General features: G+C 34.7%; 6 protein-coding genes across 8 annotated transcripts in view; 2 read left to right on the plus strand and 4 right to left on the minus strand.

The window, feature by feature from the left end:
- NOF1 (U3 small nucleolar RNA-associated protein) overlaps window positions 1–950 on the minus strand; it is a 31,844-nt gene extending 30,894 nt beyond the window's left edge. The window contains exons 1-4 of one of the 2 annotated variants that reach the window (XM_086433232.1): window positions 873–912; window positions 601–673; window positions 204–313; window positions 1–6 (exon numbers count right to left, since the gene is read on the minus strand). The exon at window positions 1–6 is cut by the window's left edge and continues 105 nt beyond it. In XM_086433232.1, the coding sequence (XP_086289358.1) occupies window positions 1–6; window positions 204–231 (34 nt within the window). In that variant the 5' untranslated portion in view covers window positions 232–313; window positions 601–673; window positions 873–912. Of the gene's footprint in view, window positions 7–203; window positions 314–600; window positions 674–872 lie in introns of both variants that reach the window. The other variant, XM_086433230.1, reaches the window with a different exon arrangement.
- Window positions 951–5,183: 4,233 nt separating this feature from the next.
- Window positions 5,184–9,816, minus strand: LOC147405485 (F-box protein SKIP14-like). Its single transcript, XM_086433239.1, has 2 exons — window positions 8,257–9,816; window positions 5,184–6,485 (listed from the first exon to the last, which is right to left on the minus strand). The coding sequence occupies exons 1-2, from the start codon at window positions 9,049–9,051 to the stop codon at window positions 5,979–5,981; spliced, it is 1,302 nt and encodes a 433-aa protein (XP_086289365.1). The 5' UTR covers window positions 9,052–9,816; the 3' UTR covers window positions 5,184–5,978.
- Window positions 9,817–20,172: 10,356 nt separating this feature from the next.
- On the minus strand, window positions 20,173–30,003 carry LOC147405486 (glucose-6-phosphate 1-dehydrogenase, cytoplasmic isoform-like). The gene is given in 17 exon segments (XM_086433240.1): window positions 20,173–20,637; window positions 21,221–21,266; window positions 21,450–21,565; window positions 22,389–22,459; window positions 23,035–23,065; window positions 23,068–23,132; window positions 23,323–23,470; window positions 23,814–23,885; window positions 24,117–24,153; window positions 24,508–24,566; window positions 25,343–25,411; window positions 25,500–25,657; window positions 27,201–27,387; window positions 27,483–27,549; window positions 28,080–28,165; window positions 28,629–28,847; window positions 29,867–30,003. Coding segments are annotated over 16 exon segments (1,563 nt in total). The 5' UTR covers window positions 28,812–28,847; window positions 29,867–30,003; the 3' UTR covers window positions 20,173–20,469.
- Window positions 30,004–34,185: 4,182 nt separating this feature from the next.
- LOC147405487 (AUGMIN subunit 6-like) lies at window positions 34,186–44,582 on the plus strand. Its single transcript, XM_086433242.1, has 13 exons — window positions 34,186–34,497; window positions 34,576–34,632; window positions 34,802–34,896; window positions 36,617–36,767; window positions 37,279–37,404; window positions 37,526–37,685; window positions 40,538–40,598; window positions 40,686–40,950; window positions 41,611–41,736; window positions 42,955–43,116; window positions 43,197–43,443; window positions 43,580–44,056; window positions 44,292–44,582. Exons 1-13 carry the CDS (start codon window positions 34,282–34,284, stop codon window positions 44,330–44,332), a joined length of 2,184 nt encoding a protein of 727 aa, XP_086289368.1. The 5' UTR covers window positions 34,186–34,281; the 3' UTR covers window positions 44,333–44,582.
- Window positions 44,583–46,106: 1,524 nt separating this feature from the next.
- Window positions 46,107–53,885, minus strand: ELO3 (radical SAM domain-containing protein / GCN5-related N-acetyltransferase (GNAT) family protein). The gene is made up of 9 exons (XM_086433243.1): window positions 53,386–53,885; window positions 51,081–51,150; window positions 50,776–50,948; window positions 50,219–50,393; window positions 49,978–50,144; window positions 48,846–49,065; window positions 48,644–48,748; window positions 47,207–47,359; window positions 46,107–46,454 (listed from the first exon to the last, which is right to left on the minus strand). The coding sequence occupies exons 1-9, from the start codon at window positions 53,853–53,855 to the stop codon at window positions 46,296–46,298; spliced, it is 1,692 nt and encodes a 563-aa protein (XP_086289369.1). The 5' UTR covers window positions 53,856–53,885; the 3' UTR covers window positions 46,107–46,295.
- Window positions 53,886–56,570: 2,685 nt separating this feature from the next.
- On the plus strand, window positions 56,571–58,557 carry LOC147405489 (uncharacterized). 2 transcript variants are annotated; one of them, XM_086432703.1, is made up of 5 exons: window positions 56,571–56,740; window positions 57,394–57,470; window positions 57,575–57,624; window positions 57,726–57,812; window positions 57,909–58,557. In XM_086432703.1, exons 1-5 carry the CDS (start codon window positions 56,689–56,691, stop codon window positions 58,279–58,281), a joined length of 639 nt encoding a protein of 212 aa, XP_086288829.1. In that variant the 5' UTR covers window positions 56,571–56,688; the 3' UTR covers window positions 58,282–58,557. The 2 variants fall into 2 exon arrangements, with proteins under 2 accessions (XP_086288829.1, XP_086288830.1); XM_086432704.1 differs by having other exon boundaries at window positions 57,738–57,812.
- The last annotated feature ends 13,532 nt before the right edge of the window (window positions 58,558–72,089 follow it).

Raw genomic sequence — 72,089 nt, forward strand, 5'->3', positions numbered from 1 at the left:
TCATACCTGCTTAAATAAAAATTTCTGAACAATATTAGAGATTGAAAGAAATTTATACAAATTGTTGTAATTCTGATACAAAAAAAAAAAAAAATTAAAACTGAAAACAATCTTGAAATCAGATATTCCTTCTCGTAAATTGAGACAGACAATCGGTTTCAACATTAAAACGAATAATTCAGAATCGGCGCGAGTGTTCATACCTCTGTTTCTACCATAATTCTTCCCCATTAGGGTTAGGGTTTCCGGATGAGAAAGATGAACTACTGAAGTTCGGTTGAAGTTGTTCACTCTCTCACTCTTTCTCGAGTTGCTGTGCGAGCGTGGAAAAAGTAAAAGAGATCACAGACTTATAAAGAGTAGACGTTAGATAAAGATATTCTGTTTACACGCCAATTTTTACTTACAACACACCAGATTTAAAATAAAAAAATTTAAACGGTTATCTAAATGGGGCTGTCAACGGATATTAATGGGATTGAACATAGAAATATCCGAATCCAAAAATTAGTGCTAATATCCGAAATCGAAATCCGACTAATATCATCTCTAAAGAGATTTGAACCAAAAAAAAAAAAAAAAACTAGAAAAAATATCTACCTGAGTTTTTAGTCATCTTCAATCCTTCATTTTTCAACTTTAAAACCAGTCATCTTCAACCTCAATATACTATCTATTTTCAAATTCAAAGCAAAATTCAACTATCAAATATCCTTGAAGAGCTTCAAAGTATAAAGATGGTGGATTTTTGGGAGCAAATTTTAGGGTTTTATTGGAAAAAAAAAATGTTTTTTTTTTTTGTTTGGGGAGAAAACTCAAGGGTTTTTTTTGTTTTCAGATTGAAGATATGAGAGAGAGAGAGAGGGACTTACCAAGAGAATGGAATGGTCGGAGAAGAGGACTGCTAGCCGAGAAGGTACTCCCAAACCCTAAGTTGAGACTTGAAAGTGGGAGGAGGGTGATTTTAAATTGAGATTTGCTATTGGCACCCCAAATTTTACTTATTACACTGTTTTTTAAATTTCCAGATTATTTTAAATTGAGAGTTGCTATTGGCACCCCAAATTATTTTACTTAATAATTTTACTTATTTACGGACATTCGCACACCTCTATCTCAAGATGGTCACTCCAGCATTAACCTTTTTATAACGGAAATCGTCACTTTTAGTATCAATGAATTCATAAATAAAATATCAACGATTTTTTTCATATTAATGATAATTTATTCGACTATAAAAATGATGAATTCATTAGAAAAACATGTTTTGAGAATCAAAATGAAGAATAATGATTTTCTGACAACCTATGATACACGTTCTCCACCCTCATCACAAAATTGTAGATTATTTATCTCGGGATAAGCAGAAACATAAAATAAATTTCATCTATATCTCAAGGCAAATATGTGTCAAAGGGAGGGGGCGTCAAATTATCAGGACTCTAAAATAAATAATTCATCAAAATTGAAATATTGGCATGAGTTGCGCACAATTTGAGAAAAGAGTGTCAATTTTATAACTCAGTCTGACAAGATAATTCAAAAACTCACTAACGTGATAATTTATTTCCCTCGGGATACACAACTATGTTTTATAGGGATGTGCAGTTGTGTATCCCGAGGGAAAAATCAATGATTATTGTAAAGTACACATCAGTTGAGTTACAAAATCATTATTCTTGGGGAAAATATCATAAATAAATAGAACTGCTATTGACACCCCAATTTGTTAAATTCTTTATCACACACATTGCAAAGTTTTAGGTCAAATTATACTCTTAACAATACAAAAACATTATAATGCTCATTCAAATAATTTCAATGGTTGTTTACAATTGTGATTAAACTCATAAAATTCTAAATCCAAAAAATAGAAATCTAACCCAAAAAAAAAGAAAAAGAAAGAGAACTTATATTGGCACCCCAACTCTTATTTATTTTCAACCATTCACTAATTTCTTTATTTGGGGTGTAATAAGTAAAAAAATTAGGGTGCCAATAGCAGTTCACTAAATAAAAGGTTTTTTTTTCATATATGTATTATTAATAAAAAGTATTCGTTATTTTTTTTACAATTTTACTGTTAGGCCCTGCTTCATACCATGCAAATCATTTGCAAATGCAAAAAAAATTCTCCGCAAATGATTTGGAGCATGTTTTGGACTGCAAACTATTTGTTGAAATTTGTGAAGGGCTTAAGAGGTTCATGCAAATAATTCGCAACGCAAAAAAAATTCAGAATGTAACCAAGCATTTGTAAATTAAATTCTAACAAATCACTTACATCGTACCAAGCAAGGCCTTAATATAAAAGTTAAGGGTATTTTTTATAATTATTGTAAACAATTTTTTTTTTAATGTTTTCTATTTGCGTGAGAACAAGAAATAATGCTTTTCAAGACATTTATAAAAAATTCAAGATTGTGGCGATTACTAACAAGTTGAGTGGACCGAACAACCCCTAGGGGTGTCGATGGACTGGTTCCAATTCTCAAATTAATGGAACAAGAACTAGAACAATAAAAAAATCCTCTTTTAATGGTTTCAATTCTCAATCTTATCGTTTTGATTCTAAGAACCAACTATAATCGACTCCAATAAAAAGGGTATCAGAAGCATGTATTTTTGTTTTGGCTCCTGTTAAACTTTTACCCATTGACATCCCTAAATTATAGATAGATTACATGTCCATTTGGTACACAAAAACATGATTCGACTCCATAAACTATAATTTATAAAAATAAAAGATATTTTCTAAACCGTTATTCAAATTATTTTAAATTTGGGAGTTCAATGCCTATCAAATTTTGAAGCCTAGATCATGAATTTTCTTTTTTTAATTTTTTTAAACATAATCTAAACCTAAATAACTTAGGTGTCATTTGGGCCAATGTGGCATTAATGAGACCCTTGTTCCAGGCTCTACATGGTCCTTTTGATCCATATAACTTTCTTATTGCAATTCTACCATGGGAATCATATTTTGTTACCTTGTAAATTAATCATCTATTCAATTAAAAATACCAGATTCAATTTTATGGTCAATACCATCTTCAATCTCTCTCTTTATCAAAATGAGAAAAATAAAATAAAATAAAGTTAATTTGTGGTATCTCGATTTTTATTTTTATTTTTGGAGGTCTCAAAGATCATAAAAACATCATATGGCATCATAGCCAAATAGTCCCGCAAGAAATTTGAAGTTATCCCAAGATCAAAGGGAAGAATATTTTGGTCATCTAATCAAATCTTCAAGAAAAAACAAAAGGTAAAATTTTGTCTCTTATTTTCAACTTATCTAATTTTTTTTTTTATGGGTCATTGACTTGCATCTTTGATCTCTCATCGAAAAATATTACATGGGCTTAGAGCTATGACATCAAGAATTAGATGTACCTGGTTTCAAGGAACCCAATCTTTAGTCATTGCTTTGCAATTATTGAAGCCATAACCATTTGGCCTTTTCTGGTCTGTCGTCCCACCTTGAATGTGTCAAAAACCAAACATGTCTGGCAAACTTGATATTTTTGTTTGAATATTCAGTAACACAACTGTGAAAAGCTTGAACAACTAAATCTCTCATGCTTTTGTTTTTTTCTGTTTGATTTACTAAAAGAAACAACTTCTTCCATAAATAATTCCAACACTAGCTGTTTGAAGGATTCTAAATAATCCCTAAGTTTATGGCAGTCTCTTGATTGCACATGGAAAATAGGGTGAAAAATCAATTTCCATGGAAAATGACATTTTTCAAGTGTTTGATTGCACATAGAAATGGAAATTCATTTTCCACCCCATTCAAAAAGTCCACTAAATCATAGATTTCACTTTCCCACCCATATGGGTGGGAAAATGAAATCCACCCATATTTTCCATCCTCAATTCTTCCCTACCACCACCACCATTACACTAACCTTGCCGTCGTCGTCATCGCCGTCACCGTTGATTCCGTCTCCGACCACCTTCTCTCTCTCTCTTCTTCTTTTTCTTCTTCTCCATCCCTCACCTCCTCCGCCACCACTACCACCACGTTCTCTCCCCATCTTCCTCACTTACCTCAGTCGCCGCCGCCACCGCTGCCGTCACCGTCGTCGTCGTCGTCGTCGTCGCCACCGCCACCTTCGTTGTCACCGTCGCCACATCCTCCCCTCCCTCTTCCTCGTCATCTTCTTCTTCCTCTCCCCCTCCTCTCATCTTCTTCCTTATTCTCCTCTTCTTCTTTTTTCTCATATTTTTTTCCATGATTTTATCCAAGTGAAATCAAACAATGGAATTTGATTTTCCAACCCTACCTATTTTTTACAACTAATTTTCCATGGATTTCAAATTCCATGAAAAGTGACTTTTCATGCAATCAAACATACCCTTAGTAAATTTTTCTTTTTTTAACAAAGATTTAACCGAACTCATCGTTTTCATCCAAAAAAATTGGATTTTTGAAATCTCAACCTAGTTTGGGAAATTTCATTCCATCGGCCAAGATTTAAGAAGGAAGAAGAAGCCTTTTTCAAAGGAAGCCCTTTTCAAAGGGGTTTTCAAATTTCAAAGCTTTTGAAGATATGTGTAAAAATCTAAGGGTTTTTGTCCTTAATTTTTGGATGAAAATCAATCAAGAATGGTCCTTTTGGGTTGAAATCATCTAAACAAGTTGTTGTCTCAAGTTTTTCGTAGATCTTTCCAAAATGCGTGGATTTTACTAGTGTCGAGTTCACCACTTTTTTAAAACTCAAAACTAATTAGAAGGCATTGAGTTCAACAATAAAAATTGTGAACTCAGACATTAAATAAAAATGCGTCGAGTTCGACAATAGATAAAAAGTGGTGAACTTGATTGTAAATAAAAAAGTGGGGAGTTCACCAATAATGAAGGACCACTAAGAAATAAAAAGTTTACTAAATGTCTTATCAAGCTACCCGGCAAAACTTAGGGACTATGTAGAAATAAATCCCTCCGCCAGGGTCCTTAAAGTAATTTTCCCTTGTTTGAACCACCAAACACTTGTGCCAGGCTCCATAATCTGTTGTGTTCTATGTTTAGGGAGTTCCAGGATCCAAATGATCATTCTCAAGGGTACAAAACTAAACACAAATACCATAAACAATCAGAATAAAGACATATATATGTGAAGGTAACAAAAGCAATCTCAAGGGTACAAAACTAAACACAAATACGGTAAACAATGTAAAGGTAACAAAAGCACTTAATTGTCAAACGTGGGTTTACATAAACAGATATTACAATCAGAATAAATCCAAGTATGTAGAAGATAACAGAAGCACTTGATTCTCAACCATGGTTTATATCATAAAAAAAAAACGAAGTTAGGGTCCAAGACCCAAACAATCAGAATGTAAGGATTTGGATAGAGAAAGCCTTCCCCACGCTTGTAAATTGAAACACAGGAGAAGAGCTCATCCATGCCGAAGTGATATAGATGTGAGTAGATCAATGCAGGCATAAATGCCAAACTTCACGTAATAAAAGCCACACTTCATAAGAATGACCACTTAGCTAAGTGGCAAGACCTTGTGGAGGTTGTTCCCAAGGTCTCAGATTTAGTGCAGAAACATCTCTGAGTTTGTCATCTACTGGGAATCATTGATCATTCTAATTAACTTTATTTTTTTGGTCCTTTTTCTGTATTTCCCCCCTTTTTTTTCCTGAATTTTTTTTTCCCTCCAAGCCAAACTTGAGCGTTTGGGTTAATGCCAAAACCCAAGGCAAGCCAGTCCTCGGCCCAAGCCAAGATCCATCGTAAAGCTCAACCAATGGAGAACTGCTATAACTCAGAAGTTAGCAATCAGAGAGACTAGGAATCATCATATCTGATATAGCTGCCTTCCATTTTCTCATGAATATCTAGGTAGCCAGTCATGCATATTGTCACCGAAAAATACGAATCCAAAGGCATATACATAGCCACTGTCTGGGCATATAAACGAAGGTGGTACCTTGTCTCTTCATGGAAACTGGTGTACTAAGAGAGTGCAACCTTTTCATCTTGTCTCTCTTGGGACAGAACCGCTTGCTCCAAACAATCCGAACAAAGAAACTCTAGACAGAACGTCTCTTCGTATTCACTGTCATTGATGCAGCGTCCACACTGTACACACCGTGCGATGCAGATAGTGCATGCTCTGCATGGCTGAGTACTAGTCGATTTCCCTTGGCAGCTCTCTGATGGGCAGTCGTAGACGAGCCTTACGTTCTGGCATCTAGGGCACATCTCAATATCAATGGCACGATCATCATCGCAGGAGAGAGATAATTGCCCATTGTGAAAGAACCGTGGCTTGTGAGCTTTGGGCAGCATGCATTTATCTGCACTCAGTAATGATTTCAACTCTTCAAAATGCTCGTTTGTTACACCATAACGTCCACCAATTCTTAGATGTTTTATTCCAGGTGCACCCGAAGACTTGAAAGCCTTTAAGTTATTTACAATACCCTCAACACTGAGTCTTGTACATCCTGGCACATTCAGCTGCATAGAGAAAGAGCATGTTTGTCAGATAATCATGTTTGAAAAATAGCATAAAACAAACGAAGGAGTTTACAAGTGCTAGTAATATAATAAATCCAAAGTGACAAATGAAAAAAAATTTGCTTCCTAGGGAAACATCAGCAAGACAAAATTACTCAGTAAACCCAAGTTTCAGCTTGATCCAAGAGGCAAAACACTGAAATAGTGAGAATAGATCATTGCATATATCTCAGGATTTTAGAACTTGTTTGGTTTTTCCCCTATAGGTAAAAGGCAAATTTTATTAAAAAGAGAAAGGGATCATAGGCAGCCACCCACCAAACTTACAAGGACCAAAAAACCATACACACACACACACACACACAAAAAAAACCTAGAAACAAAAACATTGATACACTACAATATACTCATGAATCACATTATAAATCTCATTTGAACAAAAAGGCTTCTCTAAATTCCTTGAAGATATTGCTCCGCTAGAAAATCAACCTGGGATGGACATGAGAACTTCGTAAAAGAATGTTCCCACCTGCTCCGCTCCAACCAGATACCCCAATAACAACAATCGGGGTGAGTGACCATAAGATTCTTTCTTGAGAATTTTTTTTTTCAAATGCCAATTTTGGAATAAGGCTAAGGAAGAGGATGGGAAACACCAAGACTTTTGGAATAAGGAAAGAAAATGGGACCTACCCCTCTTGAAAACAAGCAATGAATATGGGTCTGGCCAGCTGATTCCCCACTCAAGTTACACAAATAGCAATAATTAGCTAAAGAAATTCCTCTAACCATGAGCTTATCCATTGTTAGGATTTTTCCAAGGGTCGCTAACCAAATAAAGAAATTCCCCACTCGACTTAGAACTTGTTAATCAGTCCAGTTCTGGTCAGTAATGTTTATTAAAGACTTGGAAGGTGCTAACAGCTAAGCCTTTTGGAAGTGGATTAAGGTATGAGAGTAGATCTAAGACACTTGGAATAATAGAAGCCTTTTGGCTTTACATAGAATTAAACGGAGGAAATGAACTTGATTAGCTGAACCATGATTATTTGGGAGGAGGCTTGTTGATGATAATTCGAATTGTTACCCCTACAATTTCACAATCTAAATTGTCACTCATATGGATTTTGAATCCAATTAGATATTCACAATACTTATCAAAACTACAGATATCTTGTTTTCCTTCGCACAGAAGATGAAGAACCGGGTGAAACCAAAGCATAGAACTACTACTTGGTGCACAGAATTTCATAAGGAATAATTACTTTCATCCATTATCTTTGTAAAGAACCTTCATAATTTTGGAAAAAATAAAAGGAATATAATATGAGACTAATATTTATAGGTGGAACAAAAAAAAAATCGTCACTACAACAACAAACAAGATAAATTAGCCAAGTAACCAGAATTACAAGTATCGAGTAATTGAAGCAAAATTGAGTTAACAACCCACATAATAAAATGAATAAAAGAACATGGAAGGCATCCACATAAAACAATTAATGAATAGACATTCCCAGGAGATCTGAAATATAATCACAAAGATTGAAAAATATTGATTGAAGGAACTAATATCAGAGCTATATTCAAATTTATCCATATTATAGCTACCAACCCACGTAACAAAATGAATTAAAAAACACAATAAATGAATAGAGAATCCCAAGAGACATGAAATATAATCACAAAAAATAAAAATTATTGATTGAAGGAAGACAATATCAGAACTATATTAAAATTTATCCATAATTGAACACTTCCATATTCTGACCTTCGTTAATCTCGGATTGCTTTCGAGCACACGTTTCAAACCATCATCGGTGACCCTCGAACACTCCATCAGACTCAAGTATTGCAAATTGCCTTGAGCCCTACTAGTTAGACGTAAAAGAGCATCATCATTAATCCTCTCACTCAATGGCTGGTCAATGTGAATAGACTTCCATAGAAGGGGATCACCTTGAACAGTAGAACGAAGAGATCTGCAAACCCTTTCCACTGAAAGAAGATCCTGCACACCAAGATAACCGAGGGTATAGAGCAAAGCCTCGTGTGGGTATCCGTCATTTCCATTAGAATGACGTTCAGTGCCCTCCGTAAGCTCTTTGGCTTGATGACTAGCAACACAAGTATACTTATCGCAGAAAATAAGGAACTCCTCGCATGTTGGAAATCCTAATTCATTCTCATCAGCCCAACCATCAAATTTACTAGCTTGATTTGATCTATCAAATATCCCAAGATTCCCCGGCTCCACCTGAAACTTCATTGCCTGATTCCAAATAAAATTCAATCCATCTGTTCCAAAATTGTCGAACCAACCCGTGATTTCTGTAAACGTAGCACCCATGTTCATCCCAAAGGGATCAGATGGCAAAAGGTCTAGAATGTCATTGGCAATTGGTTCACGAGAACTTTCCCTATTGATTCTATGGGAATCCTCAATTTCCCAGTTAAAGCACCGAGACATAACATAACCATCTCCATCAGCGATCGTCGAGGAAACCAAATTATCTTCGGATTGATTCACAGGAAAGATTGGTCGATGAGAGAAATTCAAGGCCATCCTATTCTTACTAAGAAGATAACTCTTGATCAGAGATAAAGAACCTAAAAAATCGAACCCAGAAGAAGATTTAAAACCTATAAGCTAGAAATCAACATCTCTCTCCCCTCAGAAAAAGGAATTAAAAAAAAATAAAAATCAAAGAAACAACCCTAGTTAAATCCCCAATCCTGACTCTATCAATTCTACAAGAAAACCCTCGATTTCAGATAGCAAACAAAAATAAAGCACCAAAAATTTCACCGAGTTTCTTGTTCAGAACTTAATCAAAGCTATAATAAACGAAAGAAAGAAAGAAATCTGAAACCCTAACTTCTAATAAACCCAACAGAAAAATCCACTTTTTTTTTCCTCTGTTCTTTTTCTTGTGTAGAACCTAAATTTACGAATCAAGAACTAAGGTTGTAACGAATCAAAATCCAGAAAACATATAAACTAAACGAGAAGAAACAGACCTTTTTTTTCTTTCTTTAACGATAATTGAATCAAATCAACCCACACTAATCTCCAACACCACCAAACCCTAGCCACTAGCACGAATGCAATCGAGAGATCGACAAAAAAAAGAGAGACAAAGAGATCGATCCACTTGTTTTCGAACCCTAAAATAGAAAATTCGATTTGATTTTCGAATATATGAAACTCTGATTCCTCGATCAATCTCGATTGCCAAGAAGGAAAGAAATCAAAGAAAGAGGGAGAGACGGATATAGAGATAAAGAGAGAAATAGAAAGATGTGAGATAGAGAAAGAAGAGAATAGAGATTCAGAAGGATTACTAAACTTAGTAGGAGAACGAGACGGACACGTGTCGGGTTACGCCAAGAGACTTACTCGTTCTTCGGCCATATGTGGCGCGAAGCCTAAGTCCACTGTCAAGAACTCTTTTGCCCTAATTTTTCTCCATCTTTATCTCTTTCTCACCCATATGGGTCAATAGTATCAACCCTCAGATCTAGATCAGATGGTTATAAATTATTCATGATGGTCCAAGTATCCAAAACTGTTAAAATGTTAAGTCTATGGTCAAATTTTTTTAACATTCCTTGAGATTTGTGTAAATGTAGATCGAAGTAGATTATCCCTAATATGATTGTTGATAATAGGTTGCGGATGAACAATAACTCCTTTCTACTTCTTGATTTTCCTTTTCGACAAGTTTGCCCATTCTTCTGTCTAGTTATTGGTCTCTTCTTTCTTCAATTTTACGTTTTCATTAAAGATAGTTTGTCAGACATTATTACGTGAATACTTTTTAGGTCGTTATCGCGATCTTCTCTGACAATACCAGTAGAATCGTGGATAGCTAGTTATGCGATAGAAAGGTGATTACGTTTATACTCTTTAAATCTCAAGTACTTTTGATTCCATGTGTTCGATCTAGTTAGGTTTAGTAAGAATTTTCTAATATTTCGAGGTGACGTATGGTGTATCGCTAAATCTTCACTCCTGATCTCTATGAAAATGTTTTTTTATTAAATAATTGGATCTCCCTGTAGATAATGGACCGGGCCAATATATGGTCTTTGCTCAATCCATATACCATGGTCTTGTCCAAGGATTAGTCTCGCACATCACATACACCAGGTAAGTGAGGATGCGTTCTCGCGGGTGACCCTAAGCAATTAATGTTCATAATGGGCATCGACCTCAAGAACCACTTATCGATTCGAAATTGTCATTGAGCTAACTTCTCAGGATTTCTATGAAACTATACTAATAATTGTATTTCCCGTTATGCCATTAAAAAAAAAAACTCCGAATGAAAATAAAAGAATTATTTCTAAGATAAATAATGTGAGAACTTGACATTATTATAAATTTAGGCAATTTAAGAAATAATTACAAAGGTGCCTTCTAAAATTATAAAATTGTGCAAAAATAATAACATTTTCGAGTTGAAAATATAAAAGTATTTCTTGGAAGAAGAAAAAAAAAAGGTGTTGAAGACTTTTAAATTTTAATGTCATACATGATAATTATTTGTTACATAAAAATTAATCTAACGTTTGGCCTAGGTAGGTCTAGTTCAATATTTTCTTGTTATTTTAGGTGTGTCATATGGTGGTTTGCCCAATTTTGATTCATTCATTAAATAATTATGATTTTTTAGTAGGTGAAAATATTTAAATTTTATAAAAAAAAAAAATGTGAATAATTTGTATATGTTATTTTTCAGTAGAAAATTTGATTATTTTTAAATTATTATTAATTTTTTTTAAATAATTATTAAAACTTTTAAAATTAATATAAATAATCAATTTAATTTTAATATTTAAATGAAAATGTTTTATGTGAGTATTGTTGAAAAGAATTCAATGAAAGCATTCTAACAACAATATTACAAATTACAAACGAGAGACAACTTGGCAATATTATAAATTCAATCAATTTAAAGAACAATTACAAATGTCCTTTCATGAACTATAAAATTACACTAACGATTTTCTGACTCGAAAATTTTCACTCAATTAGTAATTGATCGATGTGGCAAGAGCACAAAATCATTGATCTTTTCCTCGTGTATTCCGAAGAAAATATCTATGGTTCTATACCCTTACCACGTCAGCCGTGCACAGATCGAGTGAAAATTTTCAAGTCAGAAAATCATGACTCGTAAAATTTCTCTAAATTTTAGTACCACATGAGTTGATAATATTGTGATATTTATTGGAAGGGATGGGGGGAATTGCCAAAACTTATTTAATGATAATTTATCGTTACAGACATATTTCAATATTCGTTATCCGTAAAATTAATTTCCTCCCTCATTTTGTCAATATATTCATAAATATCATTTCTTGGAAGAGTTAGGTTCCGCTTTCCTAGTGTTTATGTGGCAATATTTGGTTAATGTTTTAAACACATGGGACTCCTAAACAAGTCGTGCACGCATCCCTATGTGTTTTAACTCCAAATAAAATATGTTAGATAGACACCGTTTATTGTTATAGGAACACGACACCATTTTAGATAGCAACTCTTCGTGGAAAAGAAAGCTTAAAACAGACATATAAAGTATGAGCGTGCAAAATGTGGCACATCAAGCACTTCAACTAAAGTTTGGGGTCCGGTGTAACCTACCAACTCATCAATGTAAACTATTTCAACATTCAGTTTTTATGAAAAATATTAAATGAATGAATTGAAGCCTCTAATAACAAGGTAGTTAGCATTTAGGGAGCCGCTTACTTCTTTTTTGGGCTCCCAAAAGTGCTTTTGGATTTGAAATTTGGTTTTGAAAGCATTCCAACTTCTCACAAAATGCAAAAAATGAAAATGGGCCAGAAGTAAAAAAGTTTTCCAAGCCAACTTTGTGATTGTTTTGTTTTTTTTTTTAAAGAAAATGATTGAACTTAAAGTACATTTTTTCGAACGAAAATTTCTTTAAAATTCTAATTAAGTTCATGAATAAAATACCCTTTATATTGTTTCTAGGATGTTAATTTAGTTATTCGAGGTTGATGCCAGCTAGTTTAGTTGGTAAAGTCTTTGGTTGATGATATTGTAGACCTGGATTTGATTCTCATATCATTGAGATATTTATCTCATTAAAATCATACTTATAGATTGAAAAAAACAAATGATATTAATCTAGTATCAACAAATGAGGTCATTAAATACCTCAATAATGCTCTTTGAGAGGATTTTGTGAATCATATGGAAAGTCAAGTGCCACCAACTAATTAAAATCATAATTTTAAGAGTCGTGGTTTTTTGACTAAACAATTGTCACTTGATTTGTACTCGATTGACATGGCAAAGGCACAAAACTATAGATTTTTCTTCAGGATACACAAAGAAAAGATAAATGGTTCTGTGCCTTTGCCATGTCAGTTGAGTAGAGACTGAGTGGAAATTTTAAAACTTGGATTTACTCGAGCAAGTCAAATAAATATATATTCAATATTTAAAAATAATTTTTACTATTTTAAATTAAAAATTATGTATATTTTGTGTTTTTCCCAAAAAAAGAAATACACATACATATAAGTTATCATGGCATAACTTGGTTGAGTTAAATCAAACTTCAATTAAATCAAATCAACTCATTGGTGTTTCAAGTTGAATAAAAAAAGTTCTAAAAAATAATCACCATTGTTGAGCAAAATGTAGGATGCATTTTCTCCTAAAATATAATATTTTTATTATTTTATACTAAATAATTGCCTAAGATTGAATTGGATCCTCCTGATTTAAAGATAATTGGATTCTATTGATCTTTTAATAATACAATCTATATGTAAATGAGTACACCATCTCTACTATATATAATATAATAGGGGCAGGCTCCATGACGTAGGTCATTTTTGTCATTTTCTCCCAAATCACTTAATAAAACAATATTAAACCCACCAAGGGTTAGCTAAGATGGTGAGAAGCGACTAGGTTTGCTCCCTAGTTCATGACTTTAAGTCTCTACATGCCTCTCCACATAAATGTGACTACTTAAATGTAGTAACACATGACATGGTGTTGAATGGTGTGTGCGGTCCGAGGTAGATTAGTCTCATCAAAGGTGGGGATAATCTCTGGGTTACCAAAAAATTATAAAACAATTAATTAATATTTCTACCTTTATGCTGTCAACTTATGTAAATTAATATTATTTAAGAAAGTTTTGTAATTGCATGTGATTCCTAAATGAATTGTTATTGGCTAATTTAAAGAAAATAATATCCCTCTATCATAGTCACTTTAATGCAACCATTTATTAAATTAGTAAACCACTAATGGATTTTTGACTCAAAATTTTTCACTCAGTCTACACTTAGCTGATGTTTTCCTTGTGTATCCCAAAGAAAAAGATTTATGATTCTATGCCCTTGACACATTAGCTGAGTACAACGTGAAAATTTTCGAGTCAGAAAATTGCGACTCTTAGTAAATATTCTTTAAATATAAAATTACTACTTATATTATGAAATTTCTATAATGCATTTATGAACTTTATTTTCTACGACTTGCAATGATTTACACATAAATTTTATCCTAATTTTAACCCATCGCTTATTTATTTATGTACACTTTGTGCCTCGATGACTACGTCTCCATTTATTTTAAATTTTTTCATGTAAGCAAAAAATGGCCTATTTCAGGACTAATTTGCAAGCTAAAGATAAAAGTTTAGTCTCCTAAAAATACATGAATTAAATTAAGAACCCTATGGTATCACCGTTAGGAAGACCTCTCGGTGGGTCCAACGACAACCCACCAATCAGATTATTTTCAATATATACTTATATATTAAGCATGATTCACCTAATCATTTTTCTTTATTTGGATGTGGTGTTAAGAGTAATTGAAGTTGATAGTTTGGTTTGAGGGAGAAGGGAGGGTGAGGGGGTTTGGTAATAGTGAGGAAGAAGAAAAGAATATGTGGTTGAACAACTAAAAAATTTAACGGGTGTTTGATTTTGATTGTTGGATTTTGATTTTAGATTGTCAAAATTTGATGATGAAAGTGATTTACAAAATTTAAAATCTCGATTTGCTGCTTACAAGTCTACAACAAAAAATGGGTTTTTTTTTTTTTTTTTTTTTAAGGATATGTGGATAGAGATAATAAAAGCAGATATGACCTCACTCTCAATAACAGAGGATTTGGTTTTGGACAGAGTAGAATGGGGAGGATTTGATCACAAATCTTTACGACAAAGCTTTGTTGTTGGTAGTTATTTTTTATTCTGATTATGAGAGAGTTGCTTTTAAAATTCAAACCAAATGTAACATCCAATTTTAGAATCAAATTATGAGAAAGAATCTGATTCTAGAATCCAAACCAAACACCAGCTTAAAAATATTGAATGAAAGTAGAAGTTTTCCTTCTCCAAGCAACCTACAAGTCTTCAATTACTTGTTCATTCCCTTGTGGGGTACCCCAAAAAAGAGAATCTTAGGATACCTTGAAGACTGACTTTATTGAAAGAATTCTACCAAATAATTAAGTTTAGGTTTTTTAGAAGAACAATGTAAAAGGTTGAAATTAAGATGCTCTTTTAGTGGATAAAAAGAGAGGTTAGAATTCAAGAATCCTGACAAATGGTTGAACTAAGAAATAATTTCCATCTTAGGTAAAGCATAAAGGTTGCTTTGTATCACAGCTAGTGTAAAAAAGTTTCAAGTTTCTCAATATGAATTAATGTTTTAAGAACTTAATCCAAAATTTGGCAAATTGATTGGATTGAGGATAGATTCTGACTCAAGAAAAAACTTGAAATTTCAATACGAAAAAATCGAGATCCAATCACCTAAATTTATTGGGTGAATTACCATTTCATGAGTTGAATTTGACAAATTTACAATTCTGGCTCACTGTTCATTTTAATTATCAAAAAGTGAACAATAACATATTTGAAGATTCTAAAGTGACAATCTCGCAGGTTAAAGTGCTATCTCACTAAAAATAGCAAAACCTATGAGATAGTAACTTCAAAATTCTTGAATTCATTACCATTCATGTTTTGGTAATTAAAATGAACAGTGTGTCAGGATTGTAAATTCGTCAAAAGTTTATCACATTTTCATAAATATTCTAAATTTATTTTAAGAATACGTAACATGCTTTCATGATTCAGAGTTTGAATTTTTTCAAGAGTCACCGACTCCGACCCATAATATATTTTTTTGTATTCTTCCATCTATTAGGTCTGAAATGAAGCTCCCGTAATCTTTTTCAATAGGTTACGGATAAGACAATTTAATTAAATTACATAGAATTATGAACTTTTCTTTGCTTACCCCTTTTTTATTCATAAAAGATGTTACATTTTTTCTTAACTCTACTAATCTCAACAAACAATTTGAAATATCTCGACTTTTCTAAAATTTGTATAGAATTATGCCAGAGTAACATTAAAATATACCTCATTTCACACATTACTGATATGGAGGTGCCCACAACACCATTGATGCTTTTCACTCTTATTTTGATGAAAAGCATCTATGGTTCTGTACACACATCCACGTTTGCAATGTGTGAAATGATATACCTTCCAATGGTTCTTCCGCATTTTCCATTTGTATGATAAAACACAATGGTGTGGCCCATTTGTGAGGATAAACGTCCCATCAACGATAGTGATCCTACTTTATTACCTTTCTCCTCCTCCTCCTTTAATTTTATTATTTTTGTTCTCCTCCTCACCTCTTTCTTTTTTCAATAATACCCCTCTTACTTTACTATCTTTCTTTTTTTACCCCTTCAATCGCAATATATTTTCAATAATACCATGAGTAGGGGTGTCAATGGGTACCCATTTAATCGAAATCGAATTGGAATAAAAAACCCTGGTTCCAGATCCCTTTTTATTGTAATCGATTAGAGCCGGGTCTAAAATGGAACCAGAACCGTTAGATTTCAAAATAAATGGAATTGGAACCAAACCGTGGGTACCCAAAACCAATTTATTTTGTCATTTATTTCTATATTATAGAAGATTTAAGGTATTTTTTTATTTCAAAATTTTTTTAATTTTGAAAAAAATCATTTATTTGTATCTTTAGTATAATAAATTATAACTAAGTTAATACTTTTGTTGATAATATGTAAATTTTTTGAAGAAAATTTTTTATTATAATGATTTGAAATACTTTTTTTCTCATTCGATTCTTGAGAACCAGAATCGATGGGTATTCATGATTTTTGTCTGTTCCGATTTCGATTCCATTTATTTTGGAATCGGACCCGAAACCGACAAGAATCAAAATCAAACTAATATTAATGGTTATATTTCTAAGTTCCTTAGGAACCGACCTATTGACACCCCTACCCACGAGCAAACTCTAGTTGAGTTATATTTTTGTCAAGAAAAAAAATTAGAAAATATAAAAATGTAAAAGTGTATGATTTCAAAATTTTAGTAGTTATTTATTTTGAGCAAAACGGGTATACATTGTAAAATCATGCTAATGAGGGTACCCTTTTGGGTAAAAATAAAAATAAAACACCAAAACGTCTATCTGCACTTTTTGATTAAAATATACTTAAAGATGTCTGGACCGATCATTTTGGCATGATACTCTACCCGTTTTGGTAAAACACCCAAACAAAATTCTCTACTCCATCTCTTACTTTCACATATAACTTTATGACATAAAAAAAAGAGAAAAAAAACAATTTTTACAAAGAACCTGGTTTCTTTGGACTCGGTTCGATTTTTCAAAAACACTAATATAGATTCCTTCCTTGTGTGTTTAGGTTACTTATCTGGTGGTCCATTAACCAACTTATGGATAGTGTTTGGTTGCAGCAACCACTATTTTCTAATTATTTATTCCTTTTTCTTTTGTGAAATTATTTGATTAATATTGGCCACAAGTTCACCAAATCAAAGTGAATCTTACTGTTTATTTGTTGGTTATATGGCATTTAACAGATGTAAAGGACTTGGGCCCATGGTTTTAAAATTCGTCGGAGACCGAGACGTATTGTCCGAGTTAACTCGGTATTAGAGTTGAACGAGACCAACTCACAAAGTCATTTTTTAATCGAGATTTAAGACTCACGTTCAATTTTTTTATTTGTCACACGAGACGTCTCAAACGTATCAGAAAACTCGTCCGAGATGACTCGATATTGAAGCAAAATGAGACGAGATGTGATACCGAGTTTAAAAACCATGCTTGAGCTTGTTTGTCGGTTAGACCATGTTATGTAAAAACAATATATTTTTTTAAGAAATTGTTATTTTTGTTGTTGGAAATAAAATTTCTATCCATTTATTTGAGGTTTTTTTTTTTTTTTTTTGATTTTATATCTTTATTTGAAGGATGTTGCTTAAGTAACGTTAAAATGTACAACGATTGTACATTTTGATGTGGTGGTACACACATAACCATAGATGCTTTTCATAGAAATACAAGTGAAAAGCATCTATGATTATGTGTGCGCCACTACATCAAAATGTCAGAATCGATGTACATTTCAATTTACTCCAACACAACTCTTATTTGAATGAAATAAGTGTAGTGGTTAGTAATTCTCTGTTTTGTGTTTTAGTAGATTGTGAAGAAGAGTATGTTAAAATTATTTTCTTTTAGTCTAATAAGACTAATATGGATATTATTCACTGTGCTACTAAAATTTGATACTAAGGGTTCGTTTGTTACAGATTCCAATTTCTACGTTAAGATTTTGAATGTAGGAGAAGTAGAAGCTTAGAATCTAAGAAACTGACGAAAAAATAGTAGACAGAGGTCAAATTGATTATGTATTTGAATCGATGAGTTAAAAAGAATAAAGGGTGAAATGACGTATATTTTTTGGTGTTGACTTCTATTAGTATTTCTCACACAAAAACAACCCCAGCAAGACTTCTCAAAAAAGTAGTTTTGGATTTCCCGTAAAAGTTATTGAAGTGTAAGTCGTTACCAACAATGTGTTTTTCTGATTTTTTTGACTCAAAAGTCCAAAAAAATATCGAAAAAAGGTATGACAAACAGACCATGAATCGCTAAAACTTCTCTTACATTATTCTATTGGTTAACTTCTCCATGTGTACTATTGCTTAATTCAAATTAAACTCTAATTTTGGTTCAAGTTTGGTGATCCTTTAGACCTGGATAATTTTTATAATCAAATCCTATTTATAGTTTTAAGAAAATGTCCGGGGGTTGCAAATTCCAGGTACAACTTGGATAAATAAATTTATTTTGATTAAAAAAGTATATTTAAATTATAAAAATGATGTATTTTTCTCTTATAAACTGAATTAAAAAATGCAATAATCACAAAATATCATTTTGTATCGACCGCGTACATCTACGATCACTTAGTTGTATTATTGTAGTAGTCTATGTGGATGGAACATAATTACTAAGAGCAATCATTAGGGAATTGAGAAGTTGAAAAGTTGTTTGAGAGAGCCCTTTCATACCAATGATAAAAATATAAAATAAAAACTGGGTTACTTTCTAGGCATTGAGAGGCACGATAAAAGAGGAGATACTTCTTGTTTGGTGGACCAACCTAGGTTGGTACAATTTCGATGTGACCCAAATTAAATCAAGTTGTACCCCTAATCTCCACTTCCTTAGGCATGGAGGCGACCATCTAAGACTAGGAGTGTCAATAGATAGTTATTAACATATCGAATTTGATAATATCCATTCCGGAATAACATATATTGAATACAAGGGGTTTTTTTTGTTTAAATTTTCTTTTGATTATAATACAAATGAAGATGAGGATTTTTTATTATTATTTTGATTATGAAAAATCAGTTGGATTTAGAAAAAATCGAGATTTTTTTTCTTCTCTCCGCATGTTATTTGACTAGCATTTTAGGGATATCCGTCGAACTCGGATTCAAATATCAAATAAAATTTTCAGATTCGAATTCAGATACAGCTGAATATGAACCGATAAGTATCCGTTGACAGCCCTAAGATATTGAAATATTATAATTCTGATTGGTTTAGATCCCTTTCTAATTGGAGATCAATTTCTGTTATTTTACCTCCATTGGTGGTTATTTGATCACTTAGAGAAGTAAAAAAGCAAATTACGACAGCATGCTCTAAGTTCATAGTGCATAAACAGAGTAGTGAGGTAGCTCATGCAGCTTGCAAACTTTCCGTTGAAGACCCTTTCATGAGAAATGGACTTCAAAGTGGCTGGGCTATGAAATTAGAATTTGATAGTCATGTAGCATCTCATATGGCCAATGATCTAATATTGAGTTGTGCTTTTCTACTCTAACATACGCTCTCATACGCCCCCATGACATGGCATGGGTCTAAAACCATAGATTGTTTTCCTCGGGATACACAAGTGTACATCCTCATAAATATGTGCAAAAAATCTATGATTCTAGCACATGCCACATCATGGGATGTATGTCAGAGGAGGAAATCAGAAAATCATTATTCTCGAATATTTCACGAGACGGGAGGACTAAAAGGTTACTGACATGGTACCTTCCTCAGTTGGTTAATGTTAATCTTCTCTTATTTTCTGTACCCTTTGCTATGGAACCCTAGATATCACACCATATACATCACTACCTGTGAATCAAATCAGGAATAATATACACAAATACCAATTTTCGGGTTTAATTCCTATCAGCATCCAAACACAGAACAAATATGTTTTAGAGAAAATGCTAGTGCCATGGCACATAAACTAAAACACCATGTCATATGGATCTTAGAGTTAGTAAAGCAAAGCAATGCCCTTCGATAGATTTCACTACAAAAGCATTTCTACTACTACCAAACCATTACAATGATGAGCAATGGATGTCATATGCTACATTGGGAAATTATTTTTCTTCCAGTCTTTAATAAACATAACGAGGCAGGTTCTCTTCCATACCTGAACCATATAGATCCTTTGTCAACTAGGGCCAAACCCAAAAAACCCCACCCTCACCTGGCAACTTCAAGAACATTAATCATCTAACCATAGCAGATAACCTAAAGAGTAGGTGGGACCCATATGTAGCCATGTGTTTGCACATAACCGGCTTTTGCTAGTAACTCATCTGCTTCCACTGGACCTCGGCTTCCTGGTTTGTATGGAAGTGGCTTCAGTTTCCCGTCATCAATTTTGTGTAGCAAAGGAGTGAAAATCTCCCAAGCCGCCTGAGGATGAAACAGTTGTCAACTTATGAACCCACACAAATACATTTGAGAATTTAGGAGCAAGCATAGAATATAGGCTAATTTACCAAAACAAGCACCAAAAATTGAAAAATTACCAAAATGGTGCACTATTCAAATTAATTCTGAATATGGTAATTTACCGTTTTCAAAATTAAGTTTTTTTATTTATACCAAAACAGTAAGAACCAAATGAACAGTATTTTTACAATTTTTGTACCCAAAATACCCTTTTTAAACTTTGTATTGAAATTATTTAATTACCCTTCTTTTAATTTTTATTCAAATTACATTTATATAAAGAGTTGGGTTTTGATAAAGGGGAAGAGTAAAAATGTAAGAAGGTAGAAGAAAGAGAAGAGCATTTTTGGTATGAAAAATGTAGAAAGTACTGTTCATTTTAGATTTTTTTAAACCCTTTTTGGTAAAAAAAAAAAAAGAAAAAGAAAACTTATATCTGAAAAAGGTAAATTCGATTTTCGGAATTAATTTGAATAGTGCACCACTTTGGCAAATTTTCAGTTTCCGTGCTCCGTTTTGGTCTTTTGCTCTAGAACGTGCTTACCTTCAATTCATCCCTGCGGACAAAATGCTGCTGATCTCCTCGTATTCTGCAGATATAGGATCCATGTTTAGTGTTGAAGTCTGGAGTGTCGGTCTTTATTTTTCATATATAATGGATTCTATGAAGTCGATATATTGGCCATACAAACATATTGTAGTACATGAAAACATGTAGTGTGAACATATAAAATATACACACATTCAGAAGATATGAGGAGTTGAAAGCATACGTGTCGAGAATCAAGCGTTCATAAGCCTCTGGAATTGCAACTCCTTGGTACCTTTGCCCATAAGACAAGTCTAGTTCGCTTTGTATGGTAGACATTTCCAGTCCAGGTTTCTTGACCTGCACGATAGGTCTAATTATCACCGTAGGCTAAAATTATGGGATACTAAATTGATTATTTCAAATTTTCAACTTCATGTATCATAATTGCATCAGGAATATTTTTAAAATACTTTTCAAAAATAAAAAATAAATTTAAAACATAGGTGGATTCTTCAATTATTCACTATTCAGAAATTGTCAGATAACAAAGTCAGTATGAGGTAGAGTAATGGCTTGTTCTAGTCATGTAACTAGAGATCGTATTTTGCACTTATGTTTTGGGGAGAATGGGAGTCGTCGTATAATTATACTTGATTGCAAATATTTTCCTTTAGCAGCTGGACAGAGATAAAGAGATTCATATATAACAATGAAGAAATTTAATCAACTAACATGCATTCATAACTCAGGAGAGAGACAGCTAAGTGACCCCAACCTCCAACTATCAAGTTTAGAGAACCTACGGTACGGTATGGCCAGATGATACATATTGGTAAAATGTATCCTTTTAAAAACCAATAGTAGATAAACACGATAATGAGAAGAAGATATAACAAACGTTTAAGCACAGCTGAACACCATCTTCAAGACTTCAACTCAATACTGTTTATTTATTTTTTTTTTTTGAGTTATAGATCATGTGGAAAAGATATTCCCTAGATGTTTCACCAAGTAACCATAACATAGGCATTGAGCTAACACTACAAAAACTGAAGGAAGATGTATGAAACATGTAACATTTATGCTTCATATTACGTCAACAGTGAATAAAATTATGCACAACTCTAAAGATATTAAAAAGTAAATCTCCAACCTGACATCATGGGAATCAAACTCTTACCGTAAGCTTCATGTACATGGCCTCTGAAGGCTGCAGGCGTATAACGAATTCATTTCTTCCTTGTTTTTTACCTATGCAAAATAAGAATCTGGAACATAAGATATTCGCCGGTGCCATGGATGACTAAAACACCAGTACTTAAATGCAAATTTCAAGAATTATTAAAACTAGAATGATACAACAGCAACGTAGAGAATAACTAATCTACACAGATAACCATTGGAACATTTTCTTTTCAATGGATAATAGAGAATTATTATAATGTCATCGAGTCTCCACTATTTCTTCAAATATGGGGTATTTGGAGATCAAGTACCAAATGTTCTGATTTTAGTAAGTACCATTTCATCTTATGAAATTTAAAGTCACGAGAATGCTCATTACGAAAATAAAACAATAAGAATTTATTAAAAAGCTCTGTAACATGGGGACAAAGTGTGAGATAGGGATGAACTATAACATCCATTAAACTGACTTCCATGTGACTTTTGTGCATGGGAATGTTCCAATAAGTAATCTTAATTAAAAAAATAGCTGCTGGAGTCAATCTTGGCTTAAAAATATTTCATAGATTTTTTTATTAGAGAATAAAGCAAAAGTCAAATAGACTTTACTAGGAAGTAAAAGAGAATTTAAAACACCATACATTTGAAAATGTCACCAGGAACCTCCTTAAAAATTGAACACGGATTTCTGCTTTCCTTGAATTTAAAGCCTTCCCTGCCTTAAGTATAAAAGGGACACCTGTAGAGAAAGATTGTCATCTTACTAGAAAAAACAGGGCACAATAGAATGTTACAATAGATGGTTCTTAAGTTTATTAGATGCATAAAGAATACATGGAAGCAAAGTCCATTATGTTCTATTACACATAAAATAAAAAGCAGCGTATAACTTTGCTGGCTAGTTGATAAACACAGAAAGCCTATCGCACCTTCCCATCTTTCGTTGTGTATTCGTAGAATCACAGTTGCAAAAGTTGGAGTGTTTGAGTCATCAGAAACTGTTGAGTCATCTCTGTATCCCTCATACTGCCCAAGAACAACGTCTTCAGCTGCTATGGGTAGGACTGATTGAAGTACCTGAAATTTGACACCATAATCGTGGAAGATATGTTCAATGTCACTATCTTGGAAATTTAACCCATAACCTGAAGAAAATGAAAAGATTTTATATAGAAGGGTGAATAAAAAAAGATTTAAAAAATGCTTAAGATGCTAAAACTTGAAATCTCTTTCATTCATCACATGTTTTTGGGAAAAGGGGAAAAAGTAAAAGCATTGATAGAAAAATGATTTAACTATCTATGGGAGGCATCTCATTGTAAATACTAAAAAGGTGATTTAGCATTATGCACAATTAGGAGAAGACAGAAAGAAAGAGCAAAGGATGGTGAGTTTTTTGAGAGTGAATTAAGATTATAACCTTCACTTTCTCATCCCGGATATGCTCAGGTTTAAGAGAAACAGGTTTCTCCATGGCAACCAAGCAGAGAACCTACAATCATAGAATAAGAGTATAAGTGAAGCTTAAACTCAAGCTGAATCGTAACTTAACAAATAAACTGAAGTCTCATAGAGAAAGAAAATCACTCTCATATCAGCACCATAGATAACCAACAAAAGTTAATAATTATATAAAAAATGGTACACTAAGCAGAAAATAGATGGATATAGCATTCATGCAGTTTTTTGGAATTTAACATCATTGCATATAGAGTGGACTTGCCTGCATCAGATGGTTCTGAATGATATCACGAATGATTCTGCAAAAACATAAAAGCATGCTCACTAGTCAACTTATTGACAAAACTAATAATGAATAGGCAGAGATACAACATAAGCTTTTAAAAAAAAAATCTGTGACGTGTAATCAAATTTAGAAGACGGCCTTCCTAAATCCGTGGGAAAAGGGGGATCAAAGTATGGGGAAAAGAAGATGAAAGAAACCATGATGAAGGCTAGAGGGAGCATGGGATGATTTTCTGAATGACGAATTTTTCACTCCTAATAATTAGGTGAAGCATTATCATTTTGATTCATTTTGATTCTTGATTCCTCGTCAAGATACATTTTCTGAAACTGCAACGTATAAAAATGTTACCATCCAAAGACCATACCCATATTCATCAAAATATCCACCACGTCCTTCAGTTCCAAAATCCTCCCTGAACACAATCTACAGAAAACGAGATAAATGTTAAAACATGCAAAAATAGTGATTAATAGTGTTCAAATATTGATGTGTAGTCTGCTTAGATTTTCCTTTCTTTTTTGTACTTTGCTTCGAGGTCATCTCGACCATGCTACTAATAAAGATCTTTGACTTATAAAAATAAAATAATAATAATAATAATGATAGTGTTCAAATAAAAACGACCAATGATGATGATCAAAATTTTGAAGAGGCAACTTGATAGATTTTCTTTGCAATTGTGGGTAAGCAGGGAATGGACCATAATCTCAATGTTACAACACATGGTATTTGAAGACTCAAATATATTAACTTCATATATAAGCTGCAGAAGGAATGCAGAAATATAAATACACTAGAGTTTGCCCGTGCTATAGGCATGGGCATCATCTTTCGGGTTAAAGGGGTAAAAGAGGAAAGATAGTAAAGTTAGAGGGCTATTATTGAAAAAGGGGGTAAGACTATATAAGAGGAAAAATAGTAAAATTGGAGGGATATTATTGAAAGGGAGAGGGAGGGGGATATTATTGAGGGAGAGGGGAGAGGGGAGAGGGGGGAGGGGGGAGAGGAAAGACAATAAAGTTGATGGGGGTGAAGAGGAAAGACAATAAAGTGGGGTTGTGGACCCCACAAAACTGTAGTTGGAGTGGGACCCACCATTGTGTTTTATTATATAGATTTTCTTATAATTTTTACAAATCTACATTTATAGAGAGGCTTAAAACTAAAACCACCAAATTATATTTTGGATAAATTCTCACCTGTACATTGTCTACATTATCCCGATTCCAAAGGGGCAAAAATAAGCGATTCGCAAAGCGAAGAACCAACTGCCAATACAAGTGGACATGAAAAACACAGATAAGCATAGGATAAGTAGATCTTAAATAACTACACTAAACTCCAGCTGAACATTACCAAGTTCTGCACCAATTCCTTTCCCAGATAGTGATCAATACGGTAAATCTCTTTTTCATCAAATAACTCTCCAAGTTCGGTGCTCAGTTCCTCTGCAGAATCCAGATCCTTCCCAAAAGGCTTTTCAACAACAATCCGAATCCAGCCACCAAAATCAGCTGAAAAGGAATTCATAAATATTCGTTAAGGATCTACTTTGAGCAGATATTCTCAAACTCTATATGGCATACCCCGTCCATATTCTATTCAGGAAAATCATAAGCTGCCAGCATCAAATGACCTGGACTGACCAAAAGCACATGTAGTCAATTGTCTTTGTGATAAACAGGAACAAGAGTTCTCATCAATCATATTCTCAAAAATATTCTGGAAATGATTAATGAGACAGATAACCATATTATAAACTACAAAGAAAATGAAAAAGAAAGATAAAATGAGGAGAAAGTAATAGTAACAAGACTGTCAGCACGTCAAATTTCAGTCATCAGTTATCAATATCAAGAATATACGTGAACAGTAATGTAGAGGTCTAAAATTATGTATGCAAAAACTCTATATTCTCAAAATCCCCCATGAAATTGGAAGACGAATAGAAACACGTGATTGTTTGTCCACCATAAAATTTTGTCAAGCTCTGGTCAATTGCATATAAAATAAAATCTACAATCTTTAGTGAGTTATTCCTATTTTGAAACACATACTCACATAGAAGTTGATAAAAACTAAGATAACTTGCAAGTAAAAATGAAATTTATAAGTCGACATCCTCTTGCAGTACAGAGTGATGCTACCTCAGATATTCAACATAGTCCACTATTGTCCTTTGAGCTGTACTCACACAAGGATTTAACATCTTCGACAATAAAACTGCCAACTTGGACAGTTGGTGTATCCACTGAAGTGGGAGGATGTGGATTCAATCCCATGCAGGAAGTTTACCCTGATGGGGTTGATATCATCTTATTCCCAGGGTCAGCCCAGTCGACCACACTGGGTATGGAGTGTATGGCCCAATCCAGCAAACAAACCACCTTAGCTATCAAAAAAAAGAAAAGAAAATCTAAACTATGTACATAACTCTGACAAAAAAGATCCTAGTAGTGCACAAAGAAAGATCGATTATATAAGTTAGCCGAGGCAAAAAATGTAAATGAACTCTACAACTAAAACCCAAATACTAGGTTTGTAATGAAAGTGTGGCAAACATAGTAACTAACAATAGGATGTTACTTAACTCTATAAAATTCTTTCCATAATAAGACATTATTAAACTCTATGATAGTCCTTTTATAATATGGCAGTGTTCTCATAATTACCTTCATTAAATCATAATTTGATCATGGAAAATATATGCCTCCTGATAAATTCTCAAGAGGGAGATTCATCTATAATTTGACACTTCAGCCACATTTCTGGAAAAGCAAGGTACAAAGTTTTTCTTAACAGAGCTACCTATGACCAAAGAGATAGCTTCCACATATGTTTGGCATCTCTTATTTTTGGAGCACAAGCCACAATTAATCACCTGTATCAACTTATTTGATGGGGGTACATCTAATGCATCAAACCATATGAATGAAATAAAGTTCATTCTGATCTTATTTTCCAAGATCAAGGCTTGATAAGAAAAAGAAGCTCAAAACTAATAACTGAATTATACTAATCTGAAGTGAATGGTCCAAGTTCAGAAGGGACTCCTACATTTAATAGTGCAAAAATTCCTGATCATTTTGCTGACAGACGGATAAACAGATGGAGGAAGAGCAAGATAAAAAAGTCTCCGAGACGATCCTTCTTGACTATTTTTTGAGACTTCATGCTCAGAAATCTCCTTATCCAATAATTGAAATCCCTCCTCAGAATCATATGAACCATTAATGTATTTGATCTGCAAAAGTTAATATAAAGCACTTAAAAAGTTAATAAAGCAGCATTGGAAGATGAATGATACTCACTAAGAGCATAACTTAGGAAGAAACATACCAATTGCAAAAACTTTGACACATCCTCCAAGTTCTCAGATGAAGCTCCCTTGCCATGGACAAGATATCTGCAATCAATAAACACAAAAGAATTAACCTTTATTCTTCACTCTCTTTTTTTTTCTTTTTTCCTTTTTTTGATAGGTAAAGGCAGATTTCATTAACAAAAGTGGTTGAGGTGACCAGAAGAGAATACAAAACAAAGGGAGAACCCAAAACAATCCTCTACAACAGACCCAATCCAATGTCCCCATAAAGTCCTCAAAGAAGACTCCTTTGAACTCTACAAAGGATTTACATTAAAAGAATAAGAAACTTTTAACTGAAACAATAATATGAATCAGTGGGAGTGTAAAGGAAATGCAAAAAATTATGGGTCAGAACTTTTGTGTAGGGCATTATATGCAGTAGCACACAAACCTTCAATTAAGTTTCTGCCTAGCAAAGCAATAAACATGGATAATGTAAGGGCAGCAAATACACTGCAAACTAGCATATGACATGAGAGACACAGGACATACATTTTGGTTCCTACTTAGAAGATGCTATAAAATTTGGTGAACCTTTTGGAGATAAAACCATGGGGAAGAAACCTCACCCACGTAAACGGTCTCGAAACTCATCATTTGAAATCTTGGTTCGTGCATAACCAAAGATGTGAACTTCACTTGACTGTAGGAAGCCCTGAATAAATCCCAAACAAACTTAGCATGTTAATGAGTGGTACCTCGTATAATAAATAATAATCTAAGGTAGAATCAAGATTTACATTCCAATTTTTGACAAATTTGATCTCCTAGTTAAGACCCATCAATTGGTCTGTCCCCAGTCCTCTGTTTGGTTCCATGCTCAAGGTATGGACGATTGGGATTCTCAAGCTTGAGGGTGCAATGATTGAAATACTATCAACATGGCTATTGTATTTAGGGTGTTTACAGAGATTGAATGGATCTATCTATTAATAATTATCAAAGAAGATAATTCCACTAATAAGAATTCTTTTACCCACAGATTTAACAAGCAGTTAAAAAGACATGTTTCTTTCATTTTGGATCAGTAATATGTATGTTTCAAACATAATTTCTCTCCAATTTGGGTACTAATGATCAAACTACCAAACAAAAGTAGCAAGAACAATCCAACAAACCTGTCTGTAAAGATTGTAAAGTGCTGGAAATGTCTTCTTCTTGGCAAGATCACCAGAAGCACCAAGAACAATAATTGAAAGACACCCAGTTTCTGGAACAATACTGTCAGTGTCTTTTCCCTCCGAAGAGGAGTCACTCATGAAACTAGATTTTCTTTCTGTAAGTGATCCAATTGACACCATTGTTAGTCACGTATGGATCACGAGATCCTTCTAAATCTGCATTTAGACAGAAAAATAAGAAGACTGGCAGGAATAAGTGGAGGCTCAACTATCAAAAAGAGGATCTGAACATTATTTGCATGGTACGCTTACTAACAGAGCTAAAATCATAAATAATTAAAAAAAGAAAAAAAAAACTTAACACTACATTAACAATTCAATCTACTCAAAAATATCAGATAACATTTCATTTTGAGGTCATAAAAAGGAGAAACAGATAGATCCAAAGTCGAAATCAAGCAAAAAAAACTCATGAAATAAATTGATCAGCTGCAGATACTCTAAAGTTTACGAATCAAAATTAATCAAATGAGATTAAACTGAAACCAACAACAGATTTGAGTGAAAAATATCTACCTAAAATTCAAGATCAAAGACGAACTCGATATCAAAACACATTAGTTCACGAATCAAAATTAATCAAATGAGATGAAGCTGAAACCAACAACTAATTTGAGTGAAAAAAATCGACCTAAAATTCAAGATCAAAGACGAACTCGAGTTCAAAACTCATGAAAGAAATCGATCAGTTGCTGATAATAAGTTCACGAATCAAAATTAATCAAATGAGATTAAACTGAAACCAACAACAGATTGAGTGAAAAATATCGAACTAAAATTCAAGATCAAAGACAGAACTCGAGATCAAAACACATTAGTTCACGAATCAAAATTAATCAAATGAGATGAAACTGATACCAACAACAAATTTGAGTGAAAAAAATCGACCTAAAATTCAAGATCAAAGACGAACTCGAGTTCAAAACTCATGAAAGAAATCGATCAGTTGCTGATAATGAGTTCACGAATCAAAATTACTCAAATGAGATCAAAATGAATCCAACAAACAGATTTGACTGAAAAATCGACCTAAAACTCATTATCAAAGTCGAACTCAAGATCAAAACTCATGGAAGAAATCTATTAGCTGCGGATACTCCAAATAGTTCACGAATCGAATTTATCCAATTGAGATTAAACTAAAACCAGCAAACAGATTTGAGTGAAAAATCGACCTAAAATTCAAGATCAAACTGTGCTGAAGGTGATGCGAAATGACACCAAATCGATCGAATTCGAAAACTCTTTAACAAAATTCGATCAGAAAATACAAACTGACAAGAAATTAGAGCAATAGAAAAAGGAGGAATCTTCTTACAAGATACCTTCTCGATACGATGTTCGAAGAGAAAATGGGAATTTTTCTGGTTTTTTAAGGGTTATGTTCACCAACCCATTATCGCGCCGTCTTCTTACAGCCGCGATCCAGAATCGAGAGCCATCAATTCTAACATAAACCGTGGCGCAATACGCACTCAAAGATTCTACTACCACGTGTCGGAAATAGGTGGTGTCAGAAAAATCATTGTGGGCCCACTTATATTGCTAATGGATGGACTAGTTTTTACGTGGCAAAACATCCATGATTATAGCCCAAATATGCCCCCTTGAAATTTTCTTTTGGACCTCCTTACCCATGAACATATGGACACTTCTGTGTGTGGAGCTAACTATAATAAGGTCATTTTTATCAAAAATAAAAAAAATAACCGTTATAAACCTTAAATAGTGATGATTAATTTTCAAAATTATAAAAATATCATTTATAACTATGAACAAATATTGAGATAAAGTGAGAAATCTATTAACAATGGGGATTATAATTGACAACTTTTGATTGGTTTAGGACTTGAATTACCACTAGTTAGATCTATAAGTTTTACTAAATTACATTTTTCATGAATCATTGAATCAAAATCAATAAAAGAAGATATCCTGTAAGAGTTAATGTGGTGTTAGTAGTTGGTGAAAAGAGGCTAATTGCAATGTCTTCGATTCGCATTTGTTCATTTGACAGGTGGAAATCATCTACGAAGGGTTTGGAAGTCAAACCTATAATTTTAATAAATTAAAATTAAAATAATAAGAATTGGGACATTCCTTAGAAAAGAAAAAAGAAATATGCAAGTGAGTGTGCTGACGTAGCAGTGTCTCTAAAATCATAGATTTTTCTCTCTTTTTTTCAAGGAAAAAAACTATTATTCGGGGACACTGCAATGTTAGTGTAGTGTTGAACGTAGTCAACTTAGAACGACTCTAAAATAATGGAGGCGTCTTCTACAAAAATTACTACATCATCTATATTTTTACACTTATCAAAACAATCAATATTGTTATTCCTATAAGTTATTATTATTTTTTTTTTTGAGTACAAATTAACAATAAAAATTGTTTGTCCATGATTTCTTCAACTTGTAAATCAATTTTGATGGGGTTAGAAGTTTCGGGATAAGTTGATTTTTTATGAGATTAAATCATTCTCGTGAAAAATTAGCTCATTCTGAAACTTCCAAACCTATATAAAAAATTGGTTGTCAAATAAGGATTGTCACTTCAGTCCAATCCTACTTAATATAGTTATAATATATTATAAATAAAATTAGAGAACTACAATTGTCACAATAAATTTTGCTAATGTCAAACTAATTCTTATATAAATTGTCATATATAATTGAACATGGGTGGTGTGGCATTAGTAGAAATTGGTGTGGCAATAGCAACTCTATAAAATTACAGAGATTGATTAAAAGTTCAAATCAGCAAATATTTAATCAACGTTCGTTTCGTGAGAGTGCAAGAGAGAAGTTTTTTTTATATTTATATATTTAACTTACCAGTAAATAAAAAAACTACAGGTTGGTCCTTGTGCTTGTGGAAGGAACAAAGAAGCGTTGATATTGGACATTATTTAGTATGAGTAAAAGGTCTTACGAGGGTGCATGTCCATGTGTCATCCTCAAACATCTCTCGCATGGCTCACCAATCTATGATCTCATAATGCTCCATCTTGCATTAACCTAAATCCTGGAGTCCTTTAGTTATGGCTCCATAGACGCTGTAAGTGAGTTTAATCAAAGTCATTGGCATGTATATTGTTCTAACAGTTGTGATGAATGCATGCGGCCTGACATGGCAAACGCATAAAATCATAGATCTTTTTCATCGGGATACACATGAAAAAAATATGTGAATCTGTTCCCTTGTCATGTCAGTTGTGTACCAAAACAACATGCATTCATCATTATTCTTATCCTAAATGTCGCACGTGCATGGTGCTAGCACTGTTTAGGTGTGGTAATCAATCGGAATGCCAACTCAACACACTTCAAGGTACCCTGTTAGTGAGCGAAATTATTTCATTAGGATTTGTGATGGCATATACACAAAGTAATTAAGGATCCATTTAGGTGTCTTGTTCCTAGCCAAGGTCAAGAGGCATCTCATTTTATGCCACGTGGCATTTTTTGAGACCCATTTTCCGTATGGATATGTGGTCCATTCCTTAGTGAACCCACGTATCGAAGATCATAGTGTTTGATAACTTCTATCTACTAGATCTAATCTCTTGAAAAAGAATTTAAATCTTACAATTAGAAATCATTATTAAAACAATGCTATTATCAATAGATGCACATTAGCAATCAAATTGATCTTTTGTATGTAGATTCACCAAAGGATGGACCACATATATGTACGGTTAGTGGCTCACAAAAAATGCCATGTAGCATAAAATCAAGTGCCACCTGACCTTCGTTAGGAACAAGACACTTGACTGATCCCTACTTGTACACAGAACTCCCATTAACAAATATTTTATGCCCTAGTAGAAAAATATTCTCCAACTTGACCGTCAAAAATGATTTTCTCTTTAGAAATTAAAAATATGAATTATCTTTGAAATAAGTGTAATCAAATGGGCTTTCATTTTTCATAGAACTATTTTCTCTATAATCATGCCCCCACCCAGACAATTATGTTGTAGCTTATTGATTATTAAATAGAGTTGTGCTAGTGTAACATTGAAATTGATGTCGTTTGGGACATTGGTGTGCACATAACCACAGATGTTTCTCACTCATATCTTGACGAAAAGCATCTATGGTTTTGTAGACACATCAACATCAACAATGTCTAAAACAATGTCAATTTCAATGTTACTTCAGCATTTTCTTATTAAATTTTCAACTCTATAAAGCGCAATTATCTTCTATTGTACTATAGAAATTTTCTTCGATTTAACTTGGATACATCAATGACACTGCACTTTAGAAAAGCACATTCACTTTAATCATCTAGCTAGCTTTAATTCTTTGAGCATCCACCTCAATCTTTCTATCCTTGCTTGCAATACAACCAATGTACCAAAATGTTCATTTGGATGCTTTTCTTGACCATTGGTTGAACTTGAATTTCATTTTGTCAGTGTAGCTAAAGATGGGCCATATAAAATCTATTTTCGTTAAGAGTCGTGATAATCTGACTACCCCACATAGCAAACTCAATCAACTACTTGACGTGACAAGTTTAGGAGTCGTAGATCTGCACTCCTTAGGATACATATTTCATTTGATATACACTTTTTATGGGGAAATGCAGCCATATACCTCGAGGAGCACAGATCTATGGTTCCCAAACTTATCACGATAGGGTAGTCGATTGAGTTTGCCACTAGGGGTAGTTAGATTATCACAACTCTTCTACTTATCATAAATTTCTTAAATTTCAAAGTATCCCAGAATATAATTTACATATTTTATAACATTATCACTTATCAGAGTGTCACTATGGATCATGATTTTAAATCTCATCCGAGATTGAGTTGACTTGTCCAATATGCCTTGGTATCATACACCAACGAGACGGATAGACAAGTCAAATGTATCAGACAAGATTTAAAATAACGATTCATTTTTCTCATCGTTGAACGAGTTGACTCAAGTGTATCAAAAAACTCATCCGAGATGACTCGGTCTTCTTCATGTCCAGGCCGAGACGTCTAAACGAGTTTTAAAACCATGCTATGGGTCAAATCTTTGTTGATTCAAACCAACCCCAGCAAATTAAAAAAATCAGATTTTGGGCCTATCCCGATTAATGACAGCCTGATGTACAATGGGCCTAAAAGAGTGTACCACATGGCAGACCAAGAGGCACGTAGTGTCTTAGCTATCTAGCTTCTAAAGTACAGGATCCAGTATAAGCCGGCAGTCTGGCACGTTACGTCAGTGTCGTCTCCCTCTCTCAATTTCAAATGATCCAATCGGCCAAAACGTGCTTTCTTTCTCTCATTTGGCCCCACTTCTTTTTCTTTCTCTTTCTCTACAGTCAACGAAGAAACTATTTTCATCTAAACATCCTTATAAAAACAAAATTTCACTTATAGACCCCTACATTCGTCCTCATTTTTAATCCTTTCCTACTATAAGGATCCTTTTCTAATTACACGTTTCCTATGGACCTTTAGATAACAAACGAAACCCCCTAAAATGAAATAAAACAGGGAGCTACAGAAACAAGAAACCAGAAGAGAGAGAAAGTGAACAAAAGCTGAGAAGCAAAGATTTCTAGAGAGAGAGAAAGAGAGAGGGGGATGATAATGGACCGAGAGAAGGAGAGAGAGATAGAGCTTGAGAGCGCTATGTACACGAATTGTTTTTTGTTAGGGCTCGATCCTTCAATCATTGGCGTTGGAGGCAACAACGCTGCTCCTCGAGTTGGTCTTTTTCGCCATTCGAACCCTAAATTGGGAGAACAGCTCCTCTATTTCATCTTATCTGCACTAAGAGGCCCAATTCAATCCGCAAAAGTACTTTTTTTTTCTCTATATTTAGATCTCAATTTCTTTCTCGATTTTCGTTTATTTTTAAAACTCGAGATCTTGCAGGATTTCGATAAGGTTTGGCCGATTTTTGATTCTGCACAATCGAGGGACTTTCGCAAGGTTAGATTTTTAAATTTTTTGTTCGATTCGTGGTTGAATCAAGTATCGGAGGTTCAAATGTGTGTTATGGTGTTTGATTTGAATTTTGAATTTTGAATTTTGATTTTTGAGTGTTGTTTCTGTTAATGTGGTTTTCACACTTGTTTGATTATTGTTTTGGTGTTTTCAGGTTGTGCAGGGGATTATAAATGAACTGGAATCACAAGGGGAGTTGCCAAGGAGTAATTCGAGGGTTTCGTCCCTCGCGACTTGTTGTGGGCCAAGGTTGGTTCTATTTTTGATCCTCGTATTCATGTTGTATCTACAAATTGTAAATTGTTCGAGCTTCCATTCATTGTATCAACGTGGAAGTTTGCTTCAAAATTGTTTCTTGAGAAGTTATTTGGTGTTCTTATGAACATGTGGGTTCAGTATTACCACTTTACCCACTAATGCTTTCTATATTCATGACTTTGATTTCATGCTTCGGAAATGTGGCTAGTATTACTTATTACATACAATACAACTTCCTTGAAAATCGGTTGAATTATATTGGGTAATTGATTTATTCATTTTTAGGTTTAGAAGAAATCGATCTGTGGAGTAGAATCACTCTAGATTATTGTAAGGGGATGTTAATTAATGCTGTTCATATGTAAATTTAATGGGTTTGGTGGTTTGTACTCTCAGGATTCTGTACATAATCTAATAGTTCTAGATGTGATCACCACATTTGTGTCAAAGGTTAATTTTGCATTATCTAATCCATCAACTCATTCATAGAGAACCAATCAAATCTAGAATCCATTTATTTTTCTGTTACACAATCAGATCGTAATATAATAGGATGGGTAGAAATTGGATCACTTTATACATTCTACAGAAGACAACCCCATAAGTGGAAGAGGGAGAAATTTGTTTCCAGAAACCCCTTTGTGGGTTCCATAGCAGGAAATGAGGAAATGATATATTCTGTTAAAGAGAGTTCTGCGCATAAATTGTTTTGAATGCGTAAATAAATCATTTGTCCTTGAGGATCTGACATTAATACTCTTATATCATTTGTAAGGTGTTGTACTATTGCCATGTTTCCATGTCTTCCAGGAAAATATCTTGTCAACAATCTTTTTACCCAAGTGGTAAAAAGATTGAGGGGATGGTCTACGAAGATATGGCCTTCAGATGGGATGTGTTATGTCCCTCTTAGTTTGGGGTCATTTGTATTTTAAGTTGTTTGTTTCTCGATTATTTTGCCTTTTGTTCTTTTTTTGTATTAAAGGGGGTCATCTTGTCCTCCTGTTTTTTGAAATAAAATTTATACTTGTAAAAAACAAATGATTGGTCATTTGGTCTACTTGTCTCCATTTTACTGATCAATAGTCTCTACGCAGTTTGAGGGGAATTATTGGAGATAGCTGATTTTATCATTTTCACTTCTATTATCTATTGGAGATATCTTTCTCTTGCTCGTATTCGATCCATGGGCAGTGAAAGAGGAACATAAATCTATAAAGGCATGCTGACTGATAATTGAGGTTATTCTTCTGTCTGAACAAGTTATAAAGTTCCATTGATGGTGACAGAATTGAATTGGTTCTATGTGTTTCATGAATGGCTTTAGTTAGTACTACTGTTTTTCATCCTGTGATTCATATATATATATATTTTTCTCTCCTACTTGAGATCTTGATTTAATTTGTTTCCATCAGCTAAACCCAAAATTTTGGGACTAGGCTTTGATGATGACAATGAATTAGTTTGTTCCCATCTTGTTTATTTTGATTCTGCCTAAGGCTTAGGGTTCAACTTGTTCCACTCATGGGATGCATATTCTTTGAGTATTTTAATCTGAAGTTATCTGTTTATTATTTTGAGTGTACTTGTTCTTTCTTTGAAATTCTGTTCTGCTTCTAACCTTGCATCGTCCAAGTCCATAGTTTTTTGCAATGTGGGATAATGATTGATGTACTAGTATTGAAAGGTAAGTTTCATAATGTGACTGCAGATTTGTTGAGCTTTTGTGGCAACTTTCTTTGCATGCTTTACGAGAGGTTCATAGACGAACATTTGCAGCTGATGTAGCTGCTAATCCACTGCATGCTTCATTGACAGATGTGGCATTTTCCCATGCAGCTACTTTACTTCCTGTGACAAAGGTACTCTAATTATTTGCTCTTGTTGATATTTATTTCTTTCCTTTTCACCTTTTTCTTTTTAAAATTATTATTCTCGATTTCTTTTACATAATCTTCTTTTTCCCTATAAAAGAATATGATTCTTTCATACATGCTGATATTTAATGTACTTCTTTATAATGACTATGTACTGCTCACTCTAATGAAATATCTTAAGCGTCAATCTTCCTTATGAGCAGCTGTCGCTCTAGTATGCAGGAAACACTAAAAACAAGTTTATTCATGGTTTTTTAGGTAAGTGGGTTAGTTGTTGTTAGTAATTAGTGGGTGAAGGCAGGTTTTGACCTGAGCTTGTTGTATCAACACTCAGACCTTCCCAATTTAGCAAGCTGGCACTTTCATAAATCATATCTATTGTTTAGTTCTGCATGGTTTTTTGTTCCTTCCACATTGTTCTATAATTTTGTGAAATCTCCATCTGCTTAGTAGTAACCATCATGCTCTCACACTTGATCCTATTATGTTAAAACAGGCTAGGATAGCACTTGAAAGGAGAAGATTTCTTAAAAATGCAGAAATGGCTGTACGTAGGCAAACTATGTGGTCGAATTTGGCCCATGAAATGACTGCTGAGTTTCGTGGCCTTTGTGCTGAAGAGGTAGAGAGTAACTTCACCACGTACCCTTGATTGGGCTTAGTTTTTCACAAATTCCAACATTTTGAATGTTTGTTTTTATATTTGATTATCCGTGCATCCTTTTTGAACACCTGCAAGTCAGGCTTATTTGCAACAAGAGCTAGAAAAACTACAGGATTTGAGAAACAAAGCAAAGTTGGATGGGGAACTTTGGGATGATCGTGTCCCTACTTCCCTAGGTCAGAATTCACATTTGGTTTCCAAGGCAACACGCTTATGGGAGTCTTTATTAGCTCGTAAAAGTAAGTCAACTCATTTGTCATTCCATCTGTTTGTTTTTTCTCTTCTTCTTCTATGTTATTGTAAAGATTTTCTGATACATATTTATTGAGGGGATGGTCACGAGAACAAAGAATAAATGAAAAGAACCAAGATCAAACAAACAAGACAAATTGGATTACCACCTACTATATCTCATTCCTTCGCACCGAATCCCATCTGAAAATGAAATCCTCAAAGAAAAAACCCCTAAATTCATTGAATACTTTACTCCAAAAAAAAGCTAAGTATTCATATTGATGACTTCTTGATCTCAAGTTCCTTCCCTTAATCTCTCCTTCCAAATGCCCCAACAAACTGTTAACATAATTAGATTGTACAAAAATTCTCTTATGCAGTCTAAAGGGTAAAGAAATCCTACTTTTGGAAGAGAAGTGATTTAGGGAAAGCCTAGTCAGCACCCACAAGAAGGATAAAGTGAAATGACTAGAGAAAGTATAATGGATAAGAATATGATCAACAAATTCGTTAGTGACTTTGCATAAGAAACAAAAGCTCACAATGAGGATACACTTAGATATGAGGTTATTGACCAATAATATCTCATTTATGGAGGTTGATGTAATGAAAAAAGCCACCTTTGAAGAAACTCCCAATTCCTTGGTAATGGAATTGAGAAAGAGGATCTACAAAAAGTAACCAATGATTAATAGAAAGGTTTTACTGAAAAAAAAATGGCATTCCTTGTCCAAACCTGAGCATCCTCATTCGAAGGGAAGATTTGAGTATCAAAAATGTGCCTTATGAGTTAAGCTGGGATTTCTCCCAGTCATTAAAGTTCCTCCTAAAATCAAAGCCCAAAGAGATCTCATTGTTAGCCAGCACTACGAAATCTCGAAACAAAAGATTTTTCTTGTTTGAAATAACATGCAACTCACCAATTTGGGATTCAGGAGGGGATCACCACACCAACAAACCTCCCAAAAATTGAGTGTGGCACCTTTTCCTACTTTGAATGTTGTCTTCTTTCTAGGACCTTGCACCGAATGTTCTTTTCCAAAACCTTTTGCATATTTTGTTTTATTTTTTGAATTTTTCATAAGAAAATTTGATGATTTTCTTACTCTGTTTGAAGATTACATGATCAAGATATAGTAGCCGGGGACAACTATAAATCTGAACAACTTTCTTTGTTCACAGTTCTTCTTTTCATCAATATGACCTTTCTTTGTTTTGATTGTTTGTTTTTTTCTCATTTAGTTTTTGGTACACTTTGACTTAATGTCTTTGATTTTTTTTTTATAAATATTTTAACTATGGAGTATTGACAGCTAGTTTTAATCTAGCTATAAGGGGAGTCCTCAATCGGTCAATCCCACCGCATATGCCATAGACACATAAGCTATCGCATATGGAGTATGCAATGACATACTTATCCAATAGTTGAAATCTGATTGTTGGGAACTATTTTTAATTTTTATTTTTATGTTTTCTTCTTCAAACATCATTGAAAATCTTGTTGTTCTTTTCATCGCGTAGAAGATTGCTAGAAGAGGTCTGATCCAGAAGGATAGGATCTCTTTGAAAAATGAATGATTTAGAACAAAATCCTATGTACTTAAGTGCCATTTCGCCTTATAGTAAACCTTGTAATCAGAGAGGCCAGATGCCAAAGCAAGAGAACTTGTGGAGTTGGAATCAAACTAAAGGGATCCCGCTTAATGACGTGGACAAACTGATCCCTTTGGGGAGGAAGGTTAACCCAATCTTGAACTAGAACACAAGTTTATTACTGGTGATTGGAAGAATAATAGTGAACTTCTTCATGGTTGGATTACATAGAGCGAATAAATGCAGTCATGGAGTTGGATTTTCCCATAGAAAAAAATTCTGCTAAATAAAAGCTTTATGTAACTCAAAGAAACTAATAACATGAACGAAAATCAGTATTTATGTTATTAGTCATAGACCCTCACATTGACTACTTCTTAAACTCCTAGAGTGACTTGAAAACAAATTTCCCATTCATAATTCTGTTAGTAACTTATTGAAAACTTCCAAACTCTAAAATAACATGTGATTCTTTAAGGAAAAAAAATTCAACACATTCCTTAACATATACTGAGAAAAACTATGGAAAAAGAAAGAACCTTGATAAATTTAGGAAACAATGTAAACATAGACGCTTGATACTTTTTAATTTTCACCTACTAACAAAAGGACTGTACCAGTTAACTCTTTTCATAATTTAACCAATCCTAAACAGGTAAATAAAGCAACAATCTAAAGTTAAAAAATGTTATCAGGTTAAGACAATAGATATCTAAAAGGAAGCAAATCCTCATCCCCTAACTTGGGGCCCACGCAGTCATTGTTCAACCAACACAAAAAACCCAATTTTGACTGGTATGATCAGCATAAAAACCCAGAAAATGGGGGCTATTGATGGTCTTATTGAGTTGGACCATTTTGGACTCTTCTTCTTCTATAGTCCTTCAGGCCTGTGGGCATGACTTTATAAAAACTTTTCAAATATATGTTTATATTAATGTTTTCCCTTTCTTGCATAATTTCCGACATCCATTAATCAACTTAGCAACTGGTGATGTGACCTAGAAATACCCATTCGTTTCCCTCTTCCCTGGCCTCTCTCCGACCCATTTGTGGAGTGCATACCCCCTTTTCTTTGTGAGAGTGTCAACATCCAACCATCCTGTTCATTCTTCAATGAACCACAATAACGGGGCACACACCAGAAATCTTTCAAAATTTTTTTTTTTCACTTTCCAGTTTTGTTCTGTTTAATGATTACTGATGTTTAATAATTATTTATCAGATAAAAAATGCTTAATACCAGTTGTTCTTCAATTTACAGGTCAACATGAAGTTCTTGCTTCAGGCCCTATCGAGGATCTGATTGCTCATCGTGAGCATAGGTAGTCCTCTTTCCCCTCTTTTTCTTTTCTTAGTCCTGTACAATGGCATTTATCCACTTACCTTTCATGTATAATTTTCTTATTCAGGTACCGCATCTCTGGATCATCTTTGCTTGCAGCTATGGATCATAGTTCTCAGGTTCCTTATACAGACGTGTTATCTGGTCAGCCTGGGGATATGGCTTCAACCCTTCCAGATGATAGAGAACTACAGGATGGTTCGATCACTCCATCTGGTATGATAGAAGTGGATGATAGAAGTGGAAGAGTCCACCCCACTGTTGACGTAGCAGAAATTCTCAGGCGCTGGACACATGCTTTACAACGTATTCACAAACAATCACTCCATCTGGTATAATTTTCTTCCATGACACTAAGTTGTTTCCACAAACTGTATACAATTATAGAAATTTGATTCTTGTCAAGTGGTTACTCTTGGCTTGTGGTTTAGATTGGATAAGAGTCTGACCTTAGTCCTGTGGTATTTCTATGTTTCATTCTATGCGTGCTACCATGAATGTAGCGTATCTTCTGAAATGAAGGGTGCAGAAATTATATTGAAATAAATCTGTGTTTACATGGTAAGGTTGGATTCCTGCAGTTCACATTTACCAATATACAATAGTAGCGAACCAAAAATTAAGGACAATTAGGGAAAAAAAGCTGCATCATGTATAAGGCTGGGAAGGAAGATGGATTGTTGTTATCTCTAGTACAAGGTTTCTTGAGACTTTCATGAGAAATTTCAATGTTTGGGAGGTTGGGTTTGTCTGGAGTACCAGGTGTGTCTATTAAAATTTGGTTGTTGGTTTACATTATTGACTAAATTATGTAAGTGTTTATCTTGTGCTGTGTTGTATGTAAAAACCACTAAAAAGCATGCATATTAATTTGCGATCGAACTTATATTGTGCTCATATATTTGTTGTGGACAGAAAATTGCCATTATTTTTGTTCAGCAATTATTTCTAACTGTTGTTTAGTTATCTCTGAACTGTAAACGACAATGTAGGCCAAAGCTAATAATGGAGAAGGTCCAGAGCTCATACGAAGTGCTCATGATGGCGGTACTAGTGGGCATGCTGAATCTTTAGCAGCAACCCTTGCAGAACATCGGCAACACTTAGCTAGCATTCAGGTAATTGAATGTTGTTAGAACTATGATTGCACAAACTTCTAGTTCGTGCCACTACATGCGAGCTTGCTAGGTTGGTTAAGTTTGCAGGTTTTGAATCTGCAGCCATCTATTAATTCAAGACATGTCTACATAATCAGAAAAAAATTGTTGTTGCTGTCTTAGCTTGGGACATTGAACCTTCCTGTTGAAATGGGTTTATATTAATGAGTTATCTACTGAGTGGTTCAATTGCTAAGGTCATTCTATAATTTTTCCTCATGAAAATAGAGGATTATAGGCAGTATCAGTTGATGCTATGATTTTCTAGTATCATCATCATCTTCAAAGCTTTGTCCCAAGGATTTAGGGCCAGCTAAACGCAAATACTGTTCCTCCATTCCACTATGTTCAGAGCCACATCTTTTCTTATTGAAAGTAAGTTCATATTTGCTTTCATTGTCTCCATCCATGTTTTTTTTTGGGTCTTCCTCACTCTTTTAGAAACTTTGAGTATTTCTTCTAACATGCTCAATTTATTAACATTATGTTTCTTGACCGTCCCACATTCAGCTCCATAAAGCATAGCTGGTCTTAGTGCCATCTTGCAAAATTTTCCTACTTATTTGATTGGTATCCATTTGTCACATCGCTCTCCATAAGCACACCTCCTCTTTAATCATCCAGCTCTGATTTTATATACGCCTTTTTCAATCTCTCCATCAGTATGTATAATAGATCTGAGATAACAAAAATGGTCACTTCACAGTATATTCTAGGCCGTCTAGAGCTGCTAAGGTTGCAAACTGCATTCTATTCCGGTATTATAAAAAAAAAACTGACTACTGCTTGAAAATTGGGGTATGGAGTCCAAGGTTGTCTTTTTGGGGATTCTTTCTTTAGATGGGATGTCCTGTGTAAGGATAGAGTCTAGTTCTCTCTGTTTCACTTCTTGTATCAGGCAGGTCTCCTCTAGCTCCTTTATCAAAGATGCTAACCTAGCCAAGTTGGTAATGCTTGAGGAGAGTTGATCCCACGACCTAGGTTCAAATCCCGTTGAACCACTAACCCCTACTTGCCTAGCAAATATATATGCCTCCATAAGTTTATCCATATATGCACTTTCTTCTTCAATTACTGTTATGGTTCTCAGCAGTGTCTTTTAGTTATTTGTGTCGTTTATGGTTTTCTTCTATTTTAATCAAGTTGAAACACTTCCGGAACAAAATTTCCCCTCTGTAGGTGCTCGTTAATCAACTGAAGGAAGCTGCTCCGGTTATGGAGAAATCGATATCAGAGCTAAAGGAAGAAGCAAACAGTATTTCCTCAAGTTTTCCTCCTATGACCAAGTATTGTGGCAGATCTACTTCACCTATCCCGGCTCAAAGTAGTGGGAGGATGGTGGTAAGAGCTCTGGAACTGAAATATTCCAAGTAAAAGTCACTTGGTTCCATTGTCGTGTTTGATCTGTATTGAATTAACAGGAAAATAGCATTGACGAGGTCTCTGAGGTGACTTCAAAATTATCTACTGTCCAGCTGGAGAAGACTTCAGCTAGTCCCACTTTGAAACTCCCACATTTATTTAGTTCAACTCCTAATTCTTCTGGGAAAGGTACAAATTCACAAAAGCGACACACTTCAGGCTTTCAATCCAACCTGGTAGAAAATGTGTCTGAAGGGAAATCTATGAGCCAGCCTCTGTCAAACAATTGTGTGGACAATCCACAAGGTTTGTTAGGTTCTATCCTTTCTAGTTTTGCATCCATTCCTGTCTTACAGCTTTTGGTTATGATGAAGTTTGGCCATCCGAAAATACATTACTTTCACTCAGAAGTGTTAATTTTTCTTCTTCCTGATTTTTACAGGTAGCGACGGTTCTTATGTCCAGAACTTGAGGAGATCGGTCCGGGAAGCTGCTCTCTCAGTACAATCCTGCAACACAGAATCATCACAAGATAATCAATCCTTTGAGGGTTCGGAACATTTCTTTGTACCCATTTCAGGCATTGGATATTCCCATGTAGGCCCAGAAACCAAATCAGTTTCAACTAGGAATAAGCAATTTTCCGAGTCTCCACCCAACACCTGCTTACCCAATAGTACTTCGGATGGTCCTGTTGGGAGCAAGTACAATGAGATACCAAGTATATTGAATATTATGGATTCACTTCACGAGTATGGTACCCAAGCCAATAGATTTCTTTCGGTCATTGGTTCAAAATATGCAGCTTCTGAGGCTCGGAGAACGTTTTATGACATTGGGGAAGCTCAGGATCAAGTCTTCTCACCTCCTTTACTAATGGAGACGTCGCTTTTGGAGGACTCGTACGAGGACTTGCTCGGTATGTGACTAGACAAAGTATTCTACACTTCTTAGTGGTCTTGACCATCTGAAAATTTTGATTAGTTTTCCTGGACTGTCCCCTATTTATTTATTTTCCTCTGAACCAACCAAAATAATGCAATCATGGGTTAGTTAGGAACTTTGGTTCATAGTTCTTGGTGGGTACCCATTTCACATCATTCACATATGTTAGACAGTTTCCGTTATTAAAAGTTCATTTTGTTGCATTGCAGCTCCTTTATCTGAGACCGACACCGCTTTAATGGAGTGCTGAAACCAAGTTTTGGATTGGTTCCTGTTACAGTTTCAGGGGGTGGCTTAAGCAATCAGATTAGAACAAAGAGTGGCACTGTAATGTATCTTCTGCCGTTTTGCAGTCAAAGATCATCTCCATTCCCCATAGTTTTTGTATTCTATTGGCATGATTTGTATGATTTTCACCCTCAACAGTGATAGTGAGCGATTGTTGACATTGCTGTACATTTGAAACACGGGCAAGGAGTATGGATTTCCTCAGCTTTAAATCATCCTGTTCAATTGGTCATTGTCACCCAATCACATACTATTTTTTTGGAGCACAAGATATGGCAAATGGTTTGGAAAATATTCTATTGATTTATTGGCCATGGGGGATATATTGGATTGGGACATATCTGACATATTTTGTGACACTAATAAGACATCAAATATGGAGTTCAATTTAATGTTGATCACAAGACCAATGTATCGTTCTGGATTGAGTGCAAGCTACCGCAAGGGGGATGGAGTCATGGTTTTGAGACTCGTTTTGATGACTCGTCTCGTCCAGGAACAAGACCCAGTCGTCTCAGACAAATCGACTGATTTAATTGAGACGTCTTGTTCAACAATGACACAATAGACTGACTTTTGAGAAACACATCGGGTCTGAGACGACTTGTCAACCTGTCTTGTTGGTGAACGATATCGAGATGAATTGGATGAGTCGTCTCAGTCTCTGGACAAGATTTAAAACCATGGAAGGGGTTATGCCTCATTTCCCATTTTCTCCAACTCATATTATCCTCAAAAGCCTTATCCCAAAAAGATTAGATAAGACTCCATTCCACTCCATCTAGACTCCATTATGTAGCCATGGCCATCACATTGGACAATCCAGAGCAATTAAATGTGACATTCAAGTTAATTGGGGAAATGGATAGATTATAGTTAGATTTTTTCACAATTTTTATGTGTTAGTGTCTAAAAATGGTCAATGGTTATGGCAGTAATACTTGGTGAAAAAGCATTTTTTTCTTTCTTTTTCAAATGAATCGGATTAAAAGAGGACACAAGGATAGGCACAGTTTTACAAAGGAAAATGCTGGAATGACAAAAGGTATTTACTGTGATTCCCACAAGTCTGACGTGGGATGTATACATAACCATAGAAGTGTTTTCTCGTGATACGAGTAAAATCCATCTACGGTAATGTATGGTTATGTATGCATCTCCACATCAGAATTGTGAGAATCGCAGTAAATCCTGTGTCACCCCAGCACGACTCACAAAGTGCTGAGGTGACACAGGATTAAGAGTTTGATTTTAAATTTTATTATCTTCAACATTATCATGCATGTTCAAATGGTACTGTAAATTGCACTTTTTGAAGATACTTACAAAACCAACTTAGGAATTCAACTTAGCCCTAAATCATTACTCTTGTCATTCTTTATTAGTTTGCCCTACTAGATTTGGAACTATGATATAGATTCTCAACATCTGAAAAATTAAAGTTATAAACATTTAAAAAATAGTTTTAATATTTCAACATAAATAAATTATTTTCTGTTTTCCACAAAAATATTATGCATAGAAAAATATCTAAATTGAGTTTTTGAATCAATGACTTGCTGAGTTGGTTCTATCAAAGTTTACAAACCGAGTCACCTCAAAATCCAATTGAATTAACTTCATGGGTTGAAACATTTATGATTGAAACAGAATAAAAAACATTTATTTGAAACAGAAAAAAGAAAAAAGAAAAAAAACAATCAGGATTACAAGCATTGAGATAGTGGAAGCAAGTCTGATTGAAGAAGAAATAATAGATCCAGTAACCTTTCAGAGCAGTGTTATTGCACAAAATGGATACCCATGCACCTTATAACTTGAGTAGAAGGAACTACTCCGGAGAAGAAGAAGAAGGGACGCATAAATCAATCGTAATTCTATACCATAAATTACAAAAATGTGACGTTATCTCATAATCAGGGTTTTTACACAAGATATTTAACCATATAAGGTCCCTCGATCTCGTACCCTAATTTTCTATAATAATGGCGAGTTCCCACACCTGAAATAACGGCTATTTTTGCTGACCTATGCTCCCTATGAGCAATCCGTTCGGCCTCTTCCATGAGAAGTGTGCCATATCCCTGTGCAGACCCATAAAGAAAACACCTAATTAGTAAACTTGTAGAAAGAAACATACAACCAAATTCAAACAATTTGAAAAAAAAAAAAAACAGAAGATATAGCTGCTATTGGAACCCTAACTTTTACTTACTGCATGCAAATTAAAAATAAAGAAAATAAGTGAATATTTGAGAATAAAACCCAACTTTTACTTCTACACCATAATTAAAAATAAAGAAAATAAGTAAAGAGTTGAGAATAAAAAAAATTGGGGTGCCAATAGAAATCTAGTTTTTTTTCCCTAGATTTCTATTTTTTGGGTTTAAGATTTTAAATGAGCCTAATCATAAATTCATAATTTTAAACAAGTACTGAAATTGTTCGAACACTATTATAATGTTTTGTAATGTTGAGATTATAATTTGAGCCAAACCTTCATAATGTTTGAAAAGCATGCATTAATCTTTAATGCGATGTGATAAATAATTTAAGAAATTGGAGTGTGACAAGTAAAAGTTGGGCAGCCAATAGCAGCTCTCTAGATGAATTGCGACAGAACAGAACCAAAAGCTTGTTGCGCATAGCACATGTATACGTATGTATGGTTGTAATTATTGATTTTTTTTTTTTTTGTGGCTAGGCAAGGAACGGGTTAATGGTCAGTAGAGGTGAAGGTGGGTTCAAAGGGATTTGAACAACCTAGGTTGTGGAATCAACACTCCTAATGCCTTACCACCAACTTAACTAACTAAGAAATACGATTTTATGTTACCTGGTGCTGCAGTTTGTCAGCATCTCGGCCATGCACTGGAACAGCAGTACCATAAACATGAAGTTCACGAACAATTGAACACCTACCATTGAGCTCCGGGCAGGTAGTGTTCTTCCCACACTTCCGCAAGCGCAACAACCCAACAAGAATATCCTGTTCAACCCCACCATAGAAAAAGAAAAGAAAATTTAAGCCACTAATAGCTCTTTCATACCACCACAAGGCATTGATATCATGGAACACTGAAATGGTTAAAAAAGATATATTAAAGAGAAAGCACAACTTCAAAATAATGAAGGCTTCTTATCTCTGCCCCTGACTTAAACTATTCTTGACCCATAGAAGTGATTATTGTAGCAGAGATATGCCAGCAAACCTAGTTTTGGGCCATGGGATCCCTTTACTTGAAACACATTGAAACACATATTGCACTACGGTTTTAGAGCAAGCATAGTCCCTTATGGGTTTAATAGATTTAATTTCATGTTACCACTATTAGTTGATGTAATTTTTTTTTTCCGATATAAAAATAATTTTCAGTAAAGAATTGGTCAAGCCAGCAAACCTAGTTTTGGGCCATAGGATCCCTTCACTTGAAACACATATTGGTCAAGCCGGCCAATGAAAAAAAACAAACCTACAAGACACAATTACTCCAAAGGAATAGAACAACTTAAAATTAGAATTAGTTCCTGGTCCTGGTTAGAGACCACTGTGTTTGCGCCAGCGGTCCAACAAAGAGGCAAAGTAGTGGTATCTTTCTCTCCATTATGAATGTAAAGAGATACCTTTAATTTCACATTTCGCATTTCAAATACTTCTTTAACTCTTTTGTTTTTTGTTTGGTCCTTAACACTTTTCAAACATTGAATCTGATGCAAACCTTGTTATACTTCAAAGAGACCAAATTACCTTAACCTTTTTCGTTCTTTTTTCTTTTTTGACAGGTGCCCTTTTCATTCTTTTCAAGGTGAGGGAAATTAATTTTTCCAAAGAAACCAGGAATTATTGCATTAAATGGAAAACCTTGAAAAGTGTAAAGTGGTATGGGATGTAATTAAAATGGGTAAATTATATCCCTTTCTTACTCCATATTTTTTATTCTGGCCCATAGGGCCACATGGAGATCAAGTTGGACAATACAACTGTACAGGTGACTTTGTTACAGTAGCAGATTTTTACTCGGGCCCATTGGTCACTTTGGATTCTTCAACTTCCAGTCATCTTTTCAGGAGGTAAGGAATGTAGTAAAGAACTGATTTTTCAAAAGTTGGTTCCATGGTAGGCACAATTCGGTTGTGTAGTTGGATTGTGCAACATGCATGTGGGCCCCAACACCAGGAGAAGATCCAACCTAATAAATATGTGTGTGTGTGTGTGTGTGTGAGAGAGACAGAGAGAGAGAGAGAGAGAGAGATTCACAAAGCATTTCCGTACTTGGTGTGTATCTTCATATGAGAGGAAAGTTTCCCAACCCTCATTGGCTGTATAATCACGACGAACAAGCTCTACTTCTTCAGGCTTGATTTTGTGGTGTATGTCCTGAGAAAAATTCACCACAAAAACATTAAAATAAAATATAAGTTTCAAATTGTCTGTCTTTTCTGCACATGTCCAAAGGAGCATTGCTAGAACTGACCTGAATTCCGGCTTCACGTGTCCTAACATCACGGCATTTCAATCCCAGGTCTTCCATCCGAGCTAAAGCCAACTCTCGAAGGTTTCCTTTCTCAACACCAGAAGTAACTAGAGGCATCGGGATGTCCCTCTGAACTCTATAAACACGTGTCCAAGGAGGTACCATGGCTAGGATCCTTGCAATTATGTCCACAAGTTGCTCTGGTGGGTAATTTCTATACCTGGCAAGGAGGATAAAAGAGAATTACCTATAGTGTGCCATGCATCTCTTTTACCACATGACAATTAATTTGCATGCTTCACCATCTTATTGATTAATTAATTAATTAATTATTTTTTTGATAGGCATGCTTCACCATCTTTTTAAATTGTGAATTATCAACGAGAGTTTAGCAATTTTTCCCTTCGGGCCATTATACATGGTGGGTTTGTCAAGAAATCTGAATGGCCCTATTCATGAGCTCACCCTTTTCTCTATGCTGGTGCTTGGGGAATGAAAGGAACAACGGGGAATAAAAGAAACAGCAGAATGTGAGTCCAAGGATAGAATTATAAAAAGGTTGAGTCAAAATTATTCCCGTGGAGTTTGATCTTGAAAGAATTGGACGGAATATATATATTTTGCTTATCTTGGGCATCCCCTACCTTCGGGTGAGACTAATCCCATGGTCACACGCACCGCCCCCTCGGAAAGTCCTATGTGCAACTGGTTGAGTCAAGGGTCAACCGGACCCTGGAGGGTGTCCCCAAGGAATTCATTGTTTCGTGGGGTTTCAAACACTTGACCTGCCCTTCCTGAGTATCAAGGCTCGGCTTGCCACTAGGCCAACCCCTTGGGGTTAGAATTGGACAGAATATATATCTTCTTTGATTTTTCTACATGTTGTGGATTTTCTGTACAAATGGACAGTTGATAAGGGATGATTTGTGGGGTTAGACTTCCTTCAGGAGATTCGTTTGCAATCAACTCCCCTTTCTTGTAAATTCTTTCGGGCTTTTCCCCACTTTTACATCATATCTAGAATATTACTTGTATAAAAAGAAAAAATCCCCAACACAAGAGACTTGCATTACTTAAGAACACACTCTAAGATGGCTGGCAGGAATGAGTAAATTTCAAATGAGTATTATACCTGCCGGTTTTCCATAGCTCATAAAGCCCAGTTCCACGAATTACAAGAGTTGGGTAGATTTTAAGACCGTCTGCCCTAAATGATGGGCTTTCAAAGAATTCCTTAAAACTTTCCAAGTCTCTTTCTACACCCACATTCGGAAGATCAGGCATCATGTGAGCAACAACCTACAGAAAAATTAGCAGCATGAGATACCCATACAAACATACATACACACACACATACATAGGTAGGTGTTCACCTTAAAACCAGCATCCTTTGCCAAGCAAAAACAATCTGCCACAGCAGCTACAGTGTGACCTCTATTAGTGTCACGGGCGACATCCTCATATGTGCTTTGAACCCCTATCTCCAGTCGAGTACAGCCATAAGAAAGCATTTGTCGCAAATGAGGTCCAAGGCAATAGTCCGGCCTCCTAAAAAGTTAAAAGGTTGTGAGGAAGTACATCAGCTATTTTACCAAAGAAATGAATGACTCCAGTGCAACCCGGACGAATTTAAAGGATAACATTACTATTTCGCATTGGAGTTTTTTGTGCAACAGGTTAAGATCTCACAACTTAATGCATCCCAGCAAAGAGATGTCCCAAGTGAAAAAAATGGCCTGATAAGATACATTATATCCTTTTGGAATATTTTGTCTTTTCTTTCAGAATGTCCAAAAGCAATCAACAAATGTATGCAATTATTTGACTGGGATAAATATACCTAGGAGATCTCCTAGGTAGGGCCCATTTAATGGTAGTTCTTCTCTCTTCAACAATACCCAAGATTTCCCAAATTCAAATATTTACTCACGTTTCAATAGTCATTCCAATACACTTAGTTGCACTGTGTTCAGAGTAACAGACAGCTTCCTCGACATTGGCAGAAGTATGTCCTGATAAAGCATCATGAAGATTCCGTATGAAATAATCACGATATTCAGATGCCAAGGACATGAAAGTACCCCCCATTAAGATGAATTCTACCTGCAAAATGTGCGCTAATTGTAACTAACAATATAATAAGGCTTGGTGTGAATTAATTATGTCATAGTTTGCATAAACAAGAGCAAATAGCCAAGTATGATATTTAAAAAAAATTCTAAGGAAAATACACACCTTATCCACACTGTGGCCCAACCGCTTCAGCTGATCTATTCTGCTTCTAGCCTGGACATAAGGGTTGTATCTGAAATCATGTACATGATTACAAAATCACTCATAAGTACAAATAAAAATAAAAGATTATCTAATCATACCAACCAAAAAATATCTGCTTCTAAAGTTTTTTTTTTTCACAGAAAGGTAAATATAAAAGATTAAATAAAGCTGCAAATGATCCAACTGGTTAGTTGTGTAAGAGGGGGAGAGTTCCATCCAAAAGGAAAAAAAAAAGAGGAAAGTTTTATACGACCGGGCTTTTGATTAAACCAATAACATTGTAGTTTCCATTTCGGGTCACAGTGCATTTCTTTTCATCCTTGGATAGAGCCACGGATGTTTCCTCAATTTGAGGTTTGCGCATTGTAGTTTCTCTCTTGTTATTTAGATTTGTTTCCTTTATTTCTTCCATTATTGTTTCATTTACACTATTGCACTGTGCTAGATTGGCACATTTAGCAAAAAAACACAAATTGAACCCATGTTAACAGAGGTCCATAAAGTTCTTATTGATCAAGCAAGAATGACAACAAACACCTTACTAGTGGCTTTGGTTTTGAGAGAGGTGAAATTTTCCTCTTGAGGTATGCTTTGGTTTATTTTTTTCTACTTTGTACTCTTTCTAAAAGTCTCCTCTCTACCATCACCGTTTCCTCCAAGTTTCTATCTTTCATTTCAACCATGACTTTTGAGTCAAATTGTGTGCAAGTAAATACAATTTAATTTTTTTTTTAGGTACAGTATGCGAAGCGTAAATCTTCATTTGCCAGTGGATTCATGTGAAACCAATACTGAAGGTGACTACTAGACATAGTGATCCACATCCAACAGACCAATTATTGGTACCAAAACTTGTACAAGGAATCTGTACCATATACACCCCACCTGACTGTCACGAGTGAAAACCAACAAATCCCTACTACACCGATATGTCACATATGTCTAACAACACAAATATTGGATAGACAATCCAAGATGTCCATCCAAACTAACTGTATCTCACCTTCTATTTGTCTCTCCATTTGAAAGTCAAACAATCATCATCCTAAAAGCCTTATCCTAATGATTTGGGGTCAGCTAAAGTGCTAAATAAATCATTTTCCTCTATTCAACTATGTCCAAAGCCACGACTTTCCACCACAATCAGGCTCCAAAGCAGCACATCACTTCTAAGGAATGCCCTAGCATGAATGGAAAGAAATGTCTGATCAAGATTCATGTTTTGGAGAGGCATTTTTTAAACCGGTTGCCAACCTAACGCATTCCTCTGTTGAAAATATGCCATCTATCGTATATTTCACAAAATTCACGAAGATTTGCCAACACCGTCCTCCTTTATCTCGCCTTACAACCAAATTGGAGCTCAATTCATAGAGTATGCACCGAGGCCCCAATTTATTCATCTTTTGCTGATCTTTCCATTTGAATGGAGAAATAGGATTCATGTTGCAAACCCCTGTAAATGGGATAAGGTATAGAAGAAGATGATAACAGTGTATGCTAGAAATTAATTGGTCAGTGTATGCTTGGGGCCCCAACTCCTAGAGTATGCTTGTTTTCTTGAATATTGGTTACTTTTATTTCTTAAATTGGAAAGCTAAAATCCCATATAATCTCAAATAAACTTATTTCTAAAACCTTAACAAAGTTCCAAACTATATGTCTGTCAATGTTTGGCACTGCAACCATGCAACTGTGGGTCTGACCCACACCATAAGTGGCAGGCATTCTACACATCAATCATGGGATTTTAGCCTGGTTTACCCATTAAGTAGAAAGAACAGAAAACAAGAAAAAAAGAAGAAGATAACTGTGGGTTTGAAGTGAGTACGTGAGTCCAGAGTTCTCTTTAACTTAAAATAGGCTTTAGCTTGCTGTAAGGCCCATTAAATTAACTGTGATTTGAATCATCTACGCTTATACTCTAAATCTCTAATAACACCAAAAGAATAGTAAACAAAGATAAATGAGATTTGCCACAAAACCATCTAAATGCATAAAAAAAAAAGAGATGCTCATCAACAAGATAATCCACACTTACCCCATCACAAGATAATCCAAAAAAAACAAGAAGAACAAAAAAAAAAAAAAAATTGAATCAAACAACAGATTTGTGAAAAAAAACAGGAGATGCCCATCAACATATATGAGAATTCACAGATACCCATGACAAGATAATCCACAAAAACAACAAGAACAAAAAATAGAGCGAATTACAGATACCCAACAAAGTAATTAGAAGAATTTGCCGTAAAAATATTACCTTGCACGAATTGCTCGCATACTGGTGGGTTCGTATCCAGTGTAGGACTGAGTACTGTACTCGAAGTCCGAGTCAGGGCCACCAGGGCAGTAGACACAAATGTTCCCAGTTGTAGCGATATGAGGGCATCGATGGGGCTTCGACATGACAGCTACGACAGCGATTCCAGAAGCGGTGCGAACGGGTTTAGCTCGGAGGCGAGGGAGCAGTGACTCACGTTCTGATTCAGGCAACGCAGCGATCATCTCGACGAGTTTAGGAGCTCGAGAGAGTCCGTATTTACGACAAGCGGCGGATTTTAGCGCGTTTAGGTCGACGTTCTCGCCTCTGTGAGACATCTCTACCATGCCGTTTACGATCTCTGCGATGGCTCGCACTCGAGCTTCCTCTTCGCTGAGTCCGTGAGCCTGAAACCCGCCTCGACCCGGCCGAGGCGTCTTCTTTGGTTCGGCGAGTTCGACAGTCGCCATGGATGGAGAGAGAGAGAGACGAAGACTGCGTGTTTTGTAAGAGTTTGGGTTGTTTAAGGGCCTAAAGCCCTAAATCATTTTGGGCTGGATTCTTAGTTCATCTGACCCGACCTTAATCCAAAACCGAACCGGACCCGGACCAGTAATATGTCTCACACTCGCTTGGACACGTTTTCGTAATAAGGTCGACTATTGACACCCTCTTTTTTGCTCGCCACACCCAATTACTCGTTTTACCCATCGTACTTGTGGGTGTACGCAAAAATATTTATTTACTAATTTCACCCACTGATCTTTTTAATAAACAAAAACTGAATAGTAACCTGTGGAACCTTTCAATAATTTTTAACTTATCAAAAAACAAAAAAAAACCTTTCAATAATTTTTGATACATACATAACATTTTAAAAAATGTTCGATAATAACATACTGAACGTTTTTCACATGGGATGACATGCAAGGAACCGTTCGATATGTAACTACCAATCTAAGAATGATAAATTCAATACAAACATATCGCAAAATATGCTCTCATACTATAGTTACATCTTTTTTACATGGTGATCCCACGTGAAAAAATGTGTTTAGTATGTACCTACCAAAATAGTACTGATGAGTTTAGTCATGGCTTACGAACCTACTGAGAATTTTGGAATTTTCTTTTTTAAATGTAAACAACAAAGATAAAATCGATCAATTTTGTAACATTGGTTCATTTGCAAATCGATAAAAAAAATTCAAAAAACAAAAGATGATGAAAACAAATGATAAAAACACACCTCTTATAGACTAGTGAAAAATGACATAAACACACTTTTCTTCAACATTTTGTCAAAAACCTTTGATTTTTCTCCCAAAATCATGCCTACTTCAAGTTCTTCAACTTTTAGGTAGATTATTTTAATTTATTCATCCTCTTGATTCATTATGTTCAACCTCACCTTGATTACCTTATACAAAACTCTTGATTTTTTTGCCTATATTATGTTTAGTGTTCACTTCACTAAAAATTTGATCTTATCATTGAGGTTTAAAGGTTTTCGTGAAACAAATAGAATCTTAAGGTTAAAGATGACTGAAGTGCCAATTTTGCTAAATGGTAAGATGTCTATAGTGTTGAACCCACATCTTAGGTTCAAAGTCTTTTTTACTATAGGTTGAAGACAGATTTGAAAACCAAAAAGTGAAGGGGCATGTCTAAGTTGTCCTAATTTCCTAAATAATGACTCATTCCTAGATGAAATAAATTAATTGATGATTCATCAATTAATCACAAAATAAGATAACATTTCTACCCTTCACTCTCAATTTTATTTTTTTTTCAACATTCAAATTTCAAGGAAAAGATAGGATCTTTATAGAGCTTAATGAAGGATTCCCCAAAATTTTTCAAGATTTTTTACAAACCTTTCCCAACTTTTTTCCAAATTAATGTAATTGAACCCTTGCCAAATAATTACCAAATCCAAACTTTGTTACTATGTTGAAAGTCAATAAATGATTTCTTCTTATTTTTATAGCTGAAAAAAAAAAAAAAAAAAAAAAAAAAAAAACCAACAACAACAACAGAGCTATAAGCTTATAATTTTTATTTTTGAAAATTTGACATTGTCACCAAAGAAATCCACAGTCCACAAAACCCAAAACACTCATCAAAGGTTCGATCTTGGTCGAAAATGGTGGAAACAAAAATAACATTATTAGTCTCAGATTCAACTCTATGGCTGCAATGGCTGATAATCCACCATTTCTTTGTTAATTTTTTTTTTTTTTTTTAAAATTGGGTTATTCTTTATTTTATGTTTAAGGGAAGATAATTCATATGTTTGTTTGATCTTCTCTTAGAAAACGTAGAGCTTGGAGACCAAGTCCTACTTTGATCCCCACTGTTGTTCTTGACATCTCTAATTATTTAGATGGCGTTTGGATAGGACTCCTTGGCTACTTCTGACTCTTGCGGGGAGTTAGAAGTCATTTGGATAATTTAGATAAACAACTCTTTCGAAGAATTACTCCGCGCAAGAGCAAAAAATTGCTCTTTATGAAAAAGTCGCTAAAACCTACTTCTCAATTTCGCATCTTGCAGGGAGTAATATTCTAACGGCTCATTTTATCGAAATACCCCTAACTTTATTAATTTTCTACGAAATACCCCTAACTTTACCGAAATACCCCGTTTTATTAATTTTCTACGAAAATACCCCCATTTTAAACACATTATATTAATATTTAATATTTAAAATATTATATATATTATATTAATATTTATTATATTATATTAATATTTATCGTTAAAATGTCAAAAACAGTATAGTTTGAAGGCATATTATGATACTAAAAAATAAAAAACAATAACTAGTATAATATAAGGGTATTTTGGTATTTTTTCTAGAAGTCATGAGAAGTCAGTATAGTTCCCAAACAGACTTCCAACACAAAAGTATTTCTGCCAGTACTTCACAGAGTTGATTGCCAAACGCCTTTTCTGCACAGAATTACTTTTCCAGCTCCTCCACAGAGTACTCCAACTCCTGCTCTTTGGAACAGTAGTTCTGCTCCTGGTATCCAAACACGCCCTAGTGTTTTAAACTAAAAATAAAAACTCTTTCTTTTTCTTCTTTTACCCCTACCCATATAAGTATTTACAAAAATGGGTTAATTATTTGCCTAATTTAACAAGGGTATAATTGGAAAATTTTAATGCAACCTAATAGATATCATCAAGATTCGATGTGAGATTTGATTTAACAACTACAATTTTCTCTGAAACTCTCACCATCTTTTATGATGGGTAGAGCTTCATAATGCGTTTTGCTTTCTTGGGTATTGGAACATGAAGAAATTCTCACTTATTATCAAGTTTGGATTATTATTTGCCAAAAAAGGTAAGTAAAATTAAATTGATGAAGTTTACAATACATTTATAATTTTAATTTGATTTTCTATAAACCTTTTGATCTTGGAATTATGTAATAAAAAATCGTTACTATAGATGCAAGAATTGGCTCTACACTTTTCTTCTATCCTAGCTCGGGCGGACTTGCAAATCAGCCCACTCCGACGATCAAGTTAGACAAAATTGATCAGTGTAATTTAGTGTTTTGAGAGAAGAAGAAATCGAACCCCCTTTTACCCATAGTTATCTTCCTTTTATAGACATGCCACTTGATCGTTTTCTGTGCCACCCTTTGAAATGACTAAGGGCAGTTAGCTCACTCCCTGACATGTCAGCTGCAGGAGTTGTTGTAACTGCTCTGCCACCTCTGGGATGACTAGGGCTGGTCTGACATGATGTGGGTTGTTAGCACTGTCAATCAATGGCACATCTGTCAGGACCGTCTCTCCGACCTATACTGTCGTTATTCCGTGCCACCTATACAATTGGTGATTCAGGTCCGAACTAGACGTCCGCGCTCCCGAAGAATCTAATCAACTAGGCCTACATATCAGGCCATCCGAGTCTCGGATTTATACTTCTGAGCTTAACATCATGCCACATGTCCAAATTTAAGAATTTCCCCCACAGTTACGATCGAAGAAACGAAAAGAGGAAAGAAATGTCGACATGCATTACCACCTCCTATGGATCAATTGATGGAAGAGCTCTCTTGTGAGGTGAGGAGCTAAATCTTGGCAACCCTTTATTGAATTTGATTCCTAATTCGATTAAAATCGATCTAGCTTTCTTCCTTAATGGGGGGTTTGATCCAATTTTACAGATTTGTCTACATATTTGCTTCGAACCGAGTACTACTCCTTGTGGCCATAGGTACAAATCAAGCTCAATTAATGCACATTTTTCTTTTTCTTTAGATTGATTAGATTTTTTTTTTTTTTTCCAATTTTTGACTTTATGGGTCTGAGAAATAGTTTTAATTGCAGCTTTTGTAAGAAATGTTTGAAATCTGAGATAGATAAATGCCGCAGACGATGTCCAAAATGCCGAGAGCCAATCAAGTATGACAATTAGCAAATTTGTGGCAATATTTTCCGACGATTCTTATAAAAGTACTAAACAAAATATGTTTTTAATTAATTTCCCTTGATTTGCAGTAATGGGGAGTCTTGCAATGTGAACATAGTTCTTTGGAACACAATACAACTTTTGTTTCCACATGAGGTTGAAGCTAGGAAGGTGACATTGGGCATAAATTGTTGCGAATCTGAGCGAAAAAATACTAAAAAGAACAAACACACTAAGAGAAATCGAAGAACTTGGTCTTTTGGAGTAAAGGGCAGAGATGTTAGTGAGAGTAGAAGCAAAGGTATGTCGAGTGAAACTGAGGATGAGAGATTAGCGTCACGTGTTTCGTCTACAAGAGCTAACCTGAGAGCCATGAACTTCTGCACTAGAGGCCAACCGAGAAAACCTAAGAGCCATGGCATCAAGAACCACAAGTCTCCAAAAGCCAAACCGACGACATAGCCTAGTCTTTGGTTGTTTCATGTGAGAAACACTCTTTAAGTTTCTTCTAAATATTGGTTCTATCTTTCATGGAAGAGATACCTTCAAATATATCTTCCCCTTTGTTTTTTTTTTCCTCCTTTAATTCTGTTTTGATGTTAGAAAGTATTTAAGTTGTATCTCTTATAATAACTCATTGAATCTCTGTTAGAAATGGGTGCCACTAACTTCGTAAAATCTCGAACCGAAAATTACAATGAAGTAATGGGCACCAATCAAGTATATGCATTCATCAAGATCGTCGCAGAGTGTTTGTGTTGTGGTTATGGATGGCGGTGTGAAGGTCTATAAGAAGAAATTTAATTCCCAAACTTGGTTTGTCGGTGAGTATATGTAATGACGTTAACGTCGTTCTGGTTTTCTTGTGAAATACGGGTCATCATCGAAGCCTTATCTCACACTTTCTTGTGAAATAGCTCCATGTTGAACTAGCTCGTGCAATCTTGTCTTTGTACGGACTCCAAATTCATACTAAACTTGTTGTTTTAAGGTTTCTACAAGGGAGATTTTTAAACCTTTTTTACTAAACAAAGCGAAACCAAGAGATCGTAATCCTGGTTTTCATGAAAATAGTGAAATGGTTCCATCATTGCACATGCACGTAAGTAATCTTGTTGAACCACATAAATTTTGTGCCTTGTTGTCTTTATTTTTTATTCACGATATTTGATTGTTATCGTTGTTTCTCACACCAATTCTTCTAAGGATCAGATTTGTCTTACTGTGTGAGGAGAATTATCGATCGGTTTGGTTTTCCTTTGCGGACCTTTCCCTTTGTTGGGGGGAAAAAATGATGGGAAGTCACTTTAAGGGTGTCCAATGTTTTGGGGATCCAACCTCCTAAGATATAGAGTTTTGGTTTCATTTCATCTCTCCTGAGAATTTCACACATTAATTTTTTACTAAGGCCCTCCTTGATATGTTGCAAATTATTTGTAAAATACAAATAATTTTCTGAAATTAATTTTATGATTGCTTGGTTAAATAATGCAAATGATTTGCATTGCAAAAAAATTTGCATAGATCACTTAAGTTCTTAAGAATTTCAGCAAATGATTTGATGTAATGAACTGGAAATCATTTTCAAAATTATTTGACTCTACCCTATGAATATCAAAATTACTAACATACCCCTAATCAAAGATACATTAAATTGCAAATTGAAATTACAAAATAACTCTCATAAAAAAATTAAATTACATAAGTAGCCCTCCAGTATTTGTTACAATATGAATTCACAAAAATGCATCTCATCAACGATACATTTACTTGCATATAAAAAATACTCCTCATAAATGCACCATAAAATATCCCTCATCATGAGGTATTTTTGTAAATTCACATGCATGTTATTGTAACAAGCACCAAATGTATTTTTGTAATTTGAATATTTTCTTTAATAATAGGTATTTTTGTAATTTCACTACGTACGTTATTCTCTTTGATATACATTTAATTCATGTGTATGTTAATGCAACAAGTATTAAGGATATTTTTGTAATTTGAATATATTCTTTGATGCGACCGACTAAGTTACAATTGTTTCCATGTTTTATTTTAATAAGAAATCACTGAAAAAATTATAAATTTCGCAAGAGATTTTCCAACGGTCATCAAGAAATAATAAATTTTCATTGCAAAAGATTTGCATTGTTTTGCAGTTGAAACCCAATAGATTAGAATATTATGGAGTCCCTTTCTAGGTATCCACAACAGTTTGGTCCCTCTAGCATCAAGGGACAAAGTCACGATTTTGTCCACGTAGGGGCAACAAAAACCCTTACAAATCTTAAAAATTATTGTGGGGGCAATAATGTCATATTTTTTCACCATAGTTATAAGTCGTAGTAGCATATAAATACTTACAATTTTTAAAAATTTGCCTGGGAGATAGGGCTAGGGGTGGAACCGGGATTTTGTTAATGCGGCGGAAACTTATAACAGAGAAAAAATTTTGGGGGGCAATTTAGAGTGAAAAAAATATTTTGTGAGGGCAACTAAGAGTGAATTTCCTTATTTTTACGGGGACAATAGTGATGGATTTTTTTATCCATCTTAATATCTGACACAATAACTCGGTAATCTACAGACTTCAAAATCATGAGTTTCATAAAGTATTATTCTACAAAAATTTCATTAAAATTAAAACATTATGTAATAAACCTAATGGTCACAAAAAAAAAAAAAAAAGTTTTTTTTTTCTTTTTTCCCTAAATCACCCTTTAAGTCTGTCTCCAAAGTCCTGTAGTCTGTAGAAGGTACTTTTGGATCGTTTTCTACAGAAACGTGAGTAACACAACCATTTAGGGTATGTTTGATTGCACATGGAAAATAGGGTGGAAAATCAATTTCCATGGAAAATGACATTTTTCAAGTGTTTGATTGCACATGGAAATGAAAATTCATTTTCCACCCTAATCAAAAAGTCCACCAAAACATGGATTTCACTTTCCCACCCATATGGGTGGGAAAGTGAAATCCACCTATACTTTCCATCCCCAATTCTTCTCCACTCATATCTTCTTCTTCCCCACCATCATTACACTAACCTCATCGTCATCGTCATCACCGTCGTCGTCGTCGCCGTCACCATCACCGTTGTCGTTGCCGTCTCTATCATCATCATATCCGACCACCTTCTCTCTTTCTCTTCTTCTCCATCCCTCACCTCCTCCACCACCACGTTTTCCCCGCATCTTTTTCCTCACTTACCTCCGCCGCCGCCACCATCACCATCACATTCTTCCTTCTTCTTCCTTACTTACCTTCACCCCCACCATCGCCGTCGCCGTCATCGCCGCCGTCGCCACCACCACCATCTCCGTTGTTGTCGCCACCGCCACATCCTCCCCCCTCCCTTTTCCTCCTCATCTTCTCTTCTTTTTTCTCATATTTTTTTCATGATTTTATCCAAGTAAAATCAAACAATGGAATTTGATTTTCCAACCTTACCTATTTTTCACTACTATTTTTCCATGGATTTCAAATTCCATGGAAAGTCACTTTCCATGCAATCAAACATACCCTTAGTATTTTTTAAATTAAAAAGAAAATTTTCATTTTGGTATTTGACCCTATACTTATACGTATTTACAAAATTGGACTCTTTAGTTAACGTGGGATTTATAATTTACTTTACAAAAATATCGGTATTCGAGTGATAACTGATAACTATTATGTTTTTCTCTCCATCTTCAACTATGATTCGTAGAGTTAAAAAAAAAAAGGTTCAACTCCCTTAAACACTAGAATTTGTTCTCCTCCCATTACATATAGTGCTCTATAGTGTGTTCTGTTTTGTTGATTTTCCAGAAATTCTCCAGATTATTACAAAAAGAGGTATTGGGTTTAAATTGATGAATTATTAATAATAGTTACAATAAATCTACTATTTTTTATTTGATTATCTATTGGAAAAAAAAAAAAAAAAACCAACTTGGTTCTAAAACTCCTTTTTACGTTTCGTCTCATGAACGAGACCGAGTCATCTCGGACGAGTTCTTCGATACGTTTGAGTCATCTTGTTTAATAATGAGAAAAATTAACTGTGGATTTAAATCTTGTCCGATACGGTTGACTTGTCTATCCGTCTTGTTAGTGCACTTGCACACTCAAGTTCATTACCAAGTACTTATTAGAGTAATAGCTATGTAGTAGCTTATCCTCCTCGCTACACGAGGATACACCGATTTAAGCTCAAGAAAGAGGTGTCTAGGGAGACACCTATCACAACATCTATAAAACTCTTGATCCTAGAATTATGTAATTTTAATCCAACATGTATTATTATTATTATTCTTCATTCTTAATGGATTTTGAATGGTTTTTGGAAATAGTTGATATCGAAATTGAGACTTACGATATAGTTGATGAGTAGATATAAACAAGGCGTGCAATCGAAAATCGATAATGATTAAAGAATCGAAAAGAGGAGAAGAACGTCGAGATGCATTATCTCAGCAAGTTTCTAGTCTTGCTTCTCCAAGTTTGGCTCTTCCTTGGATGGATGATTTAAAGGAGGAGCTCTCTTGCGCGGTAAGGAGCTAAATCTTGCTTACATTATTCTTGAATTTGACTTCTAATTCGATTAAATCTGTTCCAATTCTATTCCTTATTGTGTTCTAATCCATTTTCACAGATTTGTCTCGAGATTTATTTCGTACCCAGTGCCATACTTTGTGGTCACAGGTACAAATCAGACTCAATTATTGCACATTTTTCATTTTTCTTAAGATTGATTCAATTTTTTATTTTACGGTCCTTAAAAATAGTTTTAATTGCAGCTTTTGTAAGGATTGCTTGAAATCTGTAGATGATAAATGGGGTAGAAAATGCCCAAAATGCCTAAAAGCTAATCAAGTTTGATAATTAGAAATTCAAGTCAATATTTTCGAACACCTATTATATATAAGTACTAATGTTTTTTTCTCTATAATTTACAGTTATGGTGAATCTTGCACTTTGCACATAGTTCTTTGGAACACAATACAGCTTTTGTTTCCACAAGAGGTCGAAGCTAGGAAAAGGCAAGGGACATAAATTGTCATGAATCTGAGCCAAAAAGTACCGAAAACATATTGGTATCTCGTGTTTTGTCTACCACAGCAAACTTGAGAACCATGGAGTCAAGAACCCCCAACCTCTTCGTTAGAGGCTTATTCACATTGCTGAAAATGTGGTTTTTTGGTATGATTTGTGCGGTAAACAACCATGGTTGTTTTAGGTGAGAAATGCTGAAAACTATGGTCCTCGTCATTATTTTTTATTTGCGACGTTTGTCATTGTTGTTTCTTACACCAATTTTTGATAAACAGGTATGCGTTTGGGCCTACGTTGCAAGAAGAAATGGCTCACCGATTAACTATCATGTACATTTGATATTGTTTTACAATTAGAACTCAATATATATGGTAAAATCATGGAATTGAACACGTTAAGCTTTTCCTTTTTTTTTTAAATCATGTTTAGTACCATTGTCCTCCATTGAATTGTCGAAGGTTTGGGAATTGAATCCTATAATATATGTATGATCTACTGGTCTCCACACTCGAGGAGTGGATGGCCCCATAAAATAGCAGTGAAGACAAAAAAACGAACAAACACAAAGTTTACATGGTTTGGTGGTGTGTCTACATCCACGGAACAGAATAAGAATAATCACAATCATTATTTTCTCTTAAGTTTTACAACCTAGAGATCTCTATTTATAAACCGAGAGTTATCAGACCATGTAAATCTCCCAAAAAATAGAAAACCTTTAAGAAAATATTACATGATTGCCCTTCTCGTACCTCTAAAAAAATTGAGCTGGGGGATGCCTTTGCACCCCTGCAATTGAAGTGCAACAAAATACAAGACATTTACTCAACACATTTCGTACACGCATGCTCCAATTCAAATTGATCAACTCATTAACATGCTAAGGATCATACTTTTTGTAGAGTCTACGAAGAACTATCGGTTTGCTTCTCCTAGTTTGGTTCACTTCAAATTCGAGTTAGTGGTTTGTCACTCTTGAATAAATCTGGTCATAGAGGTAGTTCGAGGTAGATATTTAAGTCGTTTATGTTAACTCATCAAAGAAGACTTAGATCAAGGAGGCATGTCATCATTATAAGTACAAAGGGATATCTTTAATAAGATCAAATTTTAGGATTTCTAAAATAAGGGTTATCTCTAGTATTGACCAAATCATGAGGGTGCCTCTTAACATTCACCAAATTTTGAAAAAAAAAAAAAATTAAAAAAAATGTTTTTTAAAATGATCCATGACAATGAAAATGGACGGTCACTGAAAAACTCCAAGTTTCAAATACTATTAATCGGAGTGACCATCCATTTTCAAATACTATTAAACGGTGCAGTTTGAGTTTGTGGTTGATGTGGCACTCTCTTAATCATCCATTGCATTATGCTCAACACTGTGCTGATTTGGCAGTGTTGAGAGAATCATAGATTTTTCCTTGAGATACAATGGAAAAATGGTTCTCTCGACATAGCCACACACATTGTTGAGTGCAATGTTACCTTTTCATAATACCTTCAGAACTTGACTTATTGCCACCACAACCTCTTTCATCTAAAGTCTCTCAAGAAATAATAAATTACTGAATCAAATGACTTTTGAAAACTACAATAAATTTTCTTTCAGGTCAAAGGATTTCAAAACAGGGTGATCCCTCAAATATTTACCAAAACCTGGAGAGGTATTTGTAATCACTCTTTTTAAATCAATGTCTCCAAACACCTAGATTCTGGACCAAAATCCAAGTCAATTTAGGACTGTCAATGGATCACATCTGGATTGATGATTTGGATTCCAATAAGTTTTCAATCCTATATCTTATTGGATCAATCATGTCTCGATCCAATAAGCACCTGATCCAATAATATGTTAGAAAGAATATAAATTATATAATATATATGTTGAGATATACAAAGTTTGTATAGATTTTTTATATATAAAATTGGGTTTGGCCCAATCTAGACCCAATCCAATTGTGAATGGATTGGATCTGGATCTTAATATTGAGATCTGATAAACCCATTTTGATAAGTGTCCAATCCGACTGGATCGATACCAAGTCAACCCTGATCCACTCCCGACCTGATCCATTGGAAGTCCTAATCCAATCTATTTGATTCATGATAATATGACTCGCCAGATGGCATACTTAATCGACTCCTTGACATGACAAGTTCAAGAATCGTAGATCTATGTCTCAGGATACACTTTGTTATGGGGGAAGTGCAATAATATATCTCGAGGTATACAGATCTAGGGGCGGAATTAAAGTGGGGGCACTTATCCCCATGAGAATTTTCAAAGTTTATGAATTAGTGAGCTATTACGATAGATTTTAACGGCCAATAAAAACATCTGCCACTATTACCCTCACAATTTATTTTTTCCCAAATCTTAGTTGTCCCTACAACTATTTTTTTCACTCTTAGTTATTCCCACAAAAAAATTTCTATTCTTAATTGCTCCCACATGGGCAAAATCCTAGTTCCACCCCTGCACTGATCTATGATTCTCAAACTTGTCACATAAGAGAGTCAATTGAGTATGCCACATGGCATGGCGAGTCATATTATCATCAATCTATTCCTTAAGGTATTGTTTAAGAGCTGTGATAATTTGACTACCGCATGTGGCATACTCAATCAATTACTTGAAGTGATAAGTTTGGGATACGTAGATCTATAAGTTCCCTCGAGATACATTTTTAATGAGGAAGTGCAGTTGTGTATCCCAAGGAACACAGATCTACAGTTCCGCCCGTCAAGGTAGCTGATAGAGTTTGCCACGACAGATAGACAGATTACCACGATTCCACAAACGTGAGTGACTCAACCTTTTAGTAATTTTTATTAAAATTAAAAAGAATATCTTCCTTTTCGTATTTAACCCTATCCTTGTACTTATTTACTAAAATTGGATACGTTATTTGCGTAATTTAACAAGGGTAGAAGTGGAATTTGATTTTCCAAAATATCAGGAGAGTGATAACTATTATATTTTTGATTATTTTCTTCTACGATTGGTAGAGTTGCGGAGGAAAAAAAAAGGTTCACCTTTCTTAAACAGTAGGATTGGTTCCTCTCCCATCAAATATAGAGAGAGCTCCACAATGTGTTCTTGTTTGATGATTTTGCAGATAGGGCGTTGTTGGAACTTGAAGAAATTCTCCATTCTCACACTTGGATTATTATTAACAAAAATAGGTATGTGGATTTAAATTGATGAAGTTGATAATAATTATTAATGTATTATTTTGATTTGATTGACTATCGTAAAAATAAAAAATAAAAATACGAAGCAACTAAGAAAACAAAGATCTCGAATAAAATATATAGTTTACTAAGGTTCATACTCCAATAGTTTACTATTGGAGACATGGTTTTAAAACTCGGTTTTGTGTCTCGTCTTGTCCATACGTCTCGTCTTGTTCGAGTGGTTTCGTTTCGACATTGAGTCAATGGTTTTTAACTATTTAAAAAATCTTGTGAATAAGATGAAGTTTTTCACCCCATTTAACCCTTTTGTTTTCTAGTTCACTTGGTTGAGAAGAGAAGCAAAACTCGTTTTGAGGGTGAAAATGATAGAGTTTCAATCATGAAAATTGGTAAAACTTGTTCGTCTCGGCGATCTCGGATGAGATTTTCTATATCTCTTCCGAGACGTATTGTTCATCTTGTGAGATTCCGCAAAACCAAAAAACCTTGTCTGTCCGTCTTGTCCATGCATGATATACCAGGACGACTTGGGCGATACGTCTCTATGTGGGACGAGTTTTGAAACCATGGTTGGAGAGGGAAGGTGGAAAGAATCGAACCTGCGACCTATAGGATCCTAGCTCTCTGATACCATGTTAATCAACTAAATACTCTAAAAGACCGATCTGTTGGAAAGAGGGAGAACTATGAAGATAAGAGGGTCATGAGGCTTATCTGAGGTATGATGCACCCAAAAGTGGAGGAAAGTATACATTCTACACTCCTTCTCATCCATAAGGGTGGAAAGAGAATTGAACACGTGACCTATACGAACCTAGCTCTTTGATACCATATTAACCAACTAACTATTCCAAAAGACCAATCTGTTGGAAAGGGGAAGAACTATGAATATAAGAGGGTCACATGGCACAACTGGGGTAGGACACACCCTAGAGTTGGACAAAAATATGCACTCAACACCACTCTCCACTCTCTGATCAAATCATTATATTCTTGTAAAAGATTATTTCCCTAGAGATCTCTAGCCGCCACGTACCAAACACGAGAAAAAACCCCAATCCCCTCACTCAAGAAAACCCATACAAGAAATATCCAAATTTCAAAATGTCTATATTCAACTGGATCGCATACAACCACTAAGAGTTTTTTTTTTTGGACGCAGGGGAGGGGGGTTTGTGGGGGGGGGGGGGGGGGGGGCGGCACTAATATGCAGAATTTATATGACACCTACCACATTGGAATTCATTCTTAATATATTTTGAATGGCTTTTGGAAATTGTTGATATAGAAAATGAGATTTATGGTATAATTTATAAGCAGGGAATAATATAAACAAGGTGGAATTGAAAATGATTGAAGAAATGAAAAGAGGAGAGGAAGGTCGAGATGCAATATCTCATCAAGCTTCTACTGTTTCTTCTTCGAGTTCAGTTCATTCAAGTATGGATCAATTGAAAGAGGAGTTCTGTTGTGCAGTAAGGACCTAAATCTTGATTACTACCCTGTTAAATTCAATTAAGTTAATCTTCCTTAGCATCCATTGGGATAGAAAGTAGAAAGTAACTATAAAGTAGAACGTAATTTCCTTTGGCTTTTTAAAAAATTAGGATTTTTATTTGAGTGAGGACTCCCTTGACGTGGGGTGTGCCAGAACCATAGACTTTATGCTTCGGGATACACAACCGCAAATCCCCTTAAATCTGTGCAGTTGCGTATATGGGGATGTGTGGTTGTGTATCCCAAGGCATAAAGTCTATTGACTACGCCACGTGGGGGAGTCATATTATTACGACTCTTTTTATTTTTAGAAGTAGTTTTCTAAAATGAATCCAAACAGACTAGAGAACTTTCAAAAGTAAAAAAAAGTTACTTTTTTGTGTGTGTAACCTAACGGGCTCTTAATGCAATCTGATCCATTGTTACAGATTTGTCTGGACATTTGTTTTGAACCCAGTACCACACCTTGTGGCCACAGGTATGAAATCAGACTCAATTACTGCACATTTTTCTTTTTTGTTTAGATTGATTCTATTTTTGTTTGTTTGTTTTCAATTTTTATTTTATAGGTCTAAGTAATAATTTTATTTGCAGTTTTTGTAAGAAATGCTTGAAATCTGCAACTAAAAATTGCGGTAGGCGCTGTCCACAATGTCGAAAGCCAATCAAGTAAGATAATTAGAAAATTTGAGGCAATATTTTCCGACACTTATTATGAAAGTAACTAATGAGAATATATGTTTTTTTCCAAAAAAAAAAAAAACTTGGATTTGCAGTAATGGGGAATCTTGCAGTGTGAACACAGTTCTTTGGAACACAATACAACTTCTGTTTCCACAAGAAGTCGAAGCTCGGAAAGCAAGGGTTGTAAATCATGGTGACAACCGTACTATAAGTAATCAAAGCCCTCATACTTCAGGAGTAATGGGCAGAGATGCTAGTGTGAGGAGAAGAGGAAGCATCCCGAGAGCCACGACATCAAGTGGTGGTGTGACAAGGCAAACTCAGGGTGTCACATTAACATCTCGTGTTTCATCTACCAGAGTAGTGAACCCAAGTGCCACGACATCAAGAGGTGCACCGAGTCGAGCTGAGGTTGTTGCAGTAGCATCCCATGTTTCATCTATCAGAGAAAACCCGAGACCCATGGCATCAAGAGGTGGTGTGACAAGGCAAACTCAGAGTGTCACATTAGCATCTCATGTTTCATCTACTAGAGTAGTGAACCCAAGTGCAATAACATCAAGGGGGGTCCGAGTCGAGCTGAGGGTGTTGCATTAGCATCCCGTGTTTAATCTAATAGAACAAACCTGACGAGAGGCATGACATCAAGAATTATGCCAAGAAGCTGAAGGTATGCCCCATTAGCATCCCGTGTTTCATCCAACACAGCAAACCTGAGAGCCATGTTATCTACCATTGACCATTGCATTGGAGGCCAATCGATATAGCCTAGTCTTGGGTTTTTTTTAAAGATTAGTTTTTTTTGTTGCTCAAATTTTGTTTCCTTGGTGCCGAATTTTTTGAAGCAACCATCGTTGTTTCATATGGTTTTCTTTTTTTTTTTCTAATTGTTAATTCCATAAGTCATGAAAGAAATATACCTTTACATTCCAAAACTTGGTTTGTCAATGCGTCTAAATGTATGTAAAGACGTTAACGCCATCATCATTGAAGCTTTTTCCCAAATTTTCGCAAACTAGGTTGGACTAATTAAACATTCCCCTCCAATCAATTTCATCTAAACCCTTTGGTGTTATGGTAGAATATGGCAAAGTTTTTTACATAGGTTATGTCTTAGCCTCGATCGATAACATACTGAACATGGGCTGTATTTCTTTTTTATGTTCCCTCATGAAATGCTTCCCAAGGATGGTGTGTTGATTCCCTTCCCTTTCTCTTTCTCTGATGCACAATCCATCTGTCAGTTTGCTTAACAATGTTATGTTTGTGCCTTGTATTCAGTTCGGTTATATACAATTCCAATCGATCAAACTCAACTCCAATAGTTCATATTTGAAAACTAGGTATGCGTTTCTCGTTTAGATCTGTTTTTGTTTTTTTTTTTTTTCAAAAAAAAAAAAAATCTAAGAACCCTATATCAATGTTTATTACAAGTGATTCATGTGCTCAAGAGTTGAAGAAGTATTACAAACTATTACAAACACACCAAATAGAAACATTTTCACCCCTTCACCATTTTGATACCATGTGATTGGTCCGTAGAACACAGTGTCCCCTTGATGATTCTCTCTAACTAGATAAAATGGGGATTTACAAATTTTTAGAACTGCTATTGGTACCCCAAATTTACTTATTACACCCAAATTAAAAATAAAGAAAATAAGTGAATGGTTGAAATAAGTAAAAATTGGTTTGCCAATAGAAGCTCTCTTGTTTCTTTGCTAGATTTCTATTTTTTGGGTTTAGGATTTTATGAGCCTAATCATAAGTGTAAACAAATACTGAAATTATTGAACGCGTATTATAATGCTTTGTAAAGTTGAGATTATTATTTGAACCAAACCTTGAAAATGTTTGAAGGGTGTGTTTTAATCTGTAATTGGGGTGTGATAAATAATTTAAGAAATTGGATTGTAATAAGTAAAAGTTAGGGGGCCAATCGCAGCTCTTTTTTCTTTTTTGATAAGTAGGATTGAAAGGCTGTACCATACTTACGGAATTTTTGGACTCCAACCTCTTAGGCTATGGAGTTTTCGTTTAAGTAGACCATTAGAAATTAATCTTATTAATTTTAATAAAAGTATATTAATTATATATATAGGGTCCCGTTATGCACCCAACCATTTGTCCTACATGGGTTAGAAGTTTTGGAATAAGCTGATTTTTTATGAGGATGATCTCTACGGTGAGGAGATCATCCTCATCAAAAATCAGCCCACTCCAAAACTTCTAACCTCTTTTATATATATATAAGAGCGTTCGGAGGCCCTAAAGAGAGCCAAACATTGTGCTAAACATTTTTGAAAACTTAGGTTAGAAGCTTCAGAATGGGTTGACTTTTTGTGAGGATGATCATCCTCATCAAAAATCAACTCATTCCGAAATTTCTAACCCTAGTTTACAAGTTGAAGAATCATGGACCGTCCAATTTTTGTAAATCACTTTTGATAGGGTTAGAAGTTTTGGAATGGCCTGATTTTTGGTGAGGATGATCTCCTCATCATAGGGACCATCCTCATAAAAAATCAGCTCATTTTGAAGCTTCTAACCCATGTTTTGAAAAATGTTTGACTCATTTTAGGGCCTCCGAATGCCACCAACATATATATATATATATAATATATATATATATGTTTTGAAAAATGTTTGACTCACTTTAGGGCCTCCGAATGCCACCAACATATATATATATATATATATATGGGGGGCGTTCAGCAACAAACATTTTGGCAAAACATTTTTCAAAACATGGGTTAGAGATCTTGGAATGGGCTGATTTTTGGTGAGGATATTCTCTACTGTGAGGAGATCATCCTCACCAAAAATCAGCTCATTCCAAAACTTCCAGCCCCAGTTTACAAGTTGAAAAATCGTGGACCGTCCATTTTTTGTAAACCATTTTTGATGGGGTTAGAAGTTTTGGAATGAGCTGATTTTTGGTGATGATGATCTCCTCACCGTAGAGATCATCCTCACCAAAAATCAGCCCATTCCAAAACCTCTAACCCATGTTTTGAAAAATGTTTTGCCAAAATGTTTGTCAAAATGTTTGTTGCTGAACATTTCCCTATATATATATTATAACATTTTAATTTTTAGTAGAAATTGAAATAAAGCTCCACAATTTTACAAATTGGACGTTGGAACGTGAAGAAATTCATTTGTTAGGATCAAAACCCAACACGAGTATTAATCTTCTTTCTTATTAATGTGTTTTAAAAGGAAAATTATCAAAAAGTTTGAGAAAGGGACTGACTGGTTGCACACCACTAATTTATGGTTTCACACTGACCTTTGAAAAATCCTTTATTTTTTATAACCTCTATTTTAACTTATTACTTGCATTTCAATATATAATCTTTATTTTTAACTTGTAGTTTTGCATTATTTGCTGGTGCTCTACTTTGCCCATATTTTACTTAATTAAAGTATTAATTTTCTAATCTTTGTTTAGAAATTAATATGAGCTTAATTGGTTTAGCTTATGGATATACACGCTTCTTCAAAAGAGGACAATTGTCCAACCCTTATAAGTCCCAATTTTCAAGAATGCTCCAAGCCCGTTGGTGAGTCAAGATCCCATAAGAAAATATCCACTTTGCCCTCTTTCGAAACCAAAGTCAAGACTTTCTTGTAAATTTGAGAAAGTCTTTGAGGAGTTCCCACTTTACCCCCTTAAAGATGAAAAGTCTCGATACATATGTTTAGTTCTTTGAAGACACTTGTTACAATTTAAGAGGGTCAATTGTAAATTTGTGACCTTATTCATACTTTCTGAGATATTTACAAAATAAAAAAATTCTACTTTTTGCCAATCACACCACCTTTACACAAGTTACTTTCCATTT

This window comes from Akebia trifoliata, chromosome 3, assembly GCF_017979445.1.
Source record: "Akebia trifoliata isolate Shusen 1 chromosome 3, ASM1797944v1, whole genome shotgun sequence".
NCBI lineage: Eukaryota > Viridiplantae > Streptophyta > Magnoliopsida > Ranunculales > Lardizabalaceae > Akebia > Akebia trifoliata.

Coding starts and splice junctions, on each gene's coding strand:
- LOC147405485 (XM_086433239.1), bottom strand. CDS start 9,051: ATGGCCTTGAATTTCTCTCATCGACCAATCTTTCCTGTGAATCAATCC. Junction 6,486..8,256: donor GCAATCCGAGATTAACGAAG/GTCAGAATATGG, acceptor TTCTCTATGCAG/CTGAATGTGCCAGGATGTAC.
- LOC147405487 (XM_086433242.1), top strand. CDS start 34,282: ATGATAATGGACCGAGAGAAGGAGAGAGAGATAGAGCTTGAGAGCGCT. Junction 40,599..40,685: donor ATTGCTCATCGTGAGCATAG/GTAGTCCTCTTT, acceptor TTTCTTATTCAG/GTACCGCATCTCTGGATCAT. Junction 44,057..44,291: donor CTCGTACGAGGACTTGCTCG/GTATGTGACTAG, acceptor GTTGCATTGCAG/CTCCTTTATCTGAGACCGAC.
- ELO3 (XM_086433243.1), bottom strand. CDS start 53,855: ATGGCGACTGTCGAACTCGCCGAACCAAAGAAGACGCCTCGGCCGGGT. Junction 50,394..50,775: donor ATTGGAATGACTATTGAAAC/GTGAGTAAATAT, acceptor TTAACTTTTTAG/GAGGCCGGACTATTGCCTTG. Junction 49,066..49,977: donor GAGCTATGGAAAACCGGCAG/GTATAATACTCA, acceptor CCTCCTTGCCAG/GTATAGAAATTACCCACCAG.
- LOC147405489 (XM_086432703.1), top strand. CDS start 56,689: ATGAAGAAATTCTCACTTATTATCAAGTTTGGATTATTATTTGCCAAA. Junction 57,625..57,725: donor ACTACTCCTTGTGGCCATAG/GTACAAATCAAG, acceptor TCTGAGAAATAG/TTTTAATTGCAGCTTTTGTA. Junction 57,813..57,908: donor AAATGCCGAGAGCCAATCAA/GTATGACAATTA, acceptor CTTGATTTGCAG/TAATGGGGAGTCTTGCAATG.